Below are 72,089 nucleotides of genomic sequence, written 5' to 3' on the forward strand. Positions count from 1 at the left end.
CCTCCAGTCCTTCCTTGAGCATTTGTTGTCGTCACCTTCTTGTCCTCTTCTTTGTTGCGGACCATGCCGCCCATCAAGTAACCGGCCAACTCCATAGCAGAGTCAGTGGTTTGAGGTAGGTGAGACCTTACCATGTCGCGGATTTCCCGCGGCAGTCTCCATATATATCTTGTGACCTTGCTGGACTCAGGGTTAACCAGCTGGGGACTAGGCGACAGTATTCAAGGAACTTGGTATTATACTCTCGGAGGTTTGTCCCTACAACCTTATGGTTAAGGAACTTGGTTTGGATTTGATCGGTCTCGTGCATGGGACAAAACTTCCCCATCACCATGGCCTTAAACTCTTCCCACGTCAGGCCGTACATCACATCTCTTCCTTTACTCATCAATAGCGCATTCCACCACTCGTGCGCTTCACCCTTGAACATTAGGGCAGAGTACTGAATTTTCTCTTCCTCGGAACACTTGCTTGTGATAACAAGAGTTTCCATCTCCTCGAGCCACCTCACGGTTGTGATGGCTCCCTTGTCACCATTGAACTCCTTTGGTCCATAGTACTTAAAATCTTTGAACATACACCCACTAACTTTCATCATTTTAAACTTTTTCCTAATACATTCGTCGGCATTAGACCCATGATCGTTTTCTTCATCATGGAATTGTTTAGGACGAGATTTAATGGATTTAGAAGGGTGAACGGAAGGGTTAACAGTTCGGGAATGTCTAGATTGTCGAGATTGAGATCTAAACGCGGATTCTTCCCTAACCGCATCTTTATTCATCTTTTGGATTCTACTCATGTATTTCTCAGGAATTTCTTCCTCTCGCTCGTTCTCAGGACCTTTCCATTTATCTCTCATTTCTCTCTCATTACGAGCATTCTCGTTATTATTGCTTTGTTCAGACATTTTCTCTTAATATGTCTTTTAACTGAAATTTAGCAATTTCTCATATTAAACACACATTTATTTCATATATACATATCACAAAAGGATATGTATATTTCATATTACACATAAGTATATATATCGTTTCAACGATATATATAACTGGTCCTATCATTACAAGAGAACGTTTCAAACGTTCTTTATTTATTCGTACTTATATTACACATAACAGACAGGACTATTTTACACACAGTCTTCACATGGCCACCATCTTCAGTTCTTCAAGAACTTCTTCACAACCTTCGATATCTTGTTGCATTTACGAAGGATTATTTCTCTGACTTTCTTCTTTTTCTTCTCCTCTTCGTCTACCTTCTTCCTCCAATCATCGGTCTCGTGCAATGCGCGATCCAGGTGTTCTTCATATGACTATGGGATTATGTTGGGGTATCCATACTGCGGAGGCGGGTCACGGTAACCCAACGTCACCATCTCGTAATGGTTCATCGACTCTGGATACGGAACATAATCCATGGTGGATGAAAGGTAGAGGTAGGTCTTGGCAGCTTGATTCTGCTCACGGATCTCATCGGCTTATTCTTGGATTGAAGGAATTTCTCCTTGAAATCGTGGGAAGCTTGAATGTCTTGGTGGCTCCATTCCTTGTTTTGGTGGACTATCGGGAACATCTATTGGATAGTGTTGACTTTCGGGGTAGTATACGGGTTTGGACAAGTCGTGTTCCACATCTTGGTTGAAGTAGGCTTCATAATATTCGTCGCCCATGTTGTCTTCAGGGTAGGGTTTGGCAATTCCAGCCACCTTTGCCTTGCGCATAAAGTCTTCGATGTGAGCTTTGAATGACATCTAATATTATGGGTGGTTTAGAATGTAGAGTGGGAAAGAAAGGTTACCAGCCTATCTTATCCCTAAAACACATAATCAATTATTTCCTAAACTTGGATCGAAGCTTGGGTATTATTTTATGATACCCAATTCGCTAAGATCGATGGCTCTGATACCAACCTGTCACACCCCCGTCTAAGGCCTAGGAGCATGACCCATAAGTTGGTATCGTGATTGTAAATAAATCAGAGTTGCATTTAGTTGCGGAAGACTTATAAAACTTTAAGGATCGAAAGTGTAACTTTATATATATAATCAAAAGACGGGATTATAAAATACCCGTTTAAGTTATTACAAAATATTTATGTGTTTATGATTACAAACCATCATATTAAGTTATTACAAAATAATCCGAGCCATCGGATATTAGTAGTAATTTGACACTCCAAGTGCTAAACTTGTTCACCTGCAAAATGTAAGAAAATACGTCAGCAACGAATGCTGGTGAACACGCTGATGCAAAAATAACTCTTTTACTTTATTACCCCTCGAGACTACAGCTGTCTCGGCCCAACGTGGCTTAGGAATAACAAAGTCAAATAACACATTATAAACTAGAGCCTCTACACTAGGTCACCTCACAAACACCGCAGAGTTCGACTTCATTAGTACCCGTAAATATACACATACGGTCGTACTCCCTGCAGGAGAGCGTCCTACGACCAAGGGTGGTGCGATCATGCCCATACATCGCATAGTACCACCTATGTAAGGATCCAGACATATGTATATCACAGCCTGAGGGCTAGGTTTATACCCATAGTTATAACGGTTTTTGGAACACATAGTCCCTTGTAAACAATTTCATATAACACGTTTGACTCATTTTAAAACAAGTTTAAAAGTTTGGGGGCGTATTCATCTTGTCTCTTTAGGATCGGCTTCACTCACCGTCCAAGGGTCTTTCCCTTTCTTTTATCTCAAACCTATAGTTATGAGTATAAATTTTTGTTAGTCGGATACACGATCCGGCTTAAGACCTTTAATCTTATATCTCAATCCTCGATTGAACCTCTAATTCAATTCTTATTTACTTGAAAACCTCTTGTTTAAAAGTAAATTATAAACCTTTAGTTTATATTAAAAACCCGACGTTTCTTCTTCTCCAAGAAACGTAATCTTTTCTTTTATTATTTAAGAATACTCTTTATTCATTAAATAATAATTTCATAACAAAGAATATATACATATATACTTACACACATATATATGTTATCACACATTCAATATTCAATCTTTCATTCATTTCTTTGTTATGTTTTTCTTTTCTTTTCTCGAGCTATCGAGTATAACCTCGACTTAAGGCCAAAGCCTTGGATATAATATTCAATTATATTGAATTCGATATTACGCCTAACCCTAATGGCGCACCGAAATCCTTGGGACTTGAGCAGCACTCAGACGCCGCTTTACTTCTTGATCGTCAAATGAGTACACCAAACTTCAATACTCGTTGACACGCTTATCGAGATTCATTGCCATTTCAACAACACCTTCTTGGTATGTGAGTGGAGGGTAGCATAAACTCTAAGGAAACGTTGGTACACAAACGATATTTAAGGCACGCTTATCGAGGAAATCGTGGCACATTTCACGAGGATTTTTAGAGAGAGAGTAGAGAGATGTGAGAGCTGATTTGGGATGTGGAATGTGAACACCCCATGGCTGCTATTTATAGGCGAAATTTGGGCTCCCATCGCGGTACGCGATGGGTCCCTCAGCAAACCTATCGCATACCGCGATATAGGTCCGCTGATGCACAGCGTAGACCTGCCATGTGTCGACACGTGGCAGGCTCCGCTCCACGTGGCAACACGTGGCGGCAGCGTTGCCACGTGGCACACGTGTCACAATGTGTTAGGTACCCCATCAGGATACGCGATGGGGTTCTCCTCTGACTCATCGCGTAGCGCGATGGGTCAGGAAATCAGAAATTTTAATTTAAACCCTCAAGTTTAGATTTTGACAATTTTAGTCCCTAAACTTTGGAAAGTTTATACTTTGAACTCGAAATTTTCACGTTGTTACATAAAAAGGCTGCAAAGATTTACACTATTAGAATTAACACTCATGGTAATGATATAGCCGATCTTAGGGAACAAGTTTCCATTGCTAGAAATTTGGCAAAACGTCATGAAAATCATGTAACTGAACTAAACGCTAAAATTGCCAAATTAGAGATTGAATTAATCCAAAGAAAAGTTGCCATAAAAAACTTTGAGTTAGCTTCTGAGTAACTGAATAAACTAATTGGGTCACAAATGGAATTAAGATTAAAGACTGGTTTAGGCTATGATAGTTCTGCTGTACCTCCACCGTTTAACAATAACTATACTAGCATTCCTCACTTTGATTTTAATTCTCCTCCCGAGGAAGAAATGGTCTATGTTATTGGTCATGTGCCCTTATCAAAGACATTTGTTCCTGCTGCTCCCAAGACTGTTAATTCAGCTAATTCTTCAGTTAATCCTAATAGTAGTTCATCTTCTGTAGCGGGTTGTGTAAAAGAAAAGGAGTGTGTGGAAACAAACAAGGGTTGTGGAGATAAAAACTTAATTTTTGATTCATCTATTGTCAACCCTGTCTGTAATAATATTGATTCCAAAAACATTTTTAACAATGATGTATCTCATGAGAATGTTCATGTTGGCACGTCTCTTGAAAATGAAAATGAAGTTTCTATTTCAGATAGTGATTGTGAAACTATTTTTGATGAAACCTCTATTGATAGAACTGTGCATGAAAGGATCTCTGTGAATACTAACCTACCCAGTTGCTCATCAAAAGATTGTAAAGTTGAGGAAACTAAAATTAATGAAAATCGTTTTGAAAAGGAAAAGACAAGTACATCTGGTAAATATGTGCCACCTCATAGAAACAATTTTTATCAATCCACAAATCAATATTATCAACCTCAACTATACAATCAATTTGATAATAGCTACTATGGTTACTATTCACAAGATTATGTTAACTCTTTCTATACAAATGTTTTTTATGATCGAGGTCATAGATCTGACAGCTTGTTTGTTCCCGTACAACCATCTCTTTATTCACCACAACCCATGTATTATCATTCTGACGGTTTCTATAGGGAAGATGGAAGAAAACTTTGTTTTGTGTGTGGTAACCTGTCTCACCTTGAAAGACATTGCAAGAGCTGGCATAAGATGAAAAGAGAAACGAACAGTATGTTTAATCAATTCCGTTCAAGAGCTAAACCAAGCTCAAGAACAAGAAATGACCAACCTGACAGTTCTGCCAGCGAAATGGATGTGAGATCCAGAAGTAAAAAGAATGATAAACCTCCTTTTTGGATAACCAAAAAGGAGAGAGCAAAAAGAAATTCAAAGACTGAAAGGTCTGAGAATTTATCAAAATGAAAGGAGAAAAGAAATCCAAAGATTGAAAAATCTGAGGATGTTTTAAAACCAAGAAGGAGACAGTCTCGAAAATCTTTTCAAAATAGGAAACCTGCAAGTGCATGGAGTCCTAGAGATTGCTCCTTCGATTCTGACACGTCCCATAACTTCATAAATAAATATGAGAAAAGGACATTTGACAACCTTGTGGTTGACCCTCCCGAGACAACTAAGTCTCGGGAACCTGTATCTAATTAAACTGTTAATGTGTGAAGGGTCAGTCAAGACATTCTGTAAATAGTATTTAGTGCTTGGATAATGGCTGTACCTGACACATGACAAGAGACGAATCCTTGTTGTTTGACATTAAACCGTTCGATGGTGGATACGTTTCTTTTGCTGGAGATATGGGTGAAAATATCACTATATAGGGTAGAGTGTTAAATGGAGTCCTGACGTTTGACGACGTCAATCTGGTGGAACAACTGAACCACAACTTGCTTAGCATCTCTAAAATCTGAACCGAAAGCTTGTCACAATAGAACGGGTCGATACTGATGACAACTACGCAGACCTGTTTACTAAAGCCTTTGATCGTGCCAGATTTTTGTTTCTCATTGAGTCACTTGGCATGATCTCTTTTGTACAAAATTAAATTTTTAATTTTTATTTTTCTTTATTTTTATTTTAAACTTATTTTTATTTTATTTTGTTTTATTTCATTTTATTTTTATTTTTTTAAGTTTATTTTATCTAGGTTCTTTTTAATTTAGTTTCCTTTTTAATTTAGCTTAAATTTTATTTTAAATTTTAAACTTTTATTTTTAAATTTTAAAATTTGAAACTTTTGTTTTAAATTTTCTTTTTGAAATTTCATTTTATTTCATATTTCTTTTATCTTTTTGTATATAAAATTTGTAAATATTTTTCAAATATATCACAATTTTAGAGAGAGAAAATGAGTCTTAACTCACCAAAAAGATTTTACATTTGTTAAGAAAAACAAAATTTAAGTCACTTGACTTTCAAAAATATTTTATATTATTCATTTTATTTAAGAAAATCAGAAACAGTTTTAAAAGTAAATTCTCTCATTTATAGGGAGCTCCTTCTTAGAGGGAGTCGGATAATATAAAAATTATAAAATTTTGAGAAATTGATCCGACCTTTAGAAAATGATAGAAAATTGTCTTAGGTGAACCTAGCATATGAAAAGAGTAGATCAAAAGCCAAAAAGATCATTGCTTGATGTGTAGATAGGCTTGACAAATGAGTAAATATCACAGTGATATAAATTTAAATATCTGCCTATGCTAGTGGTTACACTCTTATGAAGCGGTTGCCGACTCCAATTAAGTCATATTAATGAAGGCAAAAATCCTAATAGTCAGTCATACACGAGCCCATTAGTGATTGGTCACAATGAAAATTATTTCTTGCTTTAGCTTCAAATATTGTAAAACATCAAAAATTATTGAAAAAGCAGAAAAACTACAAAATGCTCAAAAAGTATGCAAAAATCAACAACAAAAATGTTGATAATTTTATCAAACAAAAAGGGTATATTAGAACCACGTAACGTGGGGCAAACAAGTAAGTCCTAAACACTTTATATGAAGGCATAAGTCAACAAGGCTAGTAAGTCCATGGTTCAACCTTTACATATTGTTTGAAAGAAAAGTTTGCAAAAAGTCTAAAGAAGCTCAAAATGTTTTGATCAATCATTAGGGGGTCGGAGTCAATTCGGGGTAATATTGATGAACACAAAGTATGCCCGAAGTATGATGGAGTTTGTAACGTATTGGATTAACAGGGGACCACACAAGTATTGTGCCTAACTATACCTTAACGTATCACAGTGAAATTAAAATACTTGTTAAGTTTAAAGTGGATCAACATATCTACAATCGACTTTGGGTTCTTGGCATAATAATATCCAAATAGAAGTGTGATCTAGGACGCTATAGACAATATGATTCCATGTCGTGATGTTTCTCATCAAAAACAAGTATCATAGATTTTTGTAAATTAATTAATATAATTTTAACTTTCAACTTATTTTATTTTAAATTTAGCTCATTTTTAAGTTTTATTTTATTTTATTTATTTTGCATGCTAAAATTAGTTTAACTTGTATTTCTTTTAATTTAATTTTATCTTATTTCATTTAAAATTTGATTTTATTTTCTTTGATTTATTCATTTACTTTCAAATTTTATTTTTAACTTTATTTTTAAATTTTACCTTTGCTTCTAACTTATTTTATTCTTATTTTTTAAATTATTTTACTTTTGTTTTCATCTTTGTAATTATTTTAAAACTTCTTTTAAATTTTGTATAAATTTTATTTTTGTCTAAAGGTTTCATTTTCTGTTTTATTTTAATTTAAACCTTTTAAAACTTTATTTTACTTTAAACTTATTTTAAAATTTTAATTTTATTTTCTTTTAATTTTAAAATTTTATTTTAATTTTTAAGTATTTAGTCAATATGGGTTTTTGTTTACGACAAGATCCTCATTGCATTGTTTGTTAAGTATTGACCCGATAAAATATATCTTGAAAAGTGCTTAGATGGAGACGATGATGAGTCAGAAGAGAGAGATGACGAGAATGAAGATGAGTATGATAGCTATGATGATACTCGTGATGGTGGTAGTGGAAATGGAAGTGGTAGTGGTGACGCCACTGAAAATAAGACTTCTGATGTTGAGAAGTCAAATGAGGCTGAGAAAACGAGGGAATCGGATGCTGCGGTAGAGGCTGAGTTCGCCTCTTTACTTAACTTTTGCTCTTTTGCAGGTACCGTCCCTACAGTTGAGAAAGCCGTGGATGAAAATAATGTTGAAAGTGATGATGGCATCAATTATTCTCCCGATCCCGATACACCAGTTAGGGAGAATGTTGAGCCAGCCGTTGACAAACATGTTGTCAATCATGTTGCTGCACCTGCTCGAAGAAACTCAAGAAAAGGAACCAAATTCTATAGTGTGAGCAGGATGGGAAGCATGTGAACGAGGTCGAAGTTTCTTCACGACTTCATTACATGGGAATTCGACAACGAATACGGCGAAGTTATCATACATTGCATTCGCAGTCATGAGCTCACGTTCTTTGATGAGCTTGAACTGGCTGGTCTTGGTCTCCGCTACCTTAAGAAACTTGTGGAGTCGCCTCTTTGCACAGTCGAAGATGTCTGTCATGACTACACGGACGTCATCGTTGGAAAATTCAACAAGTTTGTTAGATTACTTGTTGAAAAGCAACCTTTTGAAGAAGATCTAGATGGTGTATTTGGCTACGAGTCCGAATGCGAGTGGTGAGAAGGAAATAAGACAAATACCAAAAGACTAGAGGAAGATTGTAAGGCCCAGTTTTGTTTAATTAAGTCTTTCGTATTTGTATCATTTTAGTTTACGTTTTCGTTCGTTTACGTTTATATGTATTGAGCCCGAGGCCTTGTGTACTCGGGTGCCTATTGGGCTTGTTATTAATGAAATGGTGTATAACATACCACACTATGTAATATGTGTGTATGGAATACACCAAACAACTCTTGCACTTTAATTCTTCCAAGTATTCCATATTCTCTCTAACTCCAAGACTCTCTCTAACCCCTCACCCCACCTTCAACTTTCGGCCTTCCCTCACCCACACACAAGATCCGAGATCTCGGTCCGACTAGTTGTTTACGCCAACTAGTTGTGAAGTTGATCCAAGAACGACTAGTACTTAGTTTGTTTTGTTGTTTGATCCGTTCACGGGACCTACAATTTTTTTTTTTTTTTTTGCTAAAGGGTTAGGTTGGTGTATGAGATACACACACCTTATATATGTGTGTGTTTACTCATACACCTCTTTCATAAGATTCGACCTGCTCTCATACACACACATACAATTGGTATCAGAGCTTTCGGGCTCTACTAGTTGTAGATCTTTAGGTCCCAAAACGACCACCGAAGGGATTTTGCACTTGATAAACGTGTCGAGACGGGTGCGGTAAATCAAACGATCGAACAAAGATAAAAAGATAATAAGTATAGTGAACGACTCCGTAATCGGTTAAACGATTTATATAATAAACGAAGAACCGACCCACCCAAGGTGAGCTCCCCTTGGGTGGTGATTTACAACATACAAACACACACTAAAATAGAAAACAAGTTTCCTATTTATAGCTAAACAATACAAATAAACTAGAAGATCTTCCGTTGAAGCTAAACGCGCGATCCCGAAGCTCTCGTTTCGTGTCCGGTTTTCTCGTCGGCTATAATTATTTTCTTGACCATAATTATAATTAAGGGTTTCGTAATTTGATATCGCAAGTCACAAATATTGGCCTTACACATTTATTCCTGAACTTTTATTAACCGGTTATTTAACTAATACTCAAATAAATAAACACACACAAACACTAATATAGATAAGAGAAAATCATTTAAAAAGAATACAACCATATTAGATAACATTAAATAAAAATAATAATATGTTACAAATTTAAGAAGTTTTCTATGAAAAAAATTTTGGTCGGAGTCTTACCAGTTTCCCATGAAAATGATTTTGCCGTAAGATTGAGACCATTTTCCTATGACTTTTTAATTTTCCAAGAATTTATTTTAATATTGAAAAATGGTTTCTAAGTTGCGGTCGTTTTCGTACAAAGTTACGTTGATGGGAATTTGGGACCGTTAGCTGGAAACGGCTACTAATACCCCGTAGGTTGAGTAGCAAAAGGAGGAATCCGCCCGAGGAGGGGCTCGCGCCTGACTAGATAGATGGTGTAATTCACAACTATTTGATTTTGTGGTAACATATCTCTAAATGGATTCTTTTTAAACACTTTTTTTTTTAATTTTTGTTTGCTTAACAAGTTAACATATCTTGTAAGCCTTCGTTTTCTTTAGTTTGGTTAACTATTAGTCATGTGACTCCAGGACAAGGTTTTGGTTCATTATTAATCTAAACTTTAACATCATACGAAATTATTTTAAAACTGAAGCCTAATCATACAAAATGTGAAAGGAAATACTAACAAGTTGATTTATATATATATATATACCTCTACTCCTCTGTTTGACTGATTAGCCACGTGAAGATGAAATTTTAACCATATGCAGTAGCTAGCTAGAACTATAACCTCATCAGAAAGTTACATTTACAGCTGCATAGAAGATACAATATATCATATTTGTGTGTGGATGTGGATGCATGGAACATGAATATTATTGGATATGCACCAAGTATAAACTACAATTTAGGGTATTTATGTGTCAAGATTGAAACTTGGTAACTTATCAAGTTACGTGCCTATTGTATACTTGATATGAATCGGCACCGTCAAAGGGACGCAGCCCTAGAAGGCAACGGTTCATCTAGTACTAAAGGGTCGATGATGTAATCGTACTTTGTAATTAGACTCAATAATCAAAGTTTCTGTTTGTGTATATTCGATCTTGTTCTTTTCTAATTCAATTTCATTCTTGATTATCCAACAAATATTAGCATTTAGCAATATCAAATTTGTTCATTTATGCATAACAGAATTTTTTTATTTTTTATTTTTGGAATTAAAGATAGATCAATTTTTGATTTGTCTAAGATAAACATCTATAAGAATTTCATATCCTATGTGACACCCTTGTAAGGAAGAGAGCATCAGTAGAGAACAATTTATTTGAAATCTTACCAAGTCCATGGTTTCGCTAAGTATAAGAATTGGATTCAAAAAGACATTAAATTACAAATTCTAATCGAAATAAAAAACGATTTTTAAAGTATTGTTAGCATGTTAAATAATTTATTTGCAGGTGTAAGGATTAATACATTTTTTTTCCATTAGAATATTTGTCAATTCATTTGATTTCTTTACATCTAGTTAAAACCTTAAATTAAGAACGGAAGAGAAATTAATTTCATATTTTGTTCTATACTTGTTATGCATGTATATTTTTTAACGTAATGCGATTTTTAAAACATGAGGTACAGCCAATTCTTTACTGTTATGTAATGTTGGTTTTCTCATGATCATATATCGATGATTGGATAGATGGACGATCATGTCATTATCCATTCTTCTCCAGAAATCTGTATGGACCGTTAATTTCTTTTGAAACAAGCGTGCATTTCTGAGAGAACAATTGCGACCGTAAAAAATCGTGTCATCCCAACTGTTATATTCCTGAGGTAGGGAGTGATGGAGTTTATTTAAATAAATAAAAAAAAGGGACACATGAGTTTGAAAAAAAAAGACGAAAAAAAAGTCAATTAAGACCACGATTAACATATATTGCAAATTTGAAATGTTGGCCTCAAATATTATTTGTTGGGTTTAATTGCTCTTTTGGGCTGCAACAACACAAGCCCGAAAAGAAAATAAAAATGTGGAGAGCAATTTTGTGGACAACTTTAGTTTTGACGGCTGATCGAAGACAGCAGTAGCCAGTTGGATTGTCAAATGTCGTTCTAAGAAAAGGAAAAAAAAGTAGGATGGTCAAATTCAAGTGATTTGACTGAGTTATATTTTATATTTTGCTTTTTGTTTGTTTTGGCGGATTTAGCCATCATATTCGGTTAAATCAATTGAACTTCAACAATTGGGTTTATTTTATTGGTTAGACTAGGTTATAACCCGTGTATTACAAGGGATGGGATGGTACAAATGATCACAAATTCATAAGTTAAACGAATTGTTTTACATGTATATTTATCATCATACATATAGATGATGAAATTTTAAAGCTTTCTAATCAAAGAAATTGAATTCTAAAAGTCGACCTTTTCAAACAAAAACCATTTGTATAAATATTCATCCAACTTTCTCATAAGTTTGATTAGTTACAATAACATACAACTTTTCATTGCCATCACATGAAGTGATCTCACTCTCATAGCATCAAGGGATTAGTAAATAAAAATTAAAAATAAACACGTTTGAGAAGATTAAATTGTCAAAATGCTTCTTTCTTTTTTTGGCTCTGATTCCATAACCTAATTCCCTTCTTATCGTAGATAGCTTCTCGCTTTCTCTATGGTTTGATGCATCAAAATGTAAAAGAAAAATTTGATTTAGGCAAGTCAAATTGTAAAAATCATGTTGATTTAGAAAACTCACTGAAATATTATTCATTATTAAACACTCATAAAATTCATATGAAGAAAATAAAAACTATAGAAAAATTGCTTAAAGTCCTTATTTCTACCCATCATGCCAATGAAGGATCTGATTAACAAAGATGGAATATGTTGATATATAGAAACACTGAACTTACACATTCCTACACTTCAACTTGTGTAGCGCAGATATCAAAGTAGAAATGTACAAAGGGTGACTACATTTACGGCAAAATAAATAAGACATGAACAAACACTCATATCTAAACCATCAACAGGTTAAATTTGACCAGATTATAAAAACCATTTTTTACCAATTAAGTAAACAAAATCGATCCGGTAATCAAACAAATATTTTACCCGTTAATGGGTAAAACCCATTTACTTTTTTTCCCAAACTATATTTTATGTGACAACTTAAACTATTTGGTTGTTTTATGTCAAAAAAATTTAGGTTTAAAGTAAATCAGCCTATTTTTAAATTTAAAAATTTAAAACATATTTTCTTTAAAGAAAATATAAACATTACGTAACTTTAGAATTTTAATTTATAAGTATGAAATTAAAAATAAATAAATAAATAATTTCGGGTTAAAATGTACCACAGAACGTGTGCATCTACCGTCGAATACATGTGCTCGGTTCGAGTTCATGTGTGTGACAATTTTCAGGTTTGTGTAAAATTTCCTAGTTCGACCCGGCAACCACGAACACAGCCCATTTAGCAACACTAACACTGCATATATTATCAAAAATACATTATACCTTTTTTCACGCATGATGTTGTCACTACACTATTCATATTCTTCAACATATTGACCATGAACATATACCTAGAAGATTATCTTAAGAAATTGCATCATAACTGGATTCATATACATTTGACTTAATGGGTTTTGATGATTTAATAATTGGTGCATCAGCAAGAGGTGCCCCTGAATCAACAATACTACATGTCATGTCAAAACCACTACATATCAAAACTTTGTGATCATCATTTCCGTTAGATTGATACAATGGTACAACAAAGAAAAATCTACTTGAAGCTTCATTGCTTTGTGATAAAGCGTTTCTACAAATTGAAGATCTTCACCGGCCCAAGATATTATCTAAAAGTTTTTTGATTTGGGATGGAGAATACTAATACAATTTTTCTTGATAAGTTAACAATAGCCGACTTTAGAGGGGCAATTTTGACCCATTCAAACGGGTTAAATGGGCCAAACATGTTGAAAGATACCCAAAGTCAACTTTCAGTTCTTACAACTTCTTAATTCACCTTATAAAAATATTTTGATTAGTGTTGTGACAATATAGTTTTTATTTAGAAAATAAAAAAGGTGTTCAACTTGGGTTGTGTTTTACTGTTTTATCTCAAATGGGTCAAATAAAAAAGTTAGCAAAAAGTCAAACGGGTCGAATATGTTGGAAGGCATCAAAAGTTTATTTTTTATCTATGCAACTCGCTAATTCCTCTATTCAAATATCAAGATTATTGTTTTGGCAATATAGTTCTTCTAATCATGGCTAACTCATATTTATATACAGAAAACTTAAAAGACACACAAAAGGTGTTTACGAGTCAACCCAATCCAGCCATATATTGCCTTCTACCTCGAATCAATGACTGTTAATAAGTACCATAAATAATAATCAAACTAACCTCAAATCTCTTAAAAGCAAGACTATTGATCCACTTTTTGTAAAAAATGATTATTTTCATCCGCTTGTATCTCCTTAACTAAAAACGATTGAATCCTCATGGAAGGTGCCATGACAGCAGGTGCATATGCAAAGATCTTAGTTCTCCAAGCTAGGTTGCAGACCTGAGGCTGTTGCCAGAAAGAAATATGTGTAATTGATCATTGCACGATCTGAAATGTCCCTGCTGAAAGCTCAATCCCCATTCCTGTGTGATTAACATTCAAATTAGACACAAATATATATATATATATATATTGTAATTTAGAAACTGGATTTTGGAATCTTACTTGCACAATTGATCTAAACATAGTCATCTTTTTAATAACCATTTTCGGATCTTTCTAAACATAGTCAAACCTAAAGTTCACAAATTTCAAAGTAATCATACGCATACTTGAAGAAGTAGCCATAATCTACTCGAGATCATCTTTGTAAAAAACCGAATCAGATGCATAAAACTTTATCATGAACAGTTCAAGTGAAAATCAAAAGAATGCTCTATTGGGCATTTCAGTAATGGCAAATATATAACATTACCTTGAACGCCACATGATTGTTCGATTTGGTTGTTAATTTCATGGTACATGAGATCAATCCGCTTCTTCAATTTAACTGTCAAAACAAAATTTAGAATCTGTTGTGAAAGCATGTGTGATCCAATAGGCAATAGTCTACTCCTTCGAAATTAGTTGGGTATTCTATGCAATCGAAGCAACATAATGCCGACTCCAGATTCGTTGAAATCTAATCAAAGTCTTCATTCAACTCAACAACACGAAGATTCTGAATTTAATATTATAATCATTTGAACAATCTTCGAAATCCAAATGATTGAAATGCAATACAAATAGACATCCTAATTACAATAGTAGCAACATAAAATTTGCTAATCAGTTTCAGATTGGTGTATACAAAATCCCTAAATCACCTGCAAAAATCGCTAGTGATAATGGCTGGAGTTGGATGGCCCTAGATTTTTATTGTCTGAATCGAAACCCTAAGAAAATCACGAGATGGAGATGATGATTAATAGTTGGATTGAATGCGCAGACGTGGGAGTAACAGTAGCCACTTGTCTGAAGTATAGAGCGTGAATACAAAAGGGAGAGACTGGTGTCTAAAAACCTTGTTTTATTATAATAGTAGATGTGAACGTTTATGTGAAATGATTATGATATTCGATTTTTCAATGGTTTGTGTTTTATGATTTTAAATCCAGAATTTTGTTTTCCTATAAACATATTCATTTGTTAATAAAATTGGTCACTTTTTTAATTATTCTAACAGGCTCTTCAAGTTGTAAATCCCTAACCAGTTTTTAATATTTGATAAAAGGAATAAATTACGGTTTATATTTAACTATGAGTTTAAACTCGATTTAGAATCACACAGTCTAATTAAACATTCCAAATGGGTGTGTGTTTAGTTTTGAATGATGCTTCTATTGTTGCAACCTGCGCATTAAAATCCAAACGGCGTGAGATTAGAGTAACGAGTTGGCCCAAAACGAAGAATTGTGCTTGGTTAGACATTAGATGGAGTGGAAGTCTGAGTGACCCGATGTCCAATATTGATACAATCAACAATTAGAATAAATTATCATTTCACCACACTTTTAAATGATCATACGCCGAATCAAGTCAAGAAATTACCTTAGTGTTGAAATTGTCTTTTAATATATATCTGATTTACAAAGCAGTTTGATTAATCATTGATAAAAATTTTCATAATTAAAACAAATAAAAACTAAAAAGTTGGTAATACTTGATAATTACTTAATCTCCTTGAGTAGAGTGTGAATTAGTGTCTTAAAATTAAAAATGAGCTAAGCACTTTCTATATTTATGCAAATGTTAACAACCATGCTTCCTTCAATTCTTGAACAAACTTCAACAACTTTTTGTACAATTTACAATCTATTCCTTATAGTTTTAATGCTCTCATTTTCACCCATACACTTTATAGTATTCCACATATCAAAGGTGTAATCACCGAACTAAAATCAATCGGTGCCTCCTTTCCCATCATCACTCTCCTCCCCATGTTAACCGTTACATTTTCTTCTTCTATTTCTATTGTACACTCAATTTCTACCTCTTCTCTCTTACTAGAATTTGCTTATTATGCTAATGGCACAATTTAACTGACTACACTGACTATTTTTATAATGGCACTCCCTTCACCAACCCGGATTATATTATATGGCATGATGTTGATCAAGGAGATCATTCTTCTTCAATCTTCTCTAACCTAAGAAGCAATGGCTGGTGCTCTCTGTCTGACGGTCTCTGATAAGAAACAGATTCAAGAGTTGGCGCAAACTCTTAGATAGACCGGCTTGATAGGGAAACAGAGCAAAAATGATCCAAACTTGAAATAAGCGTAACTTTGGTTCTCGCGGAGTTATGAGACCCATTACCTTTTAACAGAAAGGTATTGACGAGCCGAACCTTGTTGCAAACCACTATAGGCCTAGCTGTCAGGCAAATTCCTTCATTTAGGCCACCCAAGTCCACCAAATGCGACTTTTACCCAATCCTCGCAACTTTTAAACTTTCATAAATTAGCTTTATACGTTTTCTACTTAATTATAAGTTAAGTTGTTATTTTATGTATTGATTTCCATTATCAGTATTTGTTTTAAATTTTAGAAATTTGACAAACCAGCCAAATTTACAAATCTCCTTCATAAAGCCGACCACCATTGTACGGGTTTGAGCATTCAGAAATCAATAAGAACTTCTTTGATAATTATTTCTCTACTATTTTATTCGCTTCCGCTCTCCATCAGTCTCAAATCTGCTCGCCGCGCTTAATGTGTGTTAGAATGAGCCTAGAGTCAGAGTGTATATATGTAAAGCATGCAAAATCTTTTTGGCTTGTTATAACGTCAATTCAAGACGACACTTCTTATGATCCTATTTGTTCTCGAAAGTTCAAGCCTTAACTTGACCAACTTGTAACTACTACAAAACCTTTTATTTATATGGTGAAATATCACTTGTTTCTTTCTTCATGGGTCTGCTTCGTCATTTGAAACCTTCTCAAGAGCTCATTTCTCAAGATCAAGGCTCACCATCTAGCTCTAACGTGTAGTGTCCACAAATAATTTGTAGTTTAATAGATAGCAAAATTTTCTTGTTTTGATCTTAGTGCTCACCCTCCAAAACTTCAAGCCCAAGGCTCAAACCAATTAAATCTAATCCTAGCTACCTGGTTAATTTTGATCTTTTTCCCTCTTAGACACCGCTTCGACTTCTCGTATTTTGTCTCCGTCGCGTCGCGTTGATAAGCGTCACCGATTCGTAATATGCCCCCTTGTACAAAAAATTTATGTATCCGCCTCTGCTTTAATTTGTCCTTATACTGTACATCTGTTGATGGCTAGTACGTATCACTCTCCATCCTTGCAATCAACTTTCGTATCGTTAGACAAGATCTTGTGTCACAACACCAAAATAATGTTTTGCATTTACAAAAAACAACATGACCTTTTTTTATCAGACAATACATACTTGTCCAAACAGTCAAGATTTAACTTCTTTAACAAAAGATCTTATATTTCCCTTGAATGACTAATATTTATTAGCACAACACCAAAATAATGTTTTGCATTTACCACAGAAGGTGGGCTTTACCGTAAATAAAGGTAAAGGCTAAGGAGATAAGTGTAAAACCAGAGATGTAAACTTCACTTATCAGTTTAGGGTAAGAGTTGTTCTTCATCACTTTTCTGAACCATATAGCAAATATGGCACATTGTCATTTTCCCAGCCAGCTCCTCTCAGTATCTCTCTCTCTCACACACAGTTATTATAGGGTGCACTATAATGATATACAGATGGTTATATATATAGACAAACTAAATAATTAAGTAACAAGTTGAAGTACTCTCTCTCTGGTGCTCTAATCTTTTTCCAAGGTTTGTGTCTTCATCACTTTACCTTTAATTCTTCTTGCACATTTTCCTACATCTTTACACACCTACACACACACATATGTGTGTGTGTGTGTATGTATATATATAGAGAGAGAGAATATAAGAGAGGTCATCTGTGTCCTTTGATCACTCCTTTATTTCTTATTGTTTCTTCTTGTTATTATGTGATTTTGTCCAAATGGAAGAAATAGATACTAAGGAGTATTGTTGCAAGAAACTAAAGTTCCCAATGAAGAAAGTGAAACTTGCCTCTAGGCTTGATGAGGTCCAGTGTTTTTGGTTGTTTTTTTGTGTTTTACTTTTATTTAAATCACTTAAGTAAAAACTCAACAAGCTAGTTAGGGTTTCAAAATATTTTGAAGCTTTCCTTTTTGTTTGACGTTAAACTTTTTTTGTAACACTAATTGCTTGTACCTTGATTTTGGGCAAGGAATCATTACAGATCTACAACTTTTTGTTGATCTCAATTATCCGGAGCTATGTCCGAAAAATAAACCTACTTGTACTATAGATCATATATTTGTGTATGTTTATGTATAAAACTATAAAGTTTCATAATCCAAAGCAAGGTATATGTATTTTAAAAATAGGTCGGTTTCAAGATGTAACAAAATTCCTCTTTATATTGTTAAATACCAACCAAGAAACGATTTTGGATCGAGAGTGTTATGCAGATTGATTTAAGATTTGATGGTAAAGGGTAGCTGGTATGCTAATCAAATTGTTGTTTGGTACAGGAAAAGAAGATGGGGAGGGGAAAAATTGAAATCAAGAGGATTGAAAGCAACACCACTCGTCAAGTCACCTTCTGCAAGAGGAGAAACGGGCTGCTAAAGAAGGCTTACGAGCTTTCGGTCCTCTGTGATGCTGAAATCACTCTAATCGTCTTCTCTAGCCGTGGAAGAGTCTACGAGTACGCTAATAACAAGTATATATTCTCAATATCCGTAATTTTTCCTTACTTTTTATCAATGTGCAATGTGTTGTCTGGAAAATAAATGGTTATATATTTTGAAAAATAATATATTTGCTTATTTTGTATAAAGATCCATGATGATCAATCGATCTGTAAGCTAGATCCATGAAAGATGTAGTAACTAATCGATACATAAAAGTTGGTTACTTCATCACATTTTCTGAACAGTCTGATTGAATTTAGATGTCTAGGTTATGCATAAGCTTGGGGTTTTGCATCAAATTTAGCATTAATTATGAATATAACTTGGATAATATCAAGTTAGGGCGACAAAATATGACTGTGTAGACTATATATACACGGAGTTTGGAGCTACTTCTTATTTAAATTCTAACTAAAATTCAAGATTATCAACTACAAATTCCCGGTGATCTAAGAAATGATCTTTTCAACAAATCAAGATATTAACAATTTCCAAAATCGACTAATACCCCGGAATTAAATTAAGTTTAGATTTACCATCATATTAATCTTGTTATATTTTAAAAATAGAAATTTGGTACTTTTTTGCAAGATAATCTTTTGAACACATAAACCTTAAGTTAAATGCTACTAGGTACCATAATGTTCTATGAGTAGTATCTTGTACAAAATCAGTTTTTACCTTTCTATTGCATGCTTTGGAAGTAGAAGTTGCTAGTAAGACCATTGTTCCTATTTTGGTGCAATTAAAGTCTGAGTGATTGAAGTGTACCAGTAGCATGAGAAAAGGTTTCGCTTTTTACAATCTACACATTGGATAAAATCCATCCATGCTGAGATTTTGTATTTGAAACACAATTAAATGGAAACCATAGTTTCTCAAGTTTTTGCCATTTCTATGATGGTCTTTGTCTTTTCAATTTTAGCAAGATGCATAGAAGATATCATAACCTGGTCAAAACCCTATAAATATAATTTTTGGATATACTAGTGATTTGTACTTCTGTTTTAGCATAAAATCAACCATAGAGAAATACAAGAAGGTGACTTCAAGTACACCAGGCACATGGACAACTCAAGAGATCAATGCTCAGGTGAGAAATTAATTCTCTATACTTGCTCTACGTTTCAAATTACTTAATATTGAATTAATATATTGAAGTCTTTGTGTAAACATATATATGCATGTCACCAAACTAAATTTGGATCACTTGATTAAATGACTACCTATAAAAAGCTTATGTATGTCACATTTATAACTTTAAAAGATATCACTCATAAACTATAGTTATGTGAGAAAATATGTTGCTAACCTTTTTGTGATGAACATGTGTCTTTATTTATACACTTTAAATTACAAAAATATTCATATAAATATATGATGATTGTAAAAATATCATTTTATATATTTCATTCTCTCCTACTTAAAAGCATTAAAACTTATTCTTCTCCTTATGTCACTTTTATTTCCAACTCCACAACACAATTAAGTAACCTAATAATTACTTTTTTATTTATTCGTGGGTATATCTTTTTTACGTTGGATTAAACATTATGGTTGACTTTTTCTTGTTGAAAGCAGTTTTATCAGCAAGAGTCAAAGAAACTTCGTCAGCAGATTCAAATGCTTCAAAATACTAACAGGTGAATCAACTCATTCACTATTGTCTTAGTTGAAAACTCATTCAAAAATTCTTAAATTGTATAAATCAAATGATGTTTGGTTACAACTGTAGAGCTCTACTTCTATTGTTCCAACTAGGGGTGTAAACAAGTCGAGCCGAGCCCGAGCTCGACTAGGGCACTGGACTAGTTTAAGCTCGGCTCATTTTGTCTTACGAAAGCATGAGCTCGAAGTCGGCTCATTTCGAGCTCTTTTTCTAAAGCTCGGGTCGTGATTTTTTTTCAAGCTCGGTCTCAGCTCGTTTATTATTTATTAGTTACTTTATATACGTTTTTTAGTTTTGTTTACATTTTAAATGAGCCTAAGCTCGGCTCGAGCTCGTGCAGTACCTTAAACGAGCCAAAACTCGGCTCAAGCTCGGATGTTGTGTGAATTTAATACATAGAAGTCCAAAATAGGTAAAACTTAAAAATACACAAAGCTCGAGCTCGGCTAGAGCTAGTATACGCTCGGCTCTTTTCAAACTTTTTATCGATCCGAGGTTGAGCAACCCACAAGCAGCTCGGCTCATTTGCACCCTAGCTCTAACCAAATGCTTTATTTATTTCCTTTTAAATTTTTTATTTTTGGTTTTTCGTTTTTTTTAACAACTATGGCTTATTAGGGCTGTTCAAAAAGCTCGCGGCTCGTGGTTCGCTCGAAAAAAGCTCGAACAAAAACGGCTCGGCTCGGCTCGGTTTCGAACGAGCCGAGCCCGAGCCATGGTTGGCTCGGCTCGTGGCTCGGTGGTTATATATATATAATTAATAATGTATATATATGTATATATTAATTAATATATATTTATCTCCTATATATGGACTTGATTTGGACATTTATCTATTTGGCTGAACCTTTTTTGCATAAATATTATATGTTAAGTTAAGCTATTAAGCTTAAAAATTGCAATACTTTTTTGTATTTCGAGCCAATTCGAATCGAGCCGAGCTGGCTCGTTTTAAAACCGAGCCGAACTCAAGCTTAGGTTTTCAGCTCGATTTAGATTTCGAGCTCGAGCCGAGCAACTGGATCAAAATTCGAGCCGATCCCGAGCCAGCTCTGGTTCAAGCTCAGCTTGGCTCGTGAACACCCCTGTGGCTGATTGTTTGAAGCAAAGTGTGGTTGATAGACACTCATGAATCCTTGATTTCCTTAATGATGTTTTGATTTTGTAACAGGCACCTCATGGGCGAAGGATTGGACTGCTTAAATCTGAAGGAAATGAAGCAATTGGAGGGCCGGCTTGAAAAAGGGATCTCAAGGGTCAGGTCCAAAAGGGTATATATAAATTAACTAACTCTCACATTCATATATATATGTTTGTAACATATAAATTTCTTTGCTTTACTTGCATCCCTCTTTTATCCCCAATATTTATTGTATGACAATCAAATCTTGTTATTACAACTATATATTTTGACCTTTGTTTTCTTCTAACATTGTACAGCATGACATGATACTTGCTGAAACTGAAGCTCTACAAAAAAGGGTAACTCTATATATATATGCTCACCATTTTCCTTTCATTAATGATTGTTTCATATTTCATCTTGGTTTCTTAATTTATTTGTTATAACAGGAAATCGAGTTGGAAAATCTCAACTCTTTCTTACGTTCAAAGATCCAAGTAAGTTAGCCCGTATAATTAATTAAACGTAAATGATAATAAATCAATTAGTGGTAACATGTTGTGTGAGTATGAGTGTGCCATTATTGTGGAAACAGATTGCTGAGAGCATGCAGCAGTTAAACATGAACGCTGCACAGGAGTATAATGCATGGCAAGCCTACATGGCGAGGAACACACTGCAACTGAATATTATGGGACCGCCTATTGAGGATATTCCTCCAGAATACTCCATGCCTGTGAAGCCTTTTCTTCACCTTGGGTATACAAATTTAACTACTAATTAATTAGCACTCTTGAGTCTTTAACATTGCTTCATTTTATAAACACTTTTTATTGTTACTTATAAGGTGATGAGGCGTAGGGAGTACTGCTGTGATGATCACGACAATGATGCGGTGGTAGCGCATTGTGTTGCTTTTGGAATAAAGATCTTATGGATCGTGTTATGTGTGTGACTTATGGAACACTATGTTTGTTAAAGTAATTGGTGCCCATGTAGGGTGGAGTTTGTTGTGTGTTTTTTATTGTGTCATGTTATCAAATGTTTTAATTTGGATGAAGTTTGTTGTTATAATAAGCTTCTAAGACATTGGAAACTTGAATTTCTTATCATCGACTTTCATGATATGATATTAACCAACGCCATTCCGCTATTACCACTACGAATCGATATATAACCCGGTTATATGAGAAAATCGGTTGGAGTTGTCTCCCAATAATGGATGATGAACTCTTTTTCAAATACAACCGATTGGCCAATGACTTAGTTATGTACAATGACTCCAACTCCGACCAAACAACTGCTATAAATGCTTCTTTTGACACTTCATGAAGAACTCGATCACCAAGGCTCAAAATGAACGCACTATGAGCCTTCTCGAGTATATATATCCTTCTTCTCCTTATCGGTGAAACCCTAATCGAGTATATTTTGCCCTGATGAACCAACAATGCCTACATCTTCACTCTCTAGAGGCTGAAATCGTTTCTCCCATTGGATTTCTCCATTTCGAACTTAGTCAACACAATCTTCGTCTTTAGTTGCGGAATGTGTGGTTGAAATCTTTGAATCAAGCCACATCTAGGCTTTTATACGGATTATTACAAAAACACTCAAGAAAACGAATAATCAAAAAATTCAAACAATTATTTATATTCCTCTCGTTGGTGAAATGAAACAGGTTACAAAAGGAATTCTAACGATTATCTCGACTGATTTAATCTCGCGAGCTATATGATGTTAAGCAAGTGCTAGCAACCTCAGCTTTGTATATGACACTATTAGTCCCTAAAGAATAGGGGTGACAAATGGGTTGGGTTGGGTCGTACAGGTCATAGTTCGAAACGGGGTATAGTCGGAATGGGTTAGGGTCAATTATAAAAAGGGTTGTTTTGGTTTGGCTCGAAACAGGTTAGGGTCAGAACGGGTTTGGGGTTTTTTAACGAGGATAACGACAGAAACATTTTAGTTTTTTTAGGTTTTTTGTTTTTTATTTATATTTTGTTTTATGGTTGATTTTTTAATTATTTTTTGAAGGGTTTTCCATAAAGATCAAAAATCTCTAAAAAAACTCAAAAAAATAATAATAAATCATAATTCAAAATATAAATAAAAAACGAAAAAAAACTATAATATTTCATTCGTTGTCCTCGTTCAAAAAATAAAATAAAATAAAAACTCGAGAAAGAGCCAAAACTAACAAAATCGATGAAAACGATACCAAAACCGGATCGAACCCATCCCGTACAAAAACTCATGTCGGCTCGAAACCTGTTCCGAGCCAAAACCTGAACCGAACTCATTCCAATCCAAAAGCTGAATCGAACTCATTCCAATCCAAAACCCGTTTTGTGTCGATACATGTCTGACCCGAACCACATTTCCTTATGACACTAACCTACATCAACCCATTTCTTTAAATATCGTCGACCAACTTTGACCCCAAAATAATAAGGAATTTTATATGATCTATTTTGACCCTTTTAGTTAAAACAGTTGAGCCAAGTCAACCCCATATAATTTTTAAACCAAATCAAATTGACTCATTTGAAATAGTTTGGGTCAAAATTGTCACCCTACTAAAGAATAGGAACGTAATCAAACTCTTAACCCAAAGGTACCCAGCAGCTAACACATCTTTCACAAATGACAAACTAGCCCCTAAAACTCTGTTGGCCATCATCTACTTGCTTAAATTCTGAGTATTAACTAGGGCATTCAATTTATGGCACGGACCTGTTAATACAAACATGGGTTTTAACAGGTTTGAATTTGAGCTTAACAGGTTTCGTGTCTTAAACAGGTTGACATGTTTAAATTTGTGTCCTAATAATTTAAAGATGTGTTAAACTGTTAGTAACATGTGAATATTTTTATTTAAAAAAATAAATATATATACACTCCTAAATTCTTAAACAAAGTCGTACTTACAAACGATATTTCACCAATGCCCGTCGGAACCCGATATTATATTTTTTATGGATGTTATGATTTAGATCTATGGTTTTTTTGTTTCAAATATGTCGTCTTTTGTTTCTAGTATGTTATGGATTTGTAGTTTTTGTTTCAAATATGTTATAAATTATTTACTAATTAAGAATTTTATGCTTGTTTTGAAAATTTTGGTTTCATTACACATGTATTACTCATTGTGTCTTTAAGCAGATCCCTTAACAGGTTAACTTGTTACTAAACAGGTCCGTGTTCGTGTTTGGAAAAATGACACGATTAGTTATCGTGTCGTGTGTGACATTCGTCATTTTTGGTTTAATTCGTATTTGTATTTGTATTTTAAACCCGACCCGTTTTGTCTTTCGGATCCTTCGTTGTTAATAAAATATTGGGTTTTATATTTCAATTATGTTTTACAATTGTCGTATCAAGATAACACCCTTTACGGTATTTTAAAACACTCTTTTATTGATAAAAACGACTCAAAACGAACTTTGGGGGCTAAACTCACCAAAGAACCAAAACTGGAAACCTACCCATCCCCATGGCAAGTCACACCGCGCGGCTAGGAGAGAGTAGGATGGTCGCGTGTGGCGCCCGCGTAGCTGCACCAGTTTCCCACTCGTTTTTGATACTTTAACTTGTTTTTAAACCCACCAATCAACCAAAATGCATGTATTTCTATTGGTGGAGAGTTGTGCCAATACCCTAACCATTCTTCTATAAATACCAACTCATTTCCACCCTTTACCAGCTGCTCACACTTCAAACACTCTCTCAAATTAGAGTTATAAGCTTCATTCCAATATTCTTGACAGTTTGACTTTTTGAAGTCAAATAGAAGCAAAACTTTGAGTTGAATCCGTTTTTGGTAATTAAAACTTGTACTTTTAGTTTTTTTATGTTATAATACTTTACTTATTTGTTTTCCCTTCTTAAACAATGGTTGAATTAGGTGTTTGTACCATCTTAAGGAAAATTTACATAAAAGGGCTATTTTAGTCCATTTCAACACCTTGATTAATTTAAGCATGGTGATACAGGATATCTCCTTATTTGAATATCAGATATTTAATATCTTTTATTATTCGTTTAAAATTCAAGTTTCCTAATATTTATCTTTCTTGTTTAGTAAGATAGTCTTTAGTATAAATTGGATGTTATGGTTTATTGTTTAAAGGAGTTTTTTTGATTAAGTTTATATAAAAGAACATTGTTCTTGGAACCTATGGTTCAGTTTATCAGTCTTTGATTAACTAAAGTGTCATGAGCCATTTGAATGCTTCCGTTCCCGCATCATTTGGTATCAGAGCTTTTGGTTCTCAAATGGCTCAACGTGAGGATGAATACTTTCTTGCTCGTAGATTCGCCGCCAGAGGCAACGACAGAGGTATGTTTGATTCACGTGTCCACGGTAGAGATTGGTATTCTACTAGCAGAGTCGCCGCGAGAGGCAGCAGTGGAATCCATCCCGACCCGCGGGATCTTATGATCGAACGACTCCGACAACGAGTCCGCGATCTTGAAGAGATTAAACGACTCCGTCAACGAGTCCGTGATCTTGAGGAGATCAAACGACTCCGAAAACGAGTCCGCGATCTCAAGTTGCAACGGGAGATGCGTAAGGCGGAAACCGAGTCGAGCATCGTCGTGTGGGACGAAGGTGACGACAAAGAGGAGCATCCGTTTTTCCGTCACCCACCTCGGTTCTTTGAATCAAGTTATGAGGACGAAGATGTGATTTCTTTCAATGGTGACTTTATCTATGATTCGCCACCCGTGTTTGATGATTACGGGGACGAGGAAGATGATATTAAGTGGGGTAAATTGTTTGCCGGGATTGATTTATTGGAAGAAGGTCCGAAGTATGATGAAGACGGATTTGATTTTGATGAAGAAGAATGGTTGTTTTTGCAAAATATTCGTAGCGGAGCTATCGATGATGGGGTGGCTACGGCTGGGTCTGCGATGAACACAGATGGTGAGGAGGTGGCTTTGGGCAATGATGAGGTAGCGGGTGGTGTTGGTTCGGAAGCTCTATTAGTGCCGGCAAATATTATGGAAGGTTTGACTATTACGAGATCTCCTACGGAATTGAATTCACAAGAATTGGGATATATTAGGAATTTGAATTTCGAGCTGGAAGAGAAGATATTGGTTGCTAAAAATTTGTGCAAAATTCCCGATAATAAGTCTACTGATTTAAATATTCCATATGCATGTGATCTTCAAATTAGAGAAATTATGGGTTGGAAGTTTGAGGCAAGCATGCATCTCATAACCAATTTACGTGTAATGCATGGAATTTTTTTTAGAATGAATAAAGTAAACAAGAAACACTCCAATGCTCCATATGAAACCGGTGACTTGTTTTTGAAGTTTCAAGTTTGTTTTTAAAGATTATCAAGTTGTCTAGTAACAAAAACAAAGGAGCTAGTCTTTTATCTCGGGGTGTCAATGATTTTTTCGATGTAGTTAAGACTCGAGGACGAGTCTTTTCCGAAGACGGGGAGAAGGAGGTGGAGAGAACCAGCAACCCAATAGACCTAGGTGGTACGAGTTTAGGGCCGGGTGAGGTAACGAGTGAGTCGACCCGTGAAGTTAAACGGTTTGGGCGGGTCATGGTTATAACAGATAGGAACCGTATTGATGTTCCTTTCGATCCAGGTGGCTTTGGTTTAAAGGCAAAACTCGAGGACGAGTTTTTTCGAAGATGGGGAGTATGATACAGGATATCTCCTTATTTGAATATCAGATATTTAATATCTTTTATTATTCGTTTAAAATTCAAGTTTCCTAATATTTATCTTTCTTGTTTAGTAAGATAGTCTTTAGTATAAATTGGATGTTATGGTTTATTGTTTAAAGGAGTTTTTTTGATTAAGTTTATATAAAAGAACATTGTTCTTGGAACCTATGGTTCAGTTTATCAGTCTTTGATTAACTAAAGTGTCATGAGCCATTTGAATGCTTCCGTTCCCGCATCATTCATCGATAGCTCCGCTACGAATATTTTGCAAAAACAACCATTCTTCTTCATCAAAATCAAATCCGTCTTCATCATACTTCGGACCTTCTTCCAATAAATCAATCCCGGCAAACAATTTACCCCACTTAATATCATCTTCCTCGTCCCCGTAATCATCAAACACGGGTGGCGAATCATAGATAAAGTCACCATTGAAAGAAATCACATCTTCGTCCTCATAACTTGATTCAAAGAACCGAGGTGGGTGACGGAAAAACGGATGCTCCTCTTTGTCGTCACCTTCGTCCCACACGACGATGCTCGACTCGGTTTCCGCCTTACGCATCTCCCGTTGCAACTTGAGATCGCGGACTCGTTTTCGGAGTCGTTTGATCTCCTCAAGATCACGGACTCGTTGAAGGAGTCGTTTAATCTCTTCAAGATCGCGGACTCGTTGTCGGAGTCGTTCGATCATAAGATCCCGCGGGTCGGGATGGATTCCACTGCTGCCTCTCGCGGCGACTCTGCTAGTAGAATACCAATCTCTACCGTGGACACGTGAATCAAACATACCTCTGCCGTTGCCTCTGGCGGCGAATCTACGAGCAAGAAAGTATTCATCCTCACGTTGAGCCATTTGAGAACCAAAAGCTCTGATACCAAATGATGCGGGAACGGAAGCATTCAAATGGCTCATGACACTTTAGTTAATCAAAGACTGATAAACTGAACCATAGGTTCCAAGAACAATGTTCTTTTATATAAACTTAATCAAAAAAACTCCTTTAAGCAATAAACCATAACATCCAATTTATACTAAAGACTATCTTACTAAACAAGAAAGATAAATATTAGGAAACTTGAATTTTAAACGAATAATAAAAGATATTAAATATCTGATATTCAAATAAGGAGATATCCTGTATCATACTCCCCATCTTCGAAAAAACTCGTCCTCGAGTTTTGCCTTTAAACCAAAGCCACCTGGATCGAAAGGAACATCAATACGGTTCCTATCTGTTATAACCATGACCCGCCCAAACCGTTTAACTTCACGGGTCGACTCACTCGTTACCTCACCCGGCCCTAAACTCGTACCACCTAGGTCTATTGGGTTGCTGGTTCTCTCCACCTCCTTCTCCCCGTCTTCAAACACTCTCTCAAATTAGAGTTATAAGCTTCATTCCAATATTCTTGACAGTTTGACTTTTTGAAGTCAAATAGAAGCAAAACTTTGAGTTGAATCCGTTTTTGGTAATTAAAACTTGTACTTTTAGTTTTTTTATGTTATAATACTTTACTTATTTGTTTTCCCTTCTTTAACAATGGTTGAATTAGGTGTTTGTACCATCTTAAGGAAAATTTACATAAAAGGGCTATTTTAGTCCATTTCAACACCTTGATTAATTTAAGCATGGTGTTTTTGTTTAAGATCTGAGTTTTTAAGATTCTATATTAGTTCTATGGTTTTGGGTATGTGGTAACCAACCTCGGTCTCATACCGAGTCATGGACCGAACCGAAACCAAACTCCTGTTTAACTCTTTATTTAATTGTTTTCAAACAAGTTGTATGTAAAATTCAAATGTTTAAGTTCTTTTATTTACTTAAAGTATTTGTTGTTATGATATGGATTTTTTGGATCCAAACTTGGTCATATACCAAGTCTTGAACCAACCAAACCAAACAAACCGAACTAAATCGAATTCACTCGCTTAAAACACACTAGTTGTGTTTCGGGCCACCGAATCTCATATTTTCTTTTAAGATCTTTTTATAAACTGATTATAAATGTTTTCTCGTAATACTTGGTATGGCGGAACCAACTTGATCTTATAACAAGCTTGGACCGACAAAACCGAACACCCGCTTAACATTGACGTTTGGAGTTCTTCCTCATATAACTTCTAACTTAGTTAAGCATTCTGTTTTTAATGAGTTATCTCATAATAATTATCACTTTAGAATATCAGATTCGGACTTGACAAATTATCAAGACCCGAACCGACTAAGCCGAACACTCATTAAATCCCGTTTTGGTATTTGTCTTGCAAGGGGTCGTGCACTATTGCATTAAACCAATCCCCACACATTCACTTAACAAAGGTTAAGTAAAACTTATGGTTAAAAACACCAAAACTCGATTTCGTGATAACTTACTTTTAAACCGTCACTTTAATTATTTAAGTTTTATTACACTTTAAACTCTAAAACTTTGTTTATTTATTTTACTTGTAATTTTTATTTTACTTTAAGTTTCTGAATACGTCCTACTAACTTAAGGACCGTTTAATCTAGGATCTGTCTGTTAACTCGTTGAGCTCTTTCCCCCAAGCTATCTTTTGAATTAGTGTATCATCAAAGTCACTCATTCCATATGAGTACATTTCATCTTCCGTTTTCACTTTTATACTTTGGTGGTAACATGCATACCTATCCAAACAAAAACGATTTAAAATACTAGATCCTCAAACCACAAACTCTATGGTGTATGATACTTATAATAATTGTCTGATTGTGTGTTATATGCCTCATATGCTTTACGTGCACGAGTGTTTATTTTGATGTTGTTGTTGAGGCTCATTAAGTACGATCATACGCACCCCTAACTATTTTAGCCTCGTGCTAATAGAATAGACCCTCATTATCCGAGTATTTGGGTAGTTTTACCTATAAGAAAGGAGTCTCGTTTATTTAGAATAGACCCTCATTATCCGAGTATTTGGGTAGTTTTACCTATAAGAAAGGAGTCTCGTTATTTGTGATTTATATACCTCAATTGTTGTTTTTATTTATTGTTTCATATACGAGTTGTGAATTTTGTCTCATATTATATATACTCAAAACTATGAAATTGTTCACCAACATTCGTGTTGATAAAATATATTTTATGCATTGTTACAGGTTTAATTATTGGTTGATGGAAGTTTGAAGACGCTATTTTATTTTGAGACCGTTTAGATTAATAGAAGAATGAACAATTTATTCTTGTATTTTGTGTTGCTTTGTATGGACAAGTTGTGTTACTTTTGATGATTGAATTAATGAATGAATTGATTAAATATTGTCATTTTAATAGTGTCATTGTGTTCTTGAGCAATCCGTCGTGCTCCGGCATGTTTCGCCGCCTTTGGTCGGGGTGTGACATCGTGTTCGTGTTTAGCACAACATGTCGCCGTGTCTTATCGTATCGTGTCTTATCGTGTCATGTCCGACATGTTATGACAACCATGGTTTTAACTAACAAACTTAGATAACAAGTATGGTGACCAGAAGGGGACCATTAAGGTTTAAAGGTAAAAACAAATATTTTGTTATTGCAATATTGCCCAACATCAAACTTCTTGATTCAATAAAATATATGCCGGGAAATAAATTACCTCTTTGGTATACTAAAATTTTATTTGTAAGTTTAATGCAAAAAAGCAGTATCTTCTTTTCTAACTTGTATATTTGAATGAGCTATTTCTAAGAAAAAAAAAATTAAATCACACAACTTGGTTTAAATCCTGTTGACTCTTTCTTAGCTCTGTCATTGCGATCAAAATTTTTTATTGTAGCGGTTTTATTGTTTTAAGGTGATAATAGACTACGAAAACAACCGCTAAATGACGATAGTAGATACAAGTTGGACGTTTACGGGCCAAAATAAGAAAAAAAATCAAATTAACTCTGGAAAACATCTAGAATTATATAACAACAAAATTTAATAAACAAATGTACAAAGTTTTTATAATGATAATTGTAATTTCAGTGGTGCTGGCGAGCGGCTTCAGAAGACAAATTAAGGATTACGTATTAGTCGTTCTAAGGCTGATTATCTCTATTATGATTTCAGTGGTGCCGACTAAGGGACACTTAGATCACCATTGGGGGACAAGTGGTTACACATGTAACAAAATTTAAATATTTATGATCGTTTGTACAAAGGGATTGGGGAGATGGAAAATAACGGGCAACCATTGGTATATTGTGTTATAGGAGGTTCCCAACTAAACTAAAAGGGAAATTAAATAGGGTTGCAGTACCTACTATGTTGTTTGAGACAGACTGTTGAGCCATCAAGAAAGCACACGTGGATAAGATGGAGGTAGCAGAGATAAGGATGTTAAGGTAGATGTGCGGCACATAAGGTTGGGCCAGATAAAAAATGAGATTTTCAGGGAAAGACTAGGAGTGGTTGTTATATCAGATAAGATAAATGAAGAGAAATTTAGATGGTTTGGGTATGTGAAGAGCAGACAGAAAAAATCAGTAGAAACACTCATTGTAAAGGGTAAAAGGAGTAGAGGGAGAATAAAACCAAATTGACTTGGGTTGAGAGAGTTAGACATGATTTGTTAGAGTCACATCTCTCTAAGAGCATGGTCCATAATAAGAGTTCATACAGAAATAGAATTAAGGTTAATGATTTTTAGGGGATGATAGTTCATACAGAAATAAAATTAAGGTTAATGATTTTTAGGGGATGACACTCTTGTATCTTATCTTTGTCTAAAACCATTTCCATTCACAATCCAACTTAACCCAATATTTATTATAAAATTAATTTCCCTCTTTTTCACCTATCCATCCCAACCAAACCAATGTTTTTACTCTCACTAGCAACCGAAGCTTCACTAGTTTTTATTAAATATACATAATTTATAATTGTTGTTTTTATTAAACATGACTAGAAATATAAAAAATAATTTATTTTTTTAAATAAACAAATATATAATTTAAAAATATATATATATATATATATATATATATATATATATCACACATACTCATTTTTAAACTGACATATTTTCAACAAAATATATACGGTATGTTCAAAAAAAATAATAAACAAGACTGTGTTTTTAGATTTTTAAAAAAACTTGATTATTAAAAGTATTAGAAAAAATCAAAATTAGACCTAAAACTAATTATTGTGAAAGAATAAAAAAAGAAATTAAAAGTTATATCGAAATAACAAAATACATTTTTTTAAGTAAATCCGTTTTTCATAAAATTTATATCGGATGTTCGTAATAAAAAGTTAAACGAATCTATATATTAATTATACTTTTATAAAAAGTTTAATATTACAATTATTAAGGAAAATTCAAATTCCCTAAATAACCCAAATGAAGAGAGAGAAAAATAAAAATATCCAAAAAGTTCCAACTTTCCCAATATGACCCAAGTAATTTGTACTAGGGCGACGCTTTGAAAATATAATCGACGGGATTCAAAAACCTTTTAAAAACTGACACGTGGCAACAATCTGACAAATCCGACCATATTTTTGAAAATCTTGGGGGTTTCGTTCAAATTTGTTTTTTAAATCTTTTGGTAAAAAACAGTTTTTCTAGACGGTTTTTTTATGTTTTTTATCTTGTCTGTTCAAATTATTATTATCCCTATCTTATTCCACATCTTCATCTTCTTCATTATCATCTTCATCATCATATTCATCTTCTTCATTTATAATATTATAATAAACATCGGTCCAAAAACCAACACTCCTCCGTCATCACTCGCTCTATCTCTTCACAGTCGAATTCTTCGGTGCTTTCGTCCTCCGTCTATTGCCTCCACGACTTCCGTTGGCGTTATCGATGCTCCAAACGTTATCCTTCCCCTTCGCTGATGCCACTACCGGTTTACGGATCTGTTGTGGTTTAAGTTAGTGCACAAAAGACGCGAATGCGGCTGCCGGAGAGAGGTTAAGGAAAGATATGAAGATGAAGATGATGGAAGAAACCCTAGTGACTGTGTGCCGGAATCTATCCAGTGTGTTGTTATTGAAGCCCCCATCAATGGCTACTGGAAGGTTTGCTGTAACGGTAGTAAGCCAGGATATTGTTTGATAGTTGCTACTTGATTGAGGGAAATATAAACAAAATTAAATTTGATTTTCTTAATTTGTTTGCTCTGTAGTGTGATGTGTATCCTCCAATGGGCTACATATAAGAAGGAACCCACATGTCCCCAATGCAAGCAAACCTTTGACTCCCTCAATATCCATCGATCTCTTGATGGCTGGTACACATTTTTTAACTAAAGATGATGATGTTGAAGATTTAGATGAAGATGATGAAGAAGATGAAGATGTGAAATAAGTTAGGGATAATAATAATTTGAACGGATCAGATAAGAAACATAAAAAACCGTCTGGAGAGACTGTTTTTTACAAAAAGATTTAAAAAAAAGATTTAGACGAAACCCCCAAGATTTTTAACAATATGGTCGGATTTGTCAGAATGTTGCCACATGTCAGTTTTTAAATGGTTTTTGAATCTCGTCGGTTATATTTCCAAAGCGTCGCCCAGTATAAATTACTTGGGTTTATTGGGAAAGTTGAGACTTTTTGGATCTTTTTATTTTTCTCTCTCTTCATTTGGGTTATTTAGGGAATTTTCCCAATTAAATGTTGAAAAGATTTAAAGAAAAGGAAAAGTAAAATGACTAATGAGATATTGACATGTGTCTATGTTAAATTATAAAATAATTGACAACCTGGTTTGTATGTTGGGTTGGTCCAACGAATGGTTTGTGAGCTTGGGTTGCTACAAATAGTTTTTTTCCCTATTAACATGTGGCAAACAACCAACAAATGTTTGCTAATGGGGAGAGTCTAGGGGCTTAGATTATACTACATCTTTTGTAGTCTTTGCATGTGATTATCTGAATTTATTTGTGTCTATATGTTCTAGGATATTATATGTATTGTTTGTAGGTAGACGGGTCATCATTTGTTTTGATATTGGTACATGTGTATTTGCATGTTGCTTATTTTGGAGTCAAGTGTCTCCCCATAAACATCTTCTCTATTCTTTTGCATAGAAGTAAGCTTTACCAACATCTCACTATTTACAAACCTTACCAATAGCTTTTGTAATTTATGGTACTTACCCAATACTTTTGTTGTTGTACTTAATTATAGCAAAACGGTATTAATCTTTTTCTTATTATGTTTTCAAACTATGTTTATGGGGTGCATGCAAATTATGGATTTCATTAAATGTAGACAATAATGACGTTTCCTTGATATAGTGCATTGGATTTTAATTTTATTATTAAATAAATTTGTACGTGATTTCCATTCGATGCTACTTATATGTATTATTATAACACACAAATTGGAAAACAAACATTTTGTGAACATCAAGTGGAAATCAAACGTAAACCTACGATGATTAAGCAAATGCGATTATACGTTACGGAGAAAATGAAATTTAAGAGTATCGTTGATCCAATTGTCGGCCGATACTAATTAACGTTAACCAAATAGGCTATATTTTGAATTACCAAAATCCAATTAACCTAATAAATGTTTCAAAATGTATTAACTAACATTTAGCACACATGTAATAGTATATGGTACACAAATAATTCAAAGTTCAACACCAAAAAGTACATCTTTTGTAGAGAAATGATGAAACATAACATAATAGGATCTAGTTACTTAGACAGCATAACTATTTCCTCCATAAGGTTCTTTAAATTCAAAGATGACGAACCGCTAGGGCATGTTGCTGCACGAGCCTTTTTCTGCCACTCTCTGGCTTTGATCCTTAATTCATCACCTCCATCTCCCATCAATTGTTGAACAAGATTTTTAACTTCCTCCCTCTTAACCTCTGTTCCCATTTCCAATCCAACCTCCCATTCCTTACATATATATCTACAATTGGTCCATTGGTCCCACAAGTATGGCCAGCATATCATCGGCACCCCAGCTGACAAGCTCTCAATGGTGGATCCCCACCCACAGTGAGTCAAAAACCCGCCAACCGAAGGATGGTTAAGTACCTTTTCTTGTGGACACCAGCTCGCAATATAACCTCTCTTTTTTACATGTTCCACAAAATCAGAAGGCAATACTGCGGATTCACCTACCACTAGGTCAGATCTAATTATCCAAAGAAAATAGTGGTCGCTATTCGTAAGTCCCCAACCAAATTCTATAACATCTTGTAACGACATCATTGTAAAACTCCCAAAGTTCACATAAATCACGGAGTTTGGTTCCTTGGGTTGTAGCCATTGAAGACACTCGGGTTCTTCTTTCCACAAGCTGTATGAGTTAAAATTCGACATTCCAAATTGATTTTCTTCTTTTGGTATCTGATTGAGAAGTAACTGCATTGGTCCAATCGTGTAAACTTTAGGAAACATGGATGAGAGAGCATCCACAATATTAGCCTCTAAAGCATCAAAGGTGTGGAAGATATTGTGTGAAACATGGTGGGATTTTTGTGTAGCGTTAATGCAAAACGTAAATTGCTTGTCATCTGGATCTGTGGTCCGGATGATGCTGTTAAAATCTTTTAGTCGGACTTCTTTCATTCCGGGGATCCAATCAACGATGGTGTCTAAGTACCCGTTGTTCAAGCAAGTCTCATCTGTGTATATGAGCAACCGCTAGTACCATTACAATTTGAACATATAAATAGAAGGTGAACATTGTTGTAGGATAACCAAATAAGAGAAGCTAGGACTCATTAGTAGGATAACAATTTTAATATTGTCTAAGAATGCTAAGTGCTTATAAAAGAGGTGAGATGAGTGTATTATGTATAGTTTTTGTCATGTGTTCGTGGTGTTTTCAACTGTCTTCCGTAACCACATCACCCCTATTTGTAATAACTTTTTTAAAAGAAGGGTTAATTTGAAAGTTTGTAATTCCATTTTTTTCAAGACGCTTGACAAACGAGCATGGCAACGACTTTGAAGTACTCTTCAAATTTTGATTTTTTTTTTCATTTTACATTCAACATATATTTAAATATCTAGTATTGAAGAAACGTGGATCTACTCACTGGTAGCAGATCTACTTTCCTCGGGTGTGATTAAACTATTTCACCGATGGTTCTTCTGGATCCGAGTTCTTCCACCTACAAAATGAATAGCGCCGTTACTTACCCCTCAGAAAGGGACAGAGGGGTCCTCTTTGGGGTAACCCTCCGGCGTGAGAATCAGTATCTTTTGGAGAAGATAATAATGTTGTATGTAAGTGAATCTCAAGAGTATTGCTGAATCGCTGAATACTCTTGATTTGTGTGACTGTCCGTTTTTCTGTAACTGACTGTGAGTGAATATAATTCAATATGATTGAATGTGATATCACTGCTTGTAACTGTCAATGATTGAGTGTGAATGAATGTGTCATCAAAGTGGAGTTGATGCTGTATTTATAGTGCTAGGGTTTCCACTGGTTGGACTCAGCCTCGTTGGCCTCCTCCAACCGCACTGCGCCATGTGTCCTCTGGGACACCTGGCGCTTTCTCGTTGGTTGTAATCATGTGGTAGCACATGTGTCATGCTGAGTTGTCGACCTTTCATTTGGCAGCTGTCAACATCAGCATATTCTTACTCCTTAAAAAGATGCCTTCTAGAAGATTGTCTGACGTGCACAATCAAGGTTGCCCTAACCCTGATTTGGATAAGGACGAGGTTGATTATGTGCACGTGTGATATGCGCCCATCCTGAGGATGCGCGAAGTCTTCTTTTTATTCTCACGCGCAGATATTTCATGCGCAGGTGTGATATGCACGAGCGTGTGATATGCGCCGCGCGCTGGTGCGCCACGCGCATATGTGACGCGCGAGCATATGTGATGTGCAAGAGCATGCGATATGCGCCGCGCGCATATGTGATGCGCGAGCATATGATGCCTGAGCATGTTTTGTATGCGCCATGCGCCTGGGTTTTGGCTTTGTGCCTTCATAATGTCTTTATCTTGTGGGTTGACCCGCCTTGCTTGGTGTTGAGGCGGGTACATACCTCTTCAAGCCCCCCCAGTCTAATGTGTGTCTTATCTCGCGCGAGCGCGGTAAGATAGATATTAGACTCACTGAATTGTCCTTTTGTAGGGGGTTTTGTCGTTTTCTTGGTTGTTTCCATCGTCGCGCGAAGTTGTATCCATTTGGTTGAAAACGAAAGGTCCAAACACGTGGTTGGTTGGTGATGACGTGCGCCGTAAACGTGTCAGACGTTTCGTGTGCTCGAGGTACTACAGTTGCCTTTCACGTCCCCTCACAGCTGTCTTGAACACGTGTCGCACTCGCATTGGTTTGTACCTGCGAGTGAGGGCGCGTGTCTGTTCCGTGGCAGGTCGGTTACATCTTTTTGTCCCCTCACACAGCTGTTAGGGACACGTGTCGCGCCTTCGTTGGGTTGCCCCTGCGAGTGGGGGCGCGTGGAATCCGATCAGCTGCCACTTTTCTCTCTCCTGGTCCTATAAAAGCAGGCCCTTAGGAAATTTTTATCTTCATCTTCATTGTTTCTAAAATTCAAATTTCTGTTTTCAAATTCTGATTTGAGTGTTTACATCGATTGGAATCCTCGATTATCGGCTATTACAGTTGTATGTCTGATAGTTCATACTCGTCTAGCCCTTCAATCACCTCCGTTGCCTCTCGAAGACGCCGTGTGAAATCTGTGGTGATGTCGACATTGAAGCAAAAAGGAAAGGGGAAGAAGGTTGTTGAAACCACATCGGAGGAAGTAGGGAGGACCAAGGCCACCAAAAGGTGGAATGAAATCCCCTGCAAATTGAAGCAGGCCGATCTCGACAACCTCATCGCCTCTCAGGGCTTTCCCACCCTGTTTGGCTGCATGTTGCCTAGGTCCGGGCAAACGGCGGCGGACCCGCCTGCCGGCTATATATCCCTATATAGCCACTTTTTCACCCACTGCAACCTTCGTCTCCCGATGACAAGGTTTGTGGGTGCACTGTTGAAGTTCTATGGGATTCACATATCCCAAGTCCATCCGTTTGGACTCGTGCGCGTGACTCACTTTGAGTTCATGTGCAAATCCCAGCGCGAGAAACCCACTCCTCGGCGCTTTCAATATTTTTATAAGGCCAAGATCCAAGACAATTGGATCTCTTTTATTCCTCGCAGTCAGAAGGTGAAGTGCTCCACTGTTTCATTCAAGAGCCTTCATGACTGGTCTGAGAGGTTTTTTTACATTAAGGCCGGTGTGATCCCCATCCGTATGACCATGCGCTCTATCACTTCTGCGCCTGCGGATGAGGGTGTCCTCAAGAACCCAACTGGCGCATGGGTTAAGAAACTGACCGCCGAACCATCCCCCGCGAAGAAAATTTGCGAGGAGGCGCTGGTTGGGGTCGGCATGAGCAGGCTCTGGGCCGACAGCGCGCTTGAGCCCGTTATCCAAGTCGACGGGTTGTGTAAGTTTTTTTTTTTTTTTTTTTTTTTTTTTTTTTTTTTTTTTTTTATTGCGCTAACATCCTTCTTTTGCTGATATCATTTAACTTGTCTTTGCGCAGTCACCAAGGATTACATCCTTGCCGCTTATGATGAACATGTGGAGGGCGGCTCCGTCGAACTTGGCGTTGGGGAGGTTGGTTTCCCGGATCGCTTCGATGACATGTTCATCCCAGTGGATCTGGATTTTGACTTTGACGGTGACGCGCCTGGTAAGCCTTCGCACTCTTGCTCATTCCTTTAGAAGACCCAAGCTTATTAACAGTTCTGTCGCTTGTTTTTGTAGATGCGCTTGAAAACTACGAGCTAGAGCTCGCGGAAGAGGAGGAGGAGGAGGAAGAGGAGGCGCCTCTACTAAAGCGCAAAGCTAAGGGGAAATCTGGCGCAGGGGCCAGTAAGAAACAGAAGAAAGAGGACACCCCTGTCGCTCATCCCCATGCTCAAACGAAGAGACCTAAGGAAACCACAAAGGTTTCTTTAAGTTCTCTGCCTGTGAGAGTGGGCAGACCTCCTGTCCACTTGAGGTATGGTGGCGTCGCCTCCTCCTTTCGCGCGGCTGACGAGAGAAGCAGTGCCGCGCCTGCAACAGGTATACTTTGTTTATCTTCATCTGGCTGAATTGTTATTAAACCTTTGCTCCTTTAAATGTTTGCAGAGGCAGCGACGGTAACAGATCAGCCGCCGGCGCCCCAAGGTGCCACGGCTGCGCCGGGGACTCCATCGAAGTCCCCTGTTCTACCCTCTGAGAAGGGTAGAATGGATTTTATGGCGATATTCGATGCGCGAACAGAATTGCGCCAAGGTAAGTTTTTGCACATATGTCTTATGAATTTTTCTCTTTGAAGTCAGTCATAAACAATTTTTCCTTGTTTATTTGTTCATAGGAGTTGTAGCTGGCGCAACAGTTGCTGGTGATACTCCTGGCGCCGCTTCTGGCGCCGCTGGTTCTGGTCCTGCTCCTGCTAGTGCTGAGTCTCCCCTTATTGGGATTACCAAGGAGCAGGAGACGGTGTTGCGCGCCGAACTGGCGGCGTCGAGACCTCCTTCGCCTCCTCCTGCACGTAGCCCTCCCCGCGAGGCTGGTTTGGAGCCTTCCAGGTCGCAGCAGAAGAGGCCTGTTGAAGGAGACGAGGAGGACGAGGGGGTTCAAGGTGAAGACTCCTTGGGAGATCGCGCCAGCCCTGCGATGCCGCAAGTGTTTGCAGCGCAGACATCCGGTGGGGCTGGCGCAGACTTTCCTGCTTCATCCCCGCAGGTATGTATTGATTTGTTAGTCCGCTGCGCGTATCTCCATATAAGTATGTTTTATGACTTAGAACTTTTCTTGTGTTTTTGCAGGAAGGTGACCACGTTTACCGCCCGAGATGGAATATTAATGAAGAAAGTTCCTTTCAATCCATGGGCGTATGCGAGGACTTCTGGGCTCATGCCGTGCCTCCTACTGAAAGGAGGTATCAAGAGGAGCGCACTCGCGCGGACTTGCTGAACGACCATGTTTTCGCTGGGTCGGCTTTTTTCGCTGCTTCCCAAGAGCTTCGTCGTGATTATGTTAAAGTACGCGACGCTCTTGTGGAAGCCCAGCGAGAGGCTAAGGTGGCCGCCTGGAACCTGTCTGATGCTCGCGCGCGAGCTGAGAAACTCCAGGCGGAGCTCAGTGAAAACCGAGCAAGTGCCAACACCGCATACATCAAGCGCGGGCATGAGCTCCAGGCTGCACGGGAGAAGCAGCAATTGGCGGAGGCCGAAGTTGCCAAGTACGCGCGCAGAGTGCGTGTCTTGGAACAGCAGGCCGAGGCGCGTGACCAAGCTATCATCCAGAGTATTACTGAGAAATCATCGTTGGAGAGCGAGGTTGCGCGCCTTAAAAGGGATTTGGCGGCCGCGCAGGCCGATAGAGATGAGGCCTTGGCCACGGCGGCGTCCAGCCAGGAAGCACTTGGTGCTGCGCAGGCGGAGAAAGAAAAAATTTTGGCGGCAGCAGCGTCTGACAAGGAGGAACTAAAAAAGGCTAAGGAAACTGTTGAGTTATTAAACTCTCAGGTTCCTGCCCTCGAGACGTCTGTTGCTGGCCTCGCGCAGGATCGCCAATGGCTGGTGTCACAGGGCATGGCTCGCTGCGCTTTGGCGATGAAATATTCCGCCGAGTTTCAAGCCCTTGTGATGGACTGCAATGCCGCCGCGCGTTTGGTGGGCCGAGCTGAAGGGTTTACGGATGGGTATGAGTATGGCATGTTGAGGAAGAACCCATCCGAGTACCCTTACAAGTTCGATGCGGCCTGCGCGGACATGGCCGCGGTGGGGGAAAAGTATATGAATACTCCCATCCCCATCCTTATGCAGGTACCTTGATCTTAATGAGTTTTACTTTACTAACTTTTCTAAGTGTTTTGTACTCATTACTTTTCTAATGATTTGCAGATAGCTGCGCTTGCTGACCAGCCCGACCTCGGCGCGCTAAAGAAGTTGCTTGATGATTGCGAGAGGGCTAGCGGCGATGATGGTGGCGCGGGGGATGTTGCCCCTGCCAGCGGCTCTGGCGCGGCGAAAGAATCTGCTCGTGACACCGTTGTGATCGAAGACTCCAATGAGGAGGAAGAACTCGACTATGGTCAGTTCGGGGATGAGGAGCAGACCGCGCCAGATGCTGCGGGAGATGATGAGGGTGATGAAGCGGCTGACGTCGACGTGGAGACTTGAGAAGCCCTTCATCAAATTTTGTATATGTATTTTTTATACTTGTAATTTGTAACTCATCATACTTGTAAATTTCGATCCAATGAAATGAAACTTGTTCTCTCCTTTTCGTATCTTGCGCATTTCCATTCATCTCTTCATGTTTGGTTGTATAGATATAAGATATGCTTGAACGTTAAAATAAGAACAAGGTTGTAAGGAAATTATTCACTTAACCTCTGTTCTATTTTGTTTGTGGTTCTCGCAGTATCTTGCTCATGCTGACATGCGCGCTAATTTTTCGTTATTTCTTTTTCGCGCGTTGTTGTCACGCGGTATGGAAGTATGAGTTTAGCCATTACATGTCAGCTTGTGTTACTCAGATAGCCACTATGGTTCCGCGCGCGGCCTCGACCTGAGACCTTAACATGATATGGCATGTAGTTTGCCTTAAGGATTTTTATGATCAGGCTGCGCGGGGTGTAAGATGGATGTATGTGAGTGTTTTGAGCTAAGGCTCTTTGTTTTGGGCTAAGGCCCTGACGATTTTAGAGTTAAGACTCATTAACGTGTTTGAGCTAAGGCTCGTAATTTTGGGCTAAGGCCCTGACGTTTTAGAGTTAAGACTCGTTAACGCGTTTGAGCTAAGGCTCGCGCATGTATGTTTTACTTCGCTTTATTTTGTTTTGAAGTCAATATAGTGTTGTCATATTGTTCCAATTTAATAAAGGAAGTGTGAAACATGTATGCAAAGGTAAGAGAACCAATATTGAAAGATAGCGCGACAAATATTGAAAGATAGCGCGAATCATCATTAATGATGGCTTAAAAGCCTTGATTACAAATTTGAACTTTTTACATGAAGCATTTTCTAAGTTGTGCCGCGTTCCACGCGCGCGGTATCTTTTTTCCGTTCAAATCTTTTAAAGCGTACGCGCCTTTCCCCAGATCTTCTGAAATTTGATAAGGTCCCTCCCAATTGGGGGACATTTTTCCTGGGGGTATTGCGCGACTAGCTTCATTGTTTCGAAGGACAAAATCATTTTTCTTGAAGTGGCACTCTTTAACGCGCTGATTATAATATTTTTCCAGCTTTTTCTTGTATCTGGCTTCATTAATGATAGCCGCTTCTCTGCGCCCTTCAAGCAAGTTAAGGTCCAACCTTCTTTCACGGTCGTTATCAGTTTTGCCCATCATAAGTACCCTATGGGATGGGCATCCAATTTCCGCTGGGATCATAGCCTCTGTCCCATAGGTTAGGCTGAACGGGGATTCGCCATTGCTAGTTTTGCTTAATGTCCTGTGCGCCCACAGGACATTAGGTAACTCTTCGACCCAAGAATGGGATTCTCCCTCCAATCTTTTCTTCAGCCCATTTAGCAAACTTTGATTCGCGCGCTCCACTTGGCCATTCCCTTGAGGATGGTAGACGGACGTGAAGATTTGGTTGATGTGCAATTCTTTGAGCCAGCTTGATATCTTCCTGTCAGTGAATTGTTTGCCATTGTCGCTCACAATTTCCAGAGGAAGGCCAAAACGACAAATGATGTGGCTCCAGATAAATTGCTTCATCGCCTCAGCTGTGATTTTTGCTAGTGGCTTGGCTTCAACCCATTTTGTGAAATAGTCTATCGCCACTACCAAAAATTTCACTCGCCCTTGCGCTTGCGGCAGGGGCCCCACAATATCAATGGCCCATTTGTGGAAAGGCCATGCTGAGGTGACTGGAATCAAGTTGTTTTTTGGACGCATGGTGTTTGGCGCGTAGCTCTGACATGCCTTGCATTTTTGGATTTCTTTTAGCGCATCCAAGTACATGCCTGGCCAATAGTAGCCCGAGCTCATCGCCTTGGTAACCACCATGCGCGGACCAGCGTGAATTCCACAGATTCCTTCATGAATCTCCCTAATCACATAGCTTGCTTCTTCAGCATCCAGGCATTTCATGAGCGGTCCAAGATAAGAGCGCCGATACACTGTACCATCAAGTAGTTCATAGTTCTGCGCCTTGTGTCTTATCTTTCTCGCGTGTGCGCGATCATCCGGTAACTTCCCCTCTTTCAGGAATTCCATTATTGGAGTTATCCAGGATGAAGGAGTTGTATGAATTACCAGGACCGATTGCGTTTGCACTGACGGGCTGCTCATTATTTCCACCCTGACATCTTTGCCAAAGTGATCAAAATTAGTTGATGCCATTTTACTCAACGCGTCTGCGGACTTGTTTTCGCTTCGCGAGATGTGTATGATTCTGAAGAAGTCAAACTGCTCAACGAGCTTTTTTGCCTGCTCTAGATACAGAGGCATTGTGTTCTCCTTGGCGTCATATAGGCCGTTGACCTGAGCAGCTACCAAGTAAGAATCAACATGCGCCTCTAGTCTTTTAACCCCAAACTTGCGCGCGATGCGCAGACCAGCCAGCAGGGCTTCATACTCAGCCTCATTGTTGGTACTCTTGAAGTCCAACCTGATAGCATAAGTATATTCATGATTATCAGGGTCCACCAGTTTGAGACCTGCGCCAGACCCTTCGCTGTTGGAGGCTCCATCAGTGAATAGCCTCCAAACATCTTCTTCATCATTTGGTCGCGGAGGGTCTACCTCGCGCTGAGCTTCTTCAATCTTTCCCTCTGGGATTTCCGTGATGAAATCCGCCAAAACTTGACCCTTTATTGCTGGACGGGGCTTATAAGTGATCGTGTGTTCACCTAATTCCAGCGCCCACTTTGTCAGCCTTCCGGAGAGCGCGGGACGTCGCAAGACTTGCTGGATGTTGTAACCAGTCAGTACTTCAATAGGATGACCATTGAAGTATCTATGGAGCTTGCGCGACGCGTGTGTTAGCGACAAAACTAACTTTTCCATGATGGAATAGCGCGTCTCAGGGTCTGTGAGCACCCGACTCACATAGTATATCGGCGTTTGTATCCCCTTGCGATCCACCAATAATACTGCGCCGATCGCGCGGTCTCCAGCTGACAGGTACAATGTAAGGATCTCGCCAGGAAGTGGAGCTGTGAGCGCTGGCAATTTAATGAGACATTCTTTTATCTCAGTGAAAGCTTGCTCAGCCTCAGGCGTCCACTTGAATTGGCTCTTCTTCAAACAGTTCCTCAAGGTGTTAACGAATGGAGTAGATTTGCTGGCGTGGTTAGCTAGGAACCTGTTGATTGACACCAATCTACCATTCAGCTTCTGAACCTCTTTCATGGTGGCTGGTGAAGGCATGTCAAGGATGGCTTCCACCTTCTCAGGATTCACCTTGAAACCATCCTTAGTGACCATTACACCAAGAAATTTCCCCTCTTCCACGCCGAAAGTACATTTGCTCGGGTTGAGCTTCATGTTAACTTCCGTTAGGCGCTGAAGAGTTTCCTCGATGTCGTTGAGCATTTGTCTCTCCTCCCTGCTCTTGATCACCAAATCATCAACGTAGACTTCTAGATTCCTTCCGATTTGTTCATTGAAAACAGAATCCATAAGTCTCTGATAGGTGGCGCCCGCATTCTTTAAACCAAAGGGCATTTTTGTGTAACAAAAAACACCCTTGTCGGTTCTGAAGGCCGTCTTGTCTTCATCCTGTGGTGCCATTTGAATCTGGTGATAGCCTTTGTAGGCATCCAAGAAACATTTGAGTTTGAATGGCGCCACGGAGTCCACCTTTGCGTCGATGTTTGGTAGTGGGTAACAGTCTTTCGGACATGCTTTGTTGAGGTCCTTGAAGTCAATACACATCCTCCATGACCCGTTGCTTTTCTTTACCATCACAGGATTGGCTACCCACGTCTGGTATCGGATCGGGCGGATAATGTTTGCGCGCAACAGGTCCTCAACTTGCTCATTCATGGCCTTCGCCTTTTCATCCCCCATGATTCTCTTCTTCTGAGCAATTGGCTCCACCGACTTGAACGTGTTAAGAGAATGTTGCGCCAAGTCTCGCGGTACTCCCGTCATATCGGAGTGTTGCCACGCGAAAACCGACGTGTATTTTGTGAGCAACTTTTTCATTCTCAATCTCGTTTCGTCTGAAATGGTAGCGCCAATTGTGACCGTTTGCTCTGGGAATTTTGGGTTTAAAATCCACTTCTCTGGCGCATTGTCAGCCATTGTAAGTTTCATTCTCCCTTCCCGCGGCGTGCTTGTCACTGCGCACAAATGATCGCGGTAAACAAATGCTACGCCTGTTGGTGTAGGGATCCCCAATGCGCCGTGCGCTGGCGACGGTACAGCATTAAATTGGGCAATCGTTCCCCTACCCAGGATCATATTGTGGCATGACGTGGTGGGCAAGACCAAGAAGTTGACAACTTCGGCTCGCTTGTGCTCATCATCCCCCATAGTTAATTCAAATTGAATCTGGCCTAGGGGATGTATGATTTCATTTGAGACACCACAGATTGGTGCGTTCACAATTTCGAGCCGAGCTTGGTCTGCCGGGTCTAACTTTCTGAAACACTGCTCATACATAATGTCAGATTCGCTTCCAGTGTCCACCAGGACCTTTGACACTTCGTAATGAGCAATGTGTGTGGTAATAACGAGAGGACTGCTTATTGAAGGGCCTCCCCTGATTCTTGGGAAGATGACTTGCTGCTCGCGCCAATCTCCGTGAATTTGCGCGCTTCTCTTTCTTGACGTCTGCCCTTGTCGTCCCCCCTCAGCCACACAGATTCTTTTGTACTTCTTGCTGGCAGAGGCTCCCTCCGGTTGCTCATCTTCTATTCTTTGGTTTTTTACCAAGTGAGCCAGCCTGCCAGACTTTACATCCTTCTCGATCGCATCCTTTAAATGATGGCATGCGTCGGTGTTGTGGCCCGGGGACCTGTGAAATTCACAATATTTACCACTGTTTTGCGGCCCCTTGTAGTGTAGTTGCTTGGGAGGCTTGAATTGGACATTCTCAGTACTTAACACCTGTGAAGGTGTTTTAGTGAGGGGAGTCCATATTCTTGGCAGAGGTCTGCTAGGATCTCTGCCGCCCTCCCTCTTGTCACCCTCCCCGTGTTTACGAGCATCCTTTTGGGGCTGGGGTGAGCTTGGTTGCGCTTGTTTTTCCGCGGAAGAAAAACTTGTTGGCTGCAACCTGGACCATACAGAGTTCTGTTTGGCCCTCTTCTCTTTGCTGCGCGGTGATTCAGCCTGATGCGCTCTTTCTCTTGCCCTATCTTGGGCAATCTGTTTCTCATTTCTCGCGAAAACTCGCGATGCCTCCATTAACTTGGCCCACGTGGTGGGCATACCATCTTTGCTTACGAGAGCTCGTCGTAACTGATCACTGCGCGCGCCTTGTATAAAGGCCACGCGCAGGAGCTGCTCAGTTATGCCCCCGATTGCCAGGGACTCCTGATTGAAACGAGTGATGTAATCTTCAATCGTTTCATCATTCCTGCGGATGCAGTGCATGATGTCATCAGGATCGCGCGTGTGCCTGCGCTGCTGTACGAAGTGGGCCTGGAACTTTTCTAATAGTTCCTCGAACCCATCAATTTGCCCTGTCGGCAAGCTCTCGAACCATACTCGCGCTGCGCCCGTGAGGCAGCGGGCAAACATATGACACCATGTTGGCATCGTCCAGCTCTCTAGGTTTCCCGTGTTATAGAAACCTTGCAAAAAGTCATCTGGATCTGTCGTGCCATCATATTTCCCCAGACCACTTGGCATCTTGGTCTTGTGCTGGATGGGAGCCTGCGCGATGCGCGCAGTAAACTTTGAGTGTTTTACCAGGATGGCTGGTCTGTAGGGTGTGGTTACGTCCACTTGCCCTCTGACCGGTGGGCTGTATGGCATGTGCAGATCCGGATCTGCTCTGGCTCCTGGCGCCATGTTCACAGGCGCGCGGAGCTGGGAGCCTCCTGCATGAGTATCCCTTGTCTTTCTCATGCTATGCACCTCTTCATCACTGAACTCTGTGTGTGCAGTGTGAACAGAATGCCCTTCTTCAGGCGCGCGCGGCCTTTTTGTGGGCTGCTTCTCCATCGCTTGCCTTTGTGTTTGGTCGGCTAGCTTCTTCTGTTTGATCATTTCAGTGTACTTTTCCATCAGACGCCGCTGCTCATTTATGAGCCATTCATTCGGATCGTCTGCTTCAACTTCTGGACCCATTGGTCCCTTCAGCTTCGCGCCGGCCATATTTTGTAACGTGTGATCGTCTGGAGGAGTTTCAGTCTGGCTGTGAGGGGTTGTGACGAAGGGACGGTTGCTGGTGGTACGCGTAGAATCACGCGGAACCCTCAGAACCTGCTGTCCGTCGTTAACACCCTCACGTTCAATATCCTCCAGAGCTTGATCAACGTTACGAACTCCAGAAACCATGGTGATTGAATTTTTTAGATCTGGATGAGATCTGATTGCCGTTTGTAACAGTGGATGGCGCCAATGAAGAAACGTGGATCTACTCACTGGTAGCAGATCTACTTTCCTCGGGTGTGATTAAACTATTTCACCGATGGTTCTTCTGGATCCGAGTTCTTCCACCTACAAAATGAATAGCGCCGTTACTTACCCCTCAGAAAGGGACAGAGGGGTCCTCTTTGGGGTAACCCTCCGGCGTGAGAATCAGTATCTTTTGGAGAAGATAATAATGTTGTATGTAAGTGAATCTCAAGAGTATTGCTGAATCGCTGAATACTCTTGATTTGTGTGACTGTCCGTTTTTCTGTAACTGACTGTGAGTGAATATAATTCAATATGATTGAATGTGATATCACTGCTTGTAACTGTCAATGATTGAGTGTGAATGAATGTGTCATCAAAGTGGAGTTGATGCTGTATTTATAGTGCTAGGGTTTCCACTGGTTGGACTCAGCCTCGTTGGCCTCCTCCAACCGCACTGCGCCATGTGTCCTCTGGGACACCTGGCGCTTTCTCGTTGGTTGTAATCATGTGGTAGCACATGTGTCATGCTGAGTTGTCGACCTTTCATTTGGCAGCTGTCAACATCAGCATATTCTTACTCCTTAAAAAGATGCCTTCTAGAAGATTGTCTGACGTGCACAATCAAGGTTGCCCTAACCCTGATTTGGATAAGGACGAGGTTGATTATGTGCACGTGTGATATGCGCCCATCCTGAGGATGCGCGAAGTCTTCTTTTTATTCTCACGCGCAGATATTTCATGCGCAGGTGTGATATGCACGAGCGTGTGATATGCGCCGCGCGCTGGTGCGCCACGCGCATATGTGACGCGCGAGCATATGTGATGTGCAAGAGCATGCGATATGCGCCGCGCGCATATGTGATGCGCGAGCATATGATGCCTGAGCATGTTTTGTATGCGCCATGCGCCTGGGTTTTGGCTTTGTGCCTTCATAATGTCTTTATCTTGTGGGTTGACCCGCCTTGCTTGGTGTTGAGGCGGGTACATACCTCTTCAAGTATTTTATTAAAAAATTGAATATGATTTTTTTCTTATTATGTTTAGTTTTATTTTTTTCAATTTCGGCAAATATCAAAATTCATGTACCAGTTTTCAATAAATATTATATTGAACCGTAGAAGAAAATAAACGTAACAATTTAACTCTTTTAAATAAGATTAGTTACTACATATTATTAGAGAAAAAATAAATTCAAAATATGTCATGTAAAAACTAAAACGTTACAAATTAATCTATTTTAAAGGGAAAAAAGGTTCTATTCGTAGACTTTTAGGTCAACCAAGAGGATGGCTTTCAAATAATATATATAGGACAAAACGAAACTAAATAAAATTAGGAAGTTATTAACTTATTGTTGTGGATTCATGGGGTAGTACTTTTTTCTCATGAATATTTGTACTTGTTACTAGCTTCTTGCTGGTTGTTCGGTTTTAATATATAGTTTGTTGGTCGTTCAAAAAAATTAACTTATTATTGTAATGATTATAAATTGTGTATGAAAATTAGGTTAATTATTGAATTTAATTTGTCATTTGAACTTCTCTAAATTTATTTGGAACAAAGTTACAACATCGATCCAACACACATAAAAAAGCAAACCTTTAAGTGGTGCAAGTCCTTTCTCTACAAGCGAGTGGACTTGGTAAATACACATATAGCCACATGCAGCAAAGGTCCAGTAGAGCATGATAGGGATTCCAAGTTGTTGGGCAGCGTCAACGGTGAAAGCCGACATGAAGCCATCAGAGATGATACAAGTCGGAGGAGTTGGAAGTTTAGTGGCGAGATCAAGAAAAGGTTCTAAGAAAGTGGTTTCAACATGATGTAGGATTAGTCCTGAGCCGTCGTTGTCTTCAGATTCACGAGGAATGCCGTCAGGAATAGTTTTGAATGTGAAACCAGGTGAGCCGTCAAGGGAGTGGAGACCGCTAGAATTGAGCATACGCTTGTGGATGTGCTCGGTGTTAACGAAGGTTATTTCGAGTCCCTTGTGGTGGACAAGTTGTGCTAGTTTGAGCATAGCCTTCATGTGACTTTGTGCGGGTAGTGGGATGAAGATAACATGAGGCTTTTTTTCTGTGATGTCCATTTGTGTGAGTATGTTTTCAAAGAAGGTTGATGCTTATATATGTGTATGGACTATGGTCTTAGTGGACGGCTAGTAATAGGAATTAAGATATTTAATGATGACCCATTGATTTAAACGTTTGTTGCTTGTCTTTCTATTTGGATTTAATACGATGTCGTAACATTGACGGCTGTTGTTATTTAGTTTGCAAACTATTATATGGGTGCTGACTGCGGATTCTTGAATTTATGCAATACTATTGATTCTTTTTAAGCGAAAATTAATAAAATAATAATAATAATAATAATAATAATAATAATAATAATAATAATTTCATGCACTTATTTTTTACCAAAATAACCATGACTTTTATCATAATTCAAGAAAAGGTCTCAACTAATTAATTAATGACACTATTTACCCTTTATGTTTACAATACTTTATATCATGCATGTTTATGTAACTGTTATAAGTATAAGCTAGCTGTTACGTATTTTTACTATGATTAATGTTGTAATCATATGATTATCATTGTCATTAGTTAGCAATATCATTATGGTCATTATTGATCATATTAATGTTACAATTATTACTATTGTGCTTATTAAAATTATAAATTTTGTAGGTTCTTTGGACCGAGATAGAAAGTATGTTCGGCTCGAGTTTGAAGAGATTTTATTTATGGTGATATCGTTAATTATTTTTTTCCTTTGGTTTTCTTGTAGGTGTTCTAAAGTTAGAATTGGTTTCATACATTGGTTGATGTAATTTTGGTGGTCGTCCCCTTTTAGTGTCTCGCTAATGGGTTTTAAGTTTTAACAAAAGTCCAATTGCTGAAAGAAACATATTATAGATTTTGTGACTTATTATATATATTGAGACATTTATTTATTACTTACAATATTAGAGTGTTTTTATAGTCGATATTTTCTTATTAACCACAAAAAAATGCAACTTCTTTTACTTTGTATTTGGTATTAACTTCAATAGGCATAAAATGATTGATTTGCGGTATTTTGTCTATGTGACATTACGTGACACAGGCGATTGATGATAGATGGTGCCATTAGCACGACCATGCACATATTGCATGGATCTAGTACGCTACATGATAAAGGATTTGTGCGCAAGAAGAATGAGCATGTTGCCTTAGCTAAGGTAGAAATTTGTAAACATGTGCCGATCACCGGTTGCTAAAAAGGTAATTTTTAAAAGTCAAATGTTATTTCAAAAAATGTTAACGGTCAAAATGGCTATATGTAAAAGTTCGAATGGTAGAAAATATATTCTTTTTGTGGTGAAATGATGAAATATGACTGAATAATACCTTAAAGGACCAACTCATGAAACAAAAGGAGGAACACACCATATTACACATTAAAATTTTATCCCAAATCCAACATGAACCCCATGGGAAGTTTGGAGGTATGTTTAGTTCCTTGACAACATAATCATTTCCTCCACAAGGTTGTTTACACTTAAGGACGATGAACCGTTGGGGCTTGTTGCTGCATAAGCCTTTTCCTGCCACTCTCTGGCTTTGATCCTCATTTTGTTACCTCCATCTCCCATTAGTTCTTGAACAAGATTTTTAACTTCCTCCCTTTTCACCTCCGTTCCCATTTCCAATCCAACCTCCCATTCTTTGCATATATATCTAGAGTTGGTCATTTGGTCCCACAAGTATGGCCAACATATCATTGGCACCCCAGCCGACAAGCTCTCGATGGTGGATCCCCACCCAAAATGAGTCAAGAACCCTCCGACCGAAGGGTGGTTTAATACCTTCTCCTGTGGACACCAGCTTGCTATAAAACCTCTCTTTTTTACATGCTCCTCAAATTCTAGAGGCAATACTGCTGATTCACCTACCACCAAATCAGGTCTAATGATCCAAAGGAAATAGTGGTCGCTATTCGTTAGTCCCCAACCGAATTCAATAACATCTTGAAAGCCATCACCGTATGACTCCCAAAGTTCACATAAATCACAGAGTTTGGCTCCTTGGATTGGAGCCATTGCAAGCAGTCAGGCTCTTCTTTCCACAAGCTGTATGCATTGAAATTTAACATTTCAGATTGTTTTTCGTTTTCTGGTATCTGATTAAGAAGTAATTGCATTGGTCCAACTGTGTATACATTAGGAAACATGGACGAGAGAGCATCAACAATACCAGCCTCCAAATCGTCGAAAGTGTGAAAGATAGTGTGTGAAACATTGTGGGATTTTTGTGTAGCGTTAATACAGAATGTAAATTCTTTGTCGTTCGGGTCTGTGGTCCGAATGATGCTGTTAAAATCCTTTAGACGGATTTGTTCCATTCCGGGGATCCAATCAACGACGGTATCTAAATACCCATTGGCCAAGTAACTCTCATCTGCATATGTGAATGACCATTAGTATTACCTTTTGTACATATAGACAGAAGGTTTTATATAATTTACTATAAAACGATTACAATAAAGTGGCAGGCAAACGGGCAACAAGCTGCGCCGCAACCCCCTTTTGAACAGCAAAGCCAATCCTGCTAAAAACGAAGCTTTGAGACCTAGAAGCTTTGAGACAGAAGGTGTATGTATTAAGTGATTGACGGTTCAAGTCGTATGATAGACAAATTAATGTGTAGATTTAAAGTATGACAATAAAACATAAGAAGCAAACCTTTAAGTGGTGCAAGTCCTTTCTCTATAAGCGATTGGATTTGGTAAATACCCATGAAGCCACAAGCAGCAATCGTCCAATAGAGCATGACGGGGATTCCAAGCCTTTGTCCAGCATCAATGGTAAAAGCCGACATGAAGCCATCTGAGACGATACAAGTCGGAGGAGTTGGAAGTTTGGTGGCAAGGTCAAGAAAAGGAGTTAAGAAGGAGGTTTCAATGTAATCCAGGAGTAGTTCTGAGCCATCGTCATCTTCGGATTTGCGAGGAATGCTGTCAGGAATAGTTTCAAATCTAAAACCAGATGAGCCATCGAGGCCGTGGAGACCGCTAGATTTGAGCATACGCTTGTGGATGTGCTCGGTGTTAACGAAGGTTATTTCAAGACCCTTGTGGTGGAGAAGTTGTGCTAGTTTGAGCATAGCCTTAATGTGGCTTTGTGCTGGTAGTGGGATAAAGATAACATGAGGCTTCTTCTCAGGTGTATCCATTTTTTCTAAGTGTGTTTTCATAAGAGATTGATGCATATATGTATGGTGCTAATAACAGAAAAATAAAGATGACTCATTGGTTTAAACGTTCATTTCTTGTCTATGTATGGTGGATGTAGTACGATGTCTTAACACTGGCGGCTGTAGTGTGATATATTAACTTTTATAGTAAAACAAAAGTATAATATCCAAGACAAACAAGACCATAGAAAGGATTAAAAGACGGCAGCTGATATATATCAACGTTGATCCCTTAGTTACTTTGTAAACCAAAGTCAAGTTTTATATTCTTTCAGCTTGCTTAAAGTTTATTTATTTTAAGTTTATAAATAATCACAATATCAAAAATTCGTATGTTTTAGGGATTTAAGGCTTTCTTTAAAACTGGATAATATAAATTGTCTTGGTCGCATGCTTTTAGGGGTGAGCAATAACCGAATCGTTAACCGAAACCAAACCGTAAACCGACAAAATCGAACCGATATAATTAACCAAAAAAACGAATTAACCGAAATTAACCGAACCAAACTCTTCATTTTTTAATATTTTCAAGTCTTTTTCCCCCTGTTTCATGTATTATATGTATTAATAGTTTAATACTATTATTTTCATGTATTTATACCTCCATTTCATGTACTAGTATCTCAATTTCATATATTTAATTATACCTTCATTTCATGTAGTTATGCATTCATTTCAGGTATTTAAACATTCATTTCTTGTATTTTTAAACAAAATTTTAGCCCAAGTTTAATATTGGTTATTAACCAAAATTAACCGAACCGAACCGATAACCGATCGGTTAGGTTGGGTTAATGCTAATAACCGAACTGAACCGTGCACACCCCTACCTGCTTCAAATAAAGTCAAGAGGTTGATAACATGTTCAATTTGCATAGTCATGTCAAGTCAAGAGGTTGATAACATGTTTAATTTGCATAGTCATGTCTTGTGGTAAAGGCTCATTTTCAGAACCATGATTTCAGGAAGCAAACATTTTTATTACTCAAGCTTTTTTATTATTAAAATCAAAATCCGGAACAATTTCCTAAACCAGTAACAACGAAAGATTAAATCTTAAACAAAAACCAAAATATTACAATGAACGATTACGCATATAGCTTCGCAATAGCACCGTAATTTCCTTGACCATTTCATCTACGTTACGCGAAGATGAACCGTTAGGACCAGTAGCAACACGAGCCTTTTCCTTCCACTCTATGGCCTTGTCCCTCATTCCACGACCTCCTTCGCTCATCAACTCGTGTACAAGCCTACTAACTTCATCCCGTTTCACTTTACGCCCCATCTCGATCCCAACCTCCCATTCCTTACATATAGATCTACAGTTGGTCCACTGTGTTGGATTTTATGGTCGGTTCGGGTCAAGTCAACGCGACCGACCCGAATGAGACCCGGACTGAGTTACACCGGAGGTAACGAATTTTAACCCACTTAAGCGTTCACGTTAACTGGGCCCGACACACTCATTTAAGGAGATAATCTAGTGGTTTAAGGCTTTGGGTTATTAATTGGGCTTAAAGCCCAATGGGGTTTAATTGTTAAACCCTAATTTATATCCTAAAAATACTTAATGATGTTTCCATATTTAAAAAACATTAAAAACCTAAAACCCTAGCTGCTCACGTTTTTCCGGCGCCACAATTCCGGCCACCGGTTTTTCCGGCGAGCATTTTCCGGCCGCCGCTAGCCACCAACCATTACCTACTGCCCCTTTATTATACCGGAAACACCACCACCACTGTATACCAGCTTCCGGCGACGTCCAGAACCTCACCGCAAGCCCATACACGTTTTTCCGGTGAAACCCGTTTTTCCGGCGGGTCTCCGACGCATTGTTTGCTCCAGTAGCAGCTGTCGTTCGGGTCTGTGTTGGTATTTGAGCTTTAGTTGGACTAGTTTGCTGCCAGATCTACATCAAACCATCATCTTAAGGTCGCCGGAATCCGCCACCGCCGCCAAAAGTCGCCGTCGCCGCTGCCGGATTAGATTGGAGATCTCTTTTGATTGTGTGTGTCATTTCTAGCTACTCTCGTTATCCTTCGGTGTCTTCCCGGTTCTTGTAACCGAGGTATATCGACTACCTTTTCTATGGTTGTTTATTTACGTTGTTCGTACTCGTATCGTTTGTAATCGAATCCGGGTTCGGGTTTCGGTTTATGGTTCGTTTTAATTTATTATATCCGCTGCGTTTTATAGTTCCTTAATACATATATATTAATATTGATTAATATCTATCGAAACGAAATAAATATTAACTAAAACGGGTCAAATAGTTTATCCGTTTTCGTTCCGAACCACCGTTGAAACCCAACAGTGGTATCAGAGCCGCGGTTACAATGTAAGAGTCGATCCCGGTTCGTTTAAAACCGGATCTACATCTTAAACTTTAAATCGTTTAAAGTTTATAGATCTAGATTTATTTTCGGGTGATTTTGAGTTGGTCGAAGTTTTGTTTTTTTTATTTGACTAAGTCAAAACGACCCGAAATTCGTTTATTTTGAATATGTAAATCCGGCCCCGACCTATGTGTTTGTTTGGTTGTGATTGGTGTTTGAGCTTGTTTTGGCCATATGGTTGGTTCAAAAGTTGTAAAAGGGTTATTATTTAATTTTCGGTTTACTTTTAGCCATAAAGATGGTTCAAATTTGTAATAGGACATATTATTGTTAGTTTATAAATTTGTAATTAAGAAGACGCGAAGATAACCGAGGACGAGCTCGAGGACCTTTTGGAGTTAGTGGGAGTTCGGACAAGACGACGGGATGCACCGTGAAGTCCATCCTTGTGGTTGTTTAGGTTGTGAACCCCTTGACCCGATCGGTCTCCCTAATTGGCTCTAGCGAGACCGATCAACTTTTGGCCATAAAGGATTTACATATTTTTTTATTTGCTATTGTGGTTGCTTGGTTTGTGTATAATAGGATTATAATATCACCGACCTAATACCAAATAAATTGGAAAATAAACATTTTATTAACCGATTTTGTTTTGCAAATTAAAAGCGTTTTGATTTCCAAAACTAATAAGTTATTATAACTTAAAATTGGTTAGTCTTATCGCTACAAACTTAGTTTTGATAGGTTATTTAAAACTAAGTGTCCTGAGAGATGAAAGGGTTCATCTATACGTCACGGTAATAAATACAGTAAAATTTGACTTTTACTCTATTTGGTAATTTTAAAATTTATCCCAATTTAAAACCAATAGTTTATGCCAATCCTACTACAGGTCACACTTGAGGCATACTGCGAAATTTCGAGTGTTTGGAGCTACAGCACCGCACTTGTTTTCTAGCCTATCCCATCAAGGTGAAAGTGCTTCGTTGACACATCCGGCCCTTTCACACGTCATGGTACTAGGACAACTATTATTTTACTCTCTTGTTACGTGCTAAAGCTGTCTGGAGACTTAAAGTGGGCAAAGATGAGGCTAAACGTATCTATACAGACAATCGTTGTCTCTATAGGCCTCATAACCGAGAGTTGTGCTCTATTCACAATTGGCAATCGTTGTCAGTCTGCCTAACCACTTATTAATGTTGTGTGCTACAGCTGCCTTTAATAACTGGAAGCCAGATTCTCATACTCCTAATTAATTAATGTTATTGGGTCATTTATAATAGGACTACAACGTCGAAAATACTAATTAAATTTACTTTTGCTTAATTAATCAGATGTCGTCAAACGAAATTTCACCCTACGCCCTTAAGATTATCCTTGAGAAGGATAAACTGAATGGTACCAACTTCATCGAATGGCACCGCAACTTAAGACTTGTTCTCACCATGGCAAAGCGCCTGTATGTTCTCGATGGACCTGTTTCAACCGAGCCTGAAAACAACACAGCCGCTGCACGAAAAGTTCTTGACAAGCATAAGGATGACTCGGCTGAGGTCTCCTGTATTATGCGAGCCACCATGACTTCTGAGCTTGCTAAAGGTTGGAAGACTTTGGTGCCGATGAGATGCTTGAGCAACTCAAGGGCATGTTCTAGAAGCAAGCCCGTCAAGAACGTTTCGACACCATGAAACAACTCATCAGTTGCAAGATGGCAGAGCGGTCTCCCGTCAGTGCTCATGTTCTAAAGATGAAGGGGCACATCGATCAGCTCAAGAAACTTGATTATCCCATGCCCGATGAGATGGCATCGGATTTCATTCTCAACTCTCTCCCCAACTCATACGACCAGTTCGTAATGAATTTCAACATGAATGGTTGGGTGAAGACAGTGCCGGAGCTTCATAACATACTCAAGACGGCTGAGATGAACATTCCTTCTAGGACCAATCAAGTTCTGATGATTCGATCTGCTGGTGTCAAGAAGCCAAAACCAAAGAATCGGGGTTTTACGGGAAAAGGCAAGAAGAAAGTTACTGTTGCTGCCCATGTTGCCACCAACACTAACAAGGTGGTTGCAAAGAAAAAGCCGCCGCCCTTTGAGGAGCGCAAGTGCTTCAAATGCAACCAAATGGGGCACTGGATGAGAAACTGCCCCGAGCACCTTGCTGAGATCAGAAAGAAGAGAGCCAATGGTGAAGGCTCTTCAGGAGGTATTTCCATATACGTTATTGAACTTTTCACTGTCTCTAGCAACACATGGGTATTTGATACCGGATGTGGTTACCACATCGTTAATGTCTTGCAGGAGCCTGAGAAGTGGAGGAAACTGAATAAAGGTAGCATGGAACTCATCGTTGGAGATGGGAAGAGAGTACCAGTTGCGACCGACCCGAATGAGACCCGGACTGAGTTACACCGGAGCTAACGAATTTTAACCCACTTAAGCGTTCACGTTAACTAGGCCCGACACACTCATTTAAGGAGATAATCTAGTGGTTTAAGGCTTTGGGTTATTAATTGGGCTTAAAGCCCAATGGGGTTTAATTGTTAAACCCTAATTTATATCCTATAAATACTTAATGATGTTTCCATATTTAAAAAAACATTAAAAACCTAAAACCCTAGCTGCTCACGTTTTTCCGGCGCCGCAATTCCGGCCACCGGTTTTTCCGGCGAGCATTTTCCGACCGCCGCTAGCCACCAACCATTACCTACTGCCCCTTTATTATACCGGAAACACCACCACCACTGTATACCAGCTTCCGGCGACGTCCAGAACCTCACCGCAAGCCCATACACGTTTTTCCGGTGACACCCGTTTTTCCGGCGGGTCTCCGACAACCAAATGGGGCACTGGATGAGAAACTGCCCCGAGCACCTTGCTGAGATCAGAAAGAAGAGAGCCAATGGTGAAGGCTCTTCTGGAGGTATTTCTATATACGTTATTGAACTTTTCACTGTCTCTAGCAACACATGGGTATTTGATACCGGATGTGGTTACCACATCGTTAATGTCTTGCAGGAGCCTGAGAAGTGGAGGAAACTGAATAAAGGCAGCATGGAACTCATCTTTGGAGATGGGAAGAGAGTACCAGTTCTGGCAACTGGAGTATTTCATTTTACTTGTCCATCTGGAGTATTTTATTATACCGGAAATACCACCACCACTGTATACCAGCTTCCGGCGACGTCCAGAACCTCACCGCAAGCCCATACACGTTTTTCCGGTGACACCCATTTTTCCGGCGGGTCTCCGACAACCAAATGGGGCACTGGATGAGAAACTGCCCCGAGCACCTTGCTGAGATCAGAAAGAAGAGAGCCAATGGTGAAGGCTCTTCTGGAGGTATTTCTATATACGTTATTGAACTTTTCACTGTCTCTAGCAACACATGGGTATTTGATACCGGATGTGGTTACCACATCGTTAATGTCTTGCAGGAGCCTGAGAAGTGGAGGAAACTGAATAAAGGCAGCATGGAACTCATCTTTGGAGATGGGAAGAGAGTACCAGTTCTGGCAACTGGAGTATTTCATTTTACTTGTCCATCTGGCCTAGTTTTTCCTTTAAATAATTGCTTGTATGCTCCTGGCTTGACCAGAAACATCATTTCAGTTTCGTTGTTATTTGAACAAGGATTTAAGTATGTTCTTAATGGCATGACTATTTCTGCTTACTTAAATGATATCTTTTATTTTGAGGCTAAACCTCGAAATGGTATTTATGAGATTGATGTTCAACCTGACAATAACGTATATCATCTTTCAAAACGTATCAAGACTAGTGTCAATGATACTTTTCTATGGCATTGCCGACTTGGCCACATAAGCAAGGCAAGAGTTAAAAGGCTCCAATCCGAAGGTATTCTTGAATACACAGGACCGGACTCTTTTAACACTTGTGAATCTTGCTTAGCTGGCAAACTCGCCAAAGACTCCTTCACTAATAAAAGTGAATGAGCAAGTGATCTATTAGGACTCATACATACTGATGTATGTGGACCTTTCAGAACCATGACTAGAAACCATGAAAGATACTTCGTTTCTTTTATCGACGATTATAGTCGATACGCTTATGTGTATCTTATGAAACACAAGCACGAAACTTTTGAAAAGTTCAAAGAGTTTCAAAGAGAAGTGGAAAAACAACTTGATAAAACCATTAAGATACTTCGATCAGATCGAGGTGGAGAGTATCTCAGCACAGAGTTCATCACTCATCTAAAAGAGCATGGAATTGTTTCACAGCTCACTCCACCTGGCACACCCCAACTTAATGGCGTGAGCGAGAGGAGAAATCGAACTTTGCTAAACATGGTTCGATCGATGATGTGTAGAACTAACTTGCCTCACTCCTTACGCCCTTATGACCGCCGCCCGCATTGTCAATCTAGCTCCAACTAAGAAGATAGACAAGACTCCATATGAGATATGGCATAAAGGAAAGAAACCCAAGTTGTCTTATCTTAGAGTATGGGGATGTGATGCTTATATCACAAGTGAGTCTGATGACAAACTTGATCCCCGCGGCGAAAAGGTTGTTTTCGTCGGATACTATTACAAGAGCGGTTATTACTTCTTTCATCCTGATACAAATACGATTTCTGTAAGGAGGAAAGGCTACTTCCTTGAAGAAGAATTTCTTAGTCAAGGAACTAGAAGTAATATTGTCGATCTTGAAGAAATTCAAGAACCACAATCAACCGCTGAGGTAGTTGGAGAGTCTGATCAACAGGTTGCTGTTGCTGATACATCAGATGTGAACACAAGCGTTCGCAGAAGTAGTAGGACTCCCGTACCAAATTCTAGATACTTATGTCATCTAGATGGTGCCGAAGTCTTATTAGTAGCCGAGTCTGGGGACGAGCCTACTAACTACAAGTCTGCTATCTTGGATCCGGAATCCAAGAAATGGCAAGATGCCATGAATGCTGAGATGCAGTCCATGCATGATAACCAAGTTTGGAACTTGGTTGAGCTACCCCCCGATTGTCGGGCAGTAGGAAGCAAATGGATTTTCAAGAAGAAAACCGACATGCATGGAAACGTGCAAACCTACAAAGCACGACTAGTCGCGAAAGGTTTCACTCAAACTCAAGGTGTTGACTATGATGAAACCTTTTCGCCCGTTGTTATGACTAAGTCAATTAGGATATTGCTTGCCATTGCTGCATACTATGATTATGAGATATGGCAAATGGATGTCAAAACCGCTTTCCTTAATGGACATCTTTCTGAAGATGTCTATATGGTTCAGCCTGAAGGTTTTGTCGATCCAAAATATCCTAATAAGGTTTGCAAATTGAACAAGTCCATTTATGGACTTAAGCAGGCATCTCGAAGCTGGAATCTTCACTTTGACGAGAAAATCAAAGAATTTGGTTTTGTCAAAAACGAAGATGAACCTTGTGTTTACAGAAAGGCTAGTGAGAGCACTATATCATTCCTCATCTTGTATGTGGATGATATACTGATAATTGGAAACGACATTCCTATGCTTAAACAAGTTAAGCAATGGTTGGAATCTTGTTTTGCAATGAAAGATCTTGGAGAAGCCGCTTATATTCTGGGAATAAAGATCTATAGAGATAGATCTAAGCGGATTCTAGGGCTTAGTCAAAGTACTTACATAGACAAAGTAATGGCACGCTTCTCAATGGAAAACTCCAAGAAAGGAGTTGTTCCAATGACTAAGGGAACCGTGTTGAGCAAATCGCAATCTCCGGCAACGGACATTGAATCTAAACGTATGCAAGCAATTCCATATGCTTCTGCGGTTGGCTCTATCATGTATGCTATGTTGTGTGCTAGACCTGACGTGTCGTATGCCTTAAGCATGACCAGCCGTTTTCAACAGAGTCCTGGCGTTGCCTATTAGACTGCTGTGAAGAACATTCTAAGGTACTTGAATAGGACCAAAGACATGTTCTTGGTGTTTGGGGGAGTGAAAGGGGAGCTCACTGTAAAGTGTTACACTGATGCTAGCTTCCAGACTGACCAAGATGATTCTCGCTCACAGTCGGGTTTCGTTTTCACTCTCAATTGAGGAGCTATTTATTGGAAGAGCTCCAAGCAGAGTGTTGTAGCGGATTCTACCACCGAATCTGAATATATAGCTGCATCTGATGCTGCTAAGGAGGCTGCTTGGATGAAGAAGTTCATCTCCGATCTCGATGTGGTTCCGAGTATTCACAAACCAATCGAGAAATTCTGTGATAACACAGGTGCTATTGCTCAAGCCAAAGAGCCAAGGTCTCATCACAGAACCAAGCACATTCTAAGGAAGTTCCATCTTATTCGGGAAATATTGGAACGAGGTGACATCGTGATAAGCAAAGTAGACACAGATCAAAATCTAGCCGACCCGTTCACTAAGCCGATGACTCAGGACAAGCATGATCAGCATAGAGATGCTATCGGGCTTAGACTTGCTAATGATTTATTTTGATTTAGTATTTGGATGTTTTGAACGTTTAATCAGTTGTACTTTTATGTTCACTTTTAATTTAATGGTTAAATGCAAACGTTGAATAATACAACTGTGTTCATTTTAATACGTTTAATCCGTGAATATTGTATTCTAAATTATCCGTAGTCGGTCAGACTCGTGGGAGCGATTCTGAATTAAGACTATTCTGACTTTGGACTCAAGCAGTTGACTTCCAAACTCACAGACCTCATTATGAATGACGTTGGATGTAACTCGCATCAAATCATCTTCATGGATCTTGATCATAAGATGTTTTGATAATGGTATGCTCATTTAGTATCCTTAGACCTGAGATACATATTAGAACTTTCGTTTACCGAGGAATATTCTTTGATCATGTCAACCGCTGTTGCGTAACTGCCAGCCATAAAGGCATTGGTTGGGAATATTCTGAAGTTCAGTGGGAGTTGTATGTAGTCAAGATGGGATTATGTACTCTTACATTTAAATGTAACAGTTAGACATATTGGCGCCCTCGTTGATTCAAACTGGTAAAGTGTGAGGCCTCACCCAAACTAACTGTGTGTTTGATTGGACCACTTTGACTCTATATCGAGAACTAAAATAATTGAACACTGTATGAGATTGATTTGATCCATGTCTCATTGTTCAATTGATGTCTTATACAGAAAGGATAGATGACAACAATTACTATAAATTCATTATCTTGCAATAAGGTATTCCAACATACTTTGGTTATGGATTTAAAATGTCTTATTCGGTTGGGGACAGCTATGTGTAGCTAGAACGCCTCTAGCCGTTAGCGTCGTGATACTTGACCTAAATCCGTCCAAGTGGGAGACTGTTGGATTTTATGGTCGGTTCGGGTCAAGTCAACGCGACCGACCCGAATGAGACCCGGACTGAGTTACACCGGAGGTAACGAATTTTAACCCACTTAAGCGTTCACGTTAACTGGGCCCGACACACTCATTTAAGGAGATAATCTAGTGGTTTAAGGCTTTGGGTTATTAATTGGGCTTAAAGCCCAATGGGGTTTAATTGTTAAACCCTAATTTATATTCTATAAATACTTAATGATGTTTCCATATTTAAAAAACATTAAAAACCTAAAACCCTAGCTGCTCACGTTTTTCCGGCGCCGCAATTCCGGCCACCGGTTTTTCCGGCGAGCATTTTCCGACCGCCGCTAGCCACCAACCATTACCTACTGCCCCTTTATTATACCGGAAACACCACCACCACTGTATACCAGCTTCCGGCGACGTCCAGAACCTCACCGCAAGCCCATACACGTTTTTTCCGGTGACACCCGTTTTTCCGGCGGGTCTCCGACGCACTGTTTGCTCCAGTAGCAGCTGTCGTTCGGGTCTGTGTTGGTATTTGAGCTTTAGTTGGACTAGTTTGCTGCCAGATCTACATCAAACCATCATCTTAAGGTCGCCGGAATCCACCACCGCCGCCAAAAGTCGCCGCCGCCGCTGCCGGATTAGATTGGAGATCTCTTTTGATTGTGTGTCATTTCTAGCTACTCTCGTTATCCTTCGGTGTCTTCCCGGTTCTTGTAACCGAGGTATATCGACTACCTTTTCTATGGTTGTTTATTTACGTTGTTCGTACTCGTATCGTTTGTAATCGGATCCGGGTTCGGGTTTCGGTTTATGGTTCGTTTTAATTTATTATATCCGCTGCGTTTTATAGTTCCTTAATACATATATATTAATATTGATTAATATCTATCGAAACGAAATAATTATTAACTAAAACGGGTCAAATAGTTTATCCGTTTTCGTTCCGAACCACCGTTGAAACCCAACACACTGGTCCCACCAAAACGGCCAACATATCATCGGCACCCCAGCTGACAAGCTCTCGATGGTGGACCCCCACCCGCAATGAGTCAAGAACCCTCCAACCGATGGGTGGTTCAGGACCTTTTCCTGTGGACACCAGCTTGCAATAAAGCCTTTCTCTTTTATACATTCCTCAAATTCACGAGGCAAACCCGCAGATTCCCCTGTCACTAAGTTAGACCGGATTATCCAAAGGAAAGAGTGACCGCTATTAGCAAGTCCCCAACCAAATTCTATCAAATCTTCCAACGACATTAACGTCGTACTCCCATAGTTTACAAATATGACAGAGCTTGGTTCCTTGGACTGAAGCCATTGCAAACACTCTGATTCTTCTTTCATTAAGCTGTATCCTAGTCTGCTTTGCTTATTTTCGTCAGGTATCTGATCAAGAAGTAGTTGCAACGGTCCAATAGTGTAAACATGCGCATACATTGAAGATAATGCTTTGACAATATTAGCCTCCAACTCGTCGAACGTGTGGAAAATATGTTGTGAAACTCTGTGAGACCTTTGGGGAGAGTCCTTAGTATAGTTGAGAAGCTTGTCATTAATGTCAGTGGTCCAATCCATTGCGAAATCCTTAAGGCGGATGTCTTCCATTCCCGGAAACCAATCAACGGTTGTGTCTAAATACCCATTTGTCAAGTAACTTTCATCTGCGCATACAATAAATATGAGAAATCAGTTAAGACCATATGCCTAAAAGCATATATGGAGAAAAATACATATTGTGATCAGGATTTTATTTATAAAACACAACTAAATCACCATGCTTTGGATTAAACTTTAAAGCTATGACAACTCCAAATATTTGCAAAAATTAATGAGATACCTGCCTATTTTAGTGTGAAATGTTAATTTTGTAATATGTTTCTATATCTAAGTCTTAAGACTTATATTAGTTTTTCTGTTAAGTATATATAAAATAATTAGAACACCATTTAAGCTAGTGTTTTAAAATAGAGATCATTTATGTAATTGACTATATTTTTCCCTTTTCTTTTTTGAACAGCAAATGTCCGAACACTCGGATCACGCCGGAAAGTGGTCACCCTTTCCTTTAAATAACATAATGAGCTGGCTTAACACGGCCTACACACATAGAAGGAAACTCACTACTGCGAAAACTCAACGGCTCAATACGGAACAAATTGCTCCAGGTAAGACTCAAACACATTGTCTTCAACTCTTTCATATGAAAAGTCATGAGACTACTACTTAGACCAAATGAACTTTGGTCTAACTCAATGTAAGTTACTAGACTCATTTCCATGATAGTAATCCCCATTACCGACACAAGGGAGACTATTTGACTCGAAACAAGTTACAAGATTGAAAACCAAATCTAAACATGCAACTTTTAAAGCTTAAAAGACTAAAATAAGTTATAACAAATCTTGAGGATCATATGTGTAACTTGCTTAGATATTTTCATTAAAATAAATGTGATAAAAGACATTATTATCTTTTAAACGTTCAGAAAAAATCTTATATTTTTTGTACCTTTAAGCGGTGCAAATAAAAAACCAACCTTTAAGCGGTGCAAATCCTTTGTCGATAAGAGACTGGATCTGGTAAAACCCCATAAACCCACAGGCAGCAAGTGTCCAGCACAACATGATCGGTATCCCTAGCTTTTCCGCAGCATCGATTGCGAAAACCGACAAGAACCCATCCGAAATAACACAAGTCGGAGGGTTCGGGAGTTTAGTCACAAGGTCAATGAAACGACCTAAGAACTTAGTTTCCAATGATTCCATAAGTCTCTAATAGCAGTGTTGCTAGCTTCCGAGTTTCGAGGAACACCATCGGGAATGGTTTCGAAGCGGAAACCAGGAGCCCCGTCTAGGCAGTGTGGGCCAGCTGACTCGAGAAAACGTTCGTGAATAAAGTCTGTGTTCACGAAGGTTATCTTGAGTCCCTTGTGGTGGAGAAGTTGTGCTAGTTTCAGCATGGCTTTTATGTGGCTTTGGTCGGGAAATGGTATAACTACAACGTGTGGTTTGGTCTCGGTTGTGGTCATTGAGTCCATGGTTCTTTTGTGTTTTGTTAATACAAATGAGTAATGAGTTGGAGGTTTATAAAGCACTTCAAAGAACACGTACATGTGAGTATGTGACATGTTGGCAACTTGGCATCACATGATCAGTTGACCACTCTCTAGCCATTTTAAAATATTAAGCTTAAAAGCCTTGGCTCCCAAGTTTGGCATGTCCTACCCTGTTTGAGCCATCTTTGACTAGAACTTAAAAGGAGGAAAAATAGATTTCTTGGTTTCTTCAAGGTTGGAATGATGTATACTATAATTGAATGTTGATTATAATTTAACTTTTGCATGCATTACCATGTTAAATGTGTTTTGTAAATAATTTTTATATCGGGTTTAATGACTTGTGTCAATAATCATGTTAAACAGGTCGTGTTGTTCGTGTTATGTAACTACTTGTATTTTGATGGTGTTAGGTATGGCGTGACAATCATGTTATTGGAGCAGCTAATTATGTTTGATTGTGTTAAACATGTTATGTCATCTAATACACTTAGTAAACATATTCATGTGATGTTAGATTTTATAAAAGTTATAGGTTTAGTTAAACATATCATATCAAATTATCACTGACATGTCTAACACAATACTATACAATTCGTCAACTCTATAGGTGTGGGATAGGGCTGTCCAAATCACACGTCACTGGAACTCGCTCGCCACTCGTTATGAAATTGCTCGGAAAATGCTTGCTCGTTTTTTCGCTCGATTGTAAACGAGCCGCTCTGCTCGGTTCGGTTTGCAAACGAGCCACGCAACGAGCAAAGGTCTGCTCGGTTCAGTTCAGCTCGAATATTTTTAATTTATTTTATATATAAATATTTATGAACAAATATATAAATTTATAGACAAAACACATAAATATAAGCTTACAATTTTTTTAACCTCTTAAATTTTTTCCTATTTCGTCAATTTTATAGTTTTATTTGTTCGCTTCAAGTTTTTATAATACTGAAAGTTTGTTTACATTATCATTTTATCTCACTTCAAACTTACCTTTTTATAAAAATTTACAATCTATTACACTTTTGTCTAAAAACTACTAATTTATTTATAAAATATATAATTTACAACCTTCAAACTTGTTTCTTAGTGAAAATTTTAAAGTGAAAAGGAAATAAATATTGCTCGAAATCGCTCGATGTTTGATCGAAAAATGTTCGATTCGATTTTGGCTTGTTTTGGTTTTCGCTCGGTTCGAATTTCAGCCGTTCGGTTCGGTTCAGTTGTAAACGAACCAAGCAACGAGCAAGCCTTCGCGGCTTGGCTCGTGAACAGCCCTAGTGTGGGACCATGGCTATAAAATAGATAAATAAGATGTTTTCTTATGACATGAAATAGTTCAAAAGATCTTTTTTATGAGATAAAGTAAATGTTGTTTATTATTTCTTTAAGATTAAGAAGTAAATATTTAGTCATGTAGTTAATAAAACGTCTAGCTATACTAATCAAATAATTTATTATCTAAAAAATTTCATTATAAGAAAAACATATGTATTTTTCAGTTATAACACTTGAATAATAAATATTCTTTTTATAAGTCAAGATAAGGATGCAATGATGGCCACCCAAAATGAAATTCATAGTCATAAACCTCTGAAAAATATTAAACTTTGGAACTAGGCTCCCAAGTTTGTCATTTCCTACCTTATTTGAATCGGCGTTGACTTCAAGGCAAAAAAAAAAGGAAGAAAAAGATAGGTTTCTTCATTTTCAAGTGTTTTTACCGACCGGTCCAGACCGGAAACAAGCATGAAACCGGTCCCTTTTAAATCTCTTTTGACACACCAGAAACCGGGCATGAAACCAGTCTCGTTAGCCATTCCCAGTTTGAACCGGTCATAGATGAAGGAAATTTCGTCTAGGTTCTAAGTCATACTAAGTGCATACCGATCATTCTTTGCATGTGTACGAGTTAATTATTAGCGGGTTCAAGTGATTCAATTTACCGATTAAAGATCTTTAGCAACATATTTAGGCCAAACGTAGTGGGCGAGAAAGTGGGCGAATTTGGGCGACATTAGGGTGGAACACCGCCCCCTGGGCGAAATTGGGGCGAAATGGGGCGGGGGCGGGGACTATTTGTCGCCTGAAAAGGTTTGAAGAATATTAATATTTTATTAATATGTGTGTGGTATATATATACGTATACATATATATATATTATTATATTATTTTTGTAGCCCCTACACCATTACACCCCAAAAACAAATTCTCATCGTTTGCTGACTGGGCGCCACTCGGCGCAACACGCCCCAAATTGTAGCCCCTCTACTACACATAGCCTTAGGTGCTAATTTAAGTAGTTTTATATTTATCTTGAAGTTTTCTTGTTTGTAAATTGGGTCACTTAGGCTTTTAATAGATCAAATTAAACGATCGCTTTATCAAAAATTTATTTCTAACGAACAAAAACGAAAAATTTGTAAACATGCACCCAAAAATAAAAAATTAAGGATTGTTGTCACACCCCGACCAAAGGCGGCGGAACATGCCGGGGTGCAACGTGATTGGACAAATACACAAGACACTATTTAAAGTGACAATATTTATTCAACTCATTTTAGTTCAACAAATCAATAAACAACACATCTCATTCACACAACCAAGTTAAATACAAGTAGCAAATATATTGTTCGTTTTACTAATATCCTAATAGTCTTGGTAACGTTTTCGTCAAGTCCTCGAGTCAACAATAGTCAAACCTGTAACATTTCATAAAATAAATTTTGTCAACACAAAGGTCGGTGAGCAATTCATAAGTTTGAGCAACAATAGTATATAGTATGAAAAACCACAAAACTAGTATACAAAACAATAAATAAGAGCTTAAACCTGGATAAAATAGTTATCGCTAAACAAGTTAGCGACACCTAGCTATTGGCAATTAGTCTAGTTATTGACAATTGCTAATAAGCTTACATTAGCACCACCTAGCTACAAGGGGTTGCCAAGTAGTCTAGGATTTTATAGTTATCGTTAATTGCATTACGTTAACGACACCTTGCCGTTGCCAAATGGTATAGGATTTATAGTTCCACCATCCAAAAGCTGTAAACACATAGGCAAATAAGCATAGAACACCAAATCGAGCAATTATTCAAGTCAAGTATACAATCACGTTTGTGGTTTAAGACTCAAGTAAATAAAGCATTTAGTTTGATAAGTATGAAATGTCACCCCAAAACGAAAGATGGAAAAGAGGGTATGAAAGTACTCACCTTGCAATAATAAAGTTAACGAGAAATTTAAGGATGCAGTTAAGCGAGCTGACTGGTCAGAAAATAAATAAACCTGAAACTTTGAGGGAATAATATACAACTAAAAGCGAGAACGTAGCCGCTGGAATCAGGTCTAACGGATGTCTAGAATTTGAGTTATGAAATAAACAATGTTTAAGCGAGCTGCTACTGTTCAGAATCCGAACTGCGAGTCTGGAGTCGGGCTCTGACCACTACACTCAAAATATTATGACGAACAGAAAAGTCTTCTGGTCCGAACGCTAGTTCTAACCAGAAGATAGAGTATTCGAATTATTCCAAAATTAACTAAAATGCCCCTTAACAAGCCGGGTTCGATTTGACCACCGAAAGCTCCAAATTTACAGATATTGATTTAAGGCTTACGTTTATCATGCGAAAATGTACATCTTTTATAAAAACAACTTTACCCAAAAGATGGTGTCGGGTTTAAATAAGTTAGAGTTCGTTATTTATATATTTTCGATATATACATACATACATATATATAGATATATATACATATATATACATACATAAACACGAAAACCTTGAAACGAGATCGACATAAAAGTGTCGGTTTTTATAAGTTTATTAGAAACTATTTTTAATATTTATTATGATTTTTAGTTAATTAAAACGTATTTATTAAACATTGTATAAATATATATTTATACATATATATATATAGATAAAATTAGTTTAACGAGTCGAGCCGAGAAAACAGGTTATAATGATGTTCGGTTTTAATACGAAAAAGTTTATTTAAATTTAATATAAATTTCTATAAGTTTTATAAACTTTAAAATACTTAAAAAGAAATAGTCGGATAGCTCGAAACCATAACAATCGAAATCCGATTAAGGCAAATAAGATATCCCCGCATTCATCTCATTGAACTCCACTATTTATACTTGTTTTCGTCACTGGAAATCACCTTCACCATCGCCGGAAAACCAAACAATTAGCTGGAGATACGAACCGTCAGCCGGAATACGACCCCTTTCTTGTTTTGCTCATAACTTGGCCATACGAGCTCGAAATCAAATAAAAAGTAATTATTAACAAATATTGTCTTTAGTAAGATAATTGCGTGAACAAATTTTAAGCAAAAGAGTAACGTCAAAACCTTGCATGACTCGAAAAACGCTACAAATGAGAAACATAATAAAGGCACTTATATATAGGAAGTACCAGCGGCGTATCCACCATGCCTTTATCACGATTCGCATTTCCATCGTTTTTCTGCCATCATCCTCGGGTCTGATTTATCGCACACAAGTGTACTTACTATGGCTTCCATACGGGGATTTCGATAATTAAGTGTGCACCCATAATTAATTAGATCGTCGTATGGTCCACATGGTTCGTTCCATTGTGTGGTTTAAGAGACATATTTATTTTGAAATCTTTAAATAATTGATGAGTAAATAAATTTGTTGAATTTTACCAATATTGACAAAACAGTACTAGCGGTTGAGAATTTCGGGATTGACTTTTTTTTTAGTAAGTAGGAAAATATGATACATAAATGAAACGGTTTAAAGTCTTAGAATGTAAACCAAGGCGAAAATAATAATTCGGCTTAAATTAAGTAAAGACGATCAAATAAAAAGAAATATTATGGTAAACAATATGAAATAAGGTTCGAAGTCAAAAGTCATCAATATAGTTACCAAAGTCTATAAATCGAGGTACTACATAAGATTGATAAGATGAAACCTGATAAATAGAAATGAAAAGTCCGATAAATGATCACATTTGGGATAAACGATTATACAACTTGCAATAACGTCGTACGATGAATTTCACACGTGTACAAACTTGAGTTTATAAGTATTTTAGGATATGATTACATGAAATGTGATAACATGAGAATGAGGTGAGTTTCTTTGGGGTAACGTATACGTGCGTCAATATAAATAAAATAGTATTGATTAATAACCAAAACAATCGATGAAATGTGATAAAACGTGAATACGGCCACTATTGTGAAACCATTTATATAATCGTCACTATAATAACGGTTTCTAATAGCGCCAAAACTTGTAAACAGCCACACATAGGCCGTTAATATATTAGATGAAATGATACAAAATAATGCATAGAATCGTGTTTACATAAATGCTCCAATATAAATAACATAGTCATGAAAATATCGTTTATAAGATAAACGATATTTTTTTTGGCGAAGTTAAGGTTTTGAAAGTATTACACAAATTGTTATTGAATAATTTGCATTCGTCGCGAAATTCAAAACACAAAAATAAAATCTCATGTGCATAATATTGTCATTGAAACATCTCATCAAATGAAAAGAAAATCGCAATAATCGTGAGACTCAAATTAATGTCTAAATATGTAAATCGCGTTTTATACGCTCATTGAAAATATAAGAATAACATTGAAAATGAAATCTCAAGTAAAGTCGTTTTATTGTTTCCAAGAAAAATGAATATAATAATATCATTATATCGATGTACCGCGTAGCTAGAGAAACGTTTTGATCATTATCAAGTGTAAATCTTGTAAGTCCAATTTGTTAAAGAAGTTTGTATACATAGAGTTATTGTGATGAAAATAAATTATATAAAGTGATGATGCTTGCAATAATAAGAAGTAATAGTTTGCGTAAATCGTTATTGAGCAAAAATTTTGTGTAACAACGTAAAGTATTTATAAACGCGTCCCAAAGGATTTGCAAAGCCATGGTCATTGAGTTTATGCAAAATGATGAAAGTTGAAATTTATTATTAAATAAATCCCGCATTCAACATTCAAAATGAAACCTCGTATTTATAAAGTCATTAAGAGATTTATCACCTTAGGTGGCAATATTTAAAATCTTGATATCATATACATAATCGTTAAACAAACTTTGAAGACAAATCCTCATAATCAATTTTTTTTTGTCATGACAATACAATATATATATATATATATACATATATTTTTAGAGTGAATAATTTAAAAGTGATTATTTGAACTCATGAGTTCGTTATAAATACATTAGTTGTATATATATATAAATAAAAAATTAGGGAAAAATGAAGTTTGCATGCGTAGGGAGGGGTCTTAGGTTTCGTACGGTGAATGGGTCGGAAATTTAGTAGTAAGTGAGAGTGTTTAGGTCGG

The 72,089-nt window shown here is 38.0% G+C and overlaps 2 protein-coding genes and 2 pseudogenes across 4 annotated transcripts; 1 reads left to right on the forward strand and 3 right to left on the reverse strand.

Annotated features, from left to right (window-relative positions):
* Window positions 1–18,063: 18,063 nt before the first annotated feature.
* Window positions 18,064–22,998, forward strand: LOC143567895 (agamous-like MADS-box protein AGL11). Its single transcript, XM_077054177.1, has 8 exons — window positions 18,064–18,175; window positions 18,648–18,838; window positions 19,821–19,902; window positions 20,391–20,452; window positions 21,650–21,749; window positions 21,919–21,960; window positions 22,051–22,098; window positions 22,197–22,998. Exons 1-8 carry the CDS (start codon window positions 18,089–18,091, stop codon window positions 22,383–22,385), a joined length of 801 nt encoding a protein of 266 aa, XP_076910292.1. The 5' UTR covers window positions 18,064–18,088; the 3' UTR covers window positions 22,386–22,998.
* Window positions 22,999–34,862: 11,864 nt separating this feature from the next.
* Window positions 34,863–50,036, reverse strand: LOC143567896 (UDP-glycosyltransferase 85C2-like). Its single transcript, XM_077054178.1, has 2 exons — window positions 49,379–50,036; window positions 34,863–35,898 (listed from the first exon to the last, which is right to left on the reverse strand). Exons 1-2 carry the CDS (start codon window positions 49,866–49,868, stop codon window positions 34,955–34,957), a joined length of 1,434 nt encoding a protein of 477 aa, XP_076910293.1. The 5' UTR covers window positions 49,869–50,036; the 3' UTR covers window positions 34,863–34,954.
* A 1,013-nt stretch (window positions 50,037–51,049) lies between these two features.
* Window positions 51,050–53,019, reverse strand: LOC143567897 (UDP-glycosyltransferase 85C2-like; annotated as a pseudogene). The gene is made up of 2 exons (XR_013141483.1): window positions 52,509–53,019; window positions 51,050–52,224 (listed from the first exon to the last, which is right to left on the reverse strand). The product of XR_013141483.1 is annotated as a UDP-glycosyltransferase 85C2-like (transcript).
* Window positions 53,020–63,572: 10,553 nt separating this feature from the next.
* On the reverse strand, window positions 63,573–65,729 carry LOC143567907 (UDP-glycosyltransferase 85C2 pseudogene; annotated as a pseudogene). Its single transcript, XR_013141486.1, has 2 exons — window positions 65,200–65,729; window positions 63,573–64,324 (listed from the first exon to the last, which is right to left on the reverse strand). The product of XR_013141486.1 is annotated as a UDP-glycosyltransferase 85C2 pseudogene (transcript).
* Between the last annotated feature and the right edge of the window lie 6,360 nt (window positions 65,730–72,089).

This window comes from Bidens hawaiensis, unplaced genomic scaffold (genome assembly GCF_021521415.1).
Source record: "Bidens hawaiensis isolate Kalapana, Puna unplaced genomic scaffold, B.hawaiensis_p1.1 tig00023694_1, whole genome shotgun sequence".
NCBI classification, from domain to species: domain Eukaryota; kingdom Viridiplantae; phylum Streptophyta; class Magnoliopsida; order Asterales; family Asteraceae; genus Bidens; species Bidens hawaiensis.

What these genes read in the sequence shown, in the direction of transcription:
- LOC143567895 (XM_077054177.1), top strand. Translation starts at nt 18,089, where the DNA reads ATGGAAGAAATAGATACTAAGGAGTATTGTTGCAAGAAACTAAAGTTC. An exon ending in TTGCCTCTAGGCTTGATGAG is followed by an intron (nt 18,176 to 18,647) that starts GTCCAGTGTTTT and finishes TGTTTGGTACAG; the next exon opens with GAAAAGAAGATGGGGAGGGG. An exon ending in CTGAAGCTCTACAAAAAAGG is followed by an intron (nt 21,961 to 22,050) that starts GTAACTCTATAT and finishes TTGTTATAACAG; the next exon opens with GAAATCGAGTTGGAAAATCT.
- LOC143567896 (XM_077054178.1), bottom strand. Translation starts at nt 49,868, where the DNA reads ATGGACATCACAGAAAAAAAGCCTCATGTTATCTTCATCCCACTACCC. An exon ending in AGGACTTGCACCACTTAAAG is followed by an intron (nt 35,899 to 49,378) that starts GTTTGCTTTTTT and finishes TCATATACACAG; the next exon opens with ATGAGACTTGCTTGAACAAC.